A 71917-nucleotide genomic window follows, 5' to 3' on the forward strand; every position below is an offset into this window, starting at 1 on the left:
TGGGTTAGTGGAACGAGTCAAAATATCAAAATGAGTTGTATTGATGTGATGGAGAATGGGATATATCAAGGATCTAACTTTTGTGTAATTTTATTTTTTATTTTTAAAAAATATAGTAATTATTTCTATTTCTTTATGATTCAATTATTAATTAATCATATTTTATTAAAAAAATTAATTGATCACAATATTGCTTAGTATTTTGACCATAACACATTATATATAATTTGTTGAGTGGACTCAATTGATTAAATATTCGATGGACATGGATGCGTGCATATTTGAATACATATTGATGATTAATACACGAGGAGTGACTGAATAGAATACGCAATCAATTGCTCCAAATTAAAGAGTTGAGTAAGTGAAGTAAATGAATATTTGACAAATTGTCATGAGTTAATTGATATTTTTTATCGACATTTTTTGATATCTTTTCACACAAGTTTTCATAGTGCAATTTAATTGGACACATTAGTGTGTATGCTACTGCATTAACCTAAGGTTTAGTCGGTGTGTACCGAATGATACTGAATGCTTCCATTGTCATAAAAAAAATGCACTCAATTAATTACATTTTTTGAGCGACTAAAATAATTAAATTTTAATTTGTCGTGGATTGGCCTTTTTCCAAACTCTAACTCTCTAAGCACCTGCCCGGCGTTTTTTTAAAACTAAAAGTCAAGAAAATTAAAACATGGAACTCATGAAACTCGTCAATTCAGCCTGATTAGAAAGTTGCATCCTTTTAATAAAGATTTTTTTAATTTTCGATTGCCTCAAATATATAGTCAATTTTCTATATTTAGCCACATTTTTTTTTGTTTATGTTTACTAATATATACCCCATTAATTGAGTCGTGGAAAATGTGAATTAAATAAGGATAAAATAATAAGAGTTTTTTTTTTAAAAAAAATTTGTTTTTCTAATAATTTTTTAAATTTATGTGAAAACAAATCATCCTGTATATTTGAGAGGAAGGAAATAACAATGAATAATAAACCCACAAACATTATAAATTAATAAATTTACTGACAAAAATTAAAGTTGTTAATGACCTGGAAAAATTATTCTCGTAATTTTAGCCGCGAAGAAATCGAGGGAAATGGTTGCTATCGACTATCTACGGCAGATTAATGCTAAAAAGTAAAGATTATGCTAAAATGTCGAGAAGTATGTTGTATCTACGTACAATAAAGGTTATACATATACATTACCTTTGAATTAGTACAAAACTATAGCAAATACACTTTTTAATTTTTTTAAAAAAAAATTTAAAAATACATTTGAGATAGTTTTATAACTTCAAAAATAACAATGTGTATATATTTTCTAAATGTCTTTGGCAGAGGAAACATTGGAGGGATTTTTGTTATACTCTATATATATATATATATATATATTGCTGAAAGGCTCCTAGATTTACACGTTTGGTTCCTTGTTTCTACAAAACCAACAAATTTGCCGTCTTCCCAGCTTTATGATTCCTTGGTATTGGTTTATTACTTTATTAAGCTTTGCTTTAATTGGACGAATAATCTTGGATTTTAAAACGATGAAAATTGAATAGATTTGAAAATTCATTTAATTGCATTTAAAACAATTTTTTTTAAATCGAAATCAAGAATTTGAAAACCAATCACTTCAAATATCTCCCATCGGAAATATTGCTTAATTAATTAACATATAAATTAAGGAAAAATTGCTTTTTTGGTCCTGTAAGTTTATCACTTTGCGATTTTAGTTCTTTATATTTTCAGATTTCAGTTTTAGTCCGCTATCTTTATTTTTTTGGCAATTTTAGTCATTTTTATGATGTGGCGCTGACGTAACACCAATTCAGTGCGGATGTGGAGCTGACGTGTACAGTGCTACGTAAGCATTTTCGAATAAAAAGGACCGAAATTGCCAAAAATCAAAACATACAGGACTAAAACTGAAATGTGAAAACATAAATGATCAAAATCGCAAAATGATTTTATAAATCAGCATTGTAACAACGAGCTAGTACTTTATATGCAATAACATAATATAATATAAATATGTATGTGTTGTCCAAGGAATTGAAATGATCTCTAGCTTGTCTCATTAGTTTTCGCTTGTTTATATATATAACGCGAAAATAAGTATCCGATCCCCCAATCTGATCAAGAACACGATCATAAAAAAAAACACCCATTAAATTAAAGACAAATTTTCATGGCTCCTAAAATCAGTACTATGTGTGTTATCCTCATTCTTGTGGCAATAATTGTGACAACCTCGGACGGCCAAATCCAACCTCCATGGATGCCATGTTGTCAAGCGAACGTTGTGGATTGCTGCCCCGAAAGCATCCGTAAAACAAAAACTTACGATTCTCCTGATACTAAGCCTACTCCGACTCCGACGACCGTTCACAAGTTGATCCCACATATGTGGAATCGTCCTTAAATCGTACGTTCTACCTCTCTCGATGGCCTACTCCTTAATTAGGGGACGATATATATAGCATCTGATAAGTATTCTAAAATTTCTATTTCCAATAAACGCATTCAGCACAATCTATGATCCCCAGTACAGTACTAGATCAAATCCTCATGAACAATTTCTCATCTGCTCCTTAATTCGTTCGTGTGTTGTGCTCAAGCCCACGTGTTACTCATGTTTTGTGTCTGGTTAATTTGTATTTGTACGTTCCACTTAATTAATTCTTGTATTATACCACTAGTTTTGTTCATGTGCTTAATACGAATTCTTATCGACACTCAGGTAGTGTTTGGGAGAGTTTCTAAAAAGCACTTCTCAGTTTTTTATTAACAAAATTTTGAAATTTTATTAAGAAAAAGCCGAAAATTGTTTCCTAAAAGCTTTCCTTAAATGAACCATACATCTAATAGAGAGAAAGATATATAAATTAAACACAAATAATTATAATAGAAAGGATCGATCGGATATATAACACGCGTGCACACATGCATATATAAATATATATACAAATTATGTGCTTGAACTGGACATGTATGGCGCACGTACGTGCAGTCTCTTATTTGATACATGCATCAATTCCAGCTCCCCAAAAAATAATTAATAATAATAATAAATGTTAATTATACAAATTCCATCCCTCTAAATTTATTGCCTTGGCTAGTTTCGGTCTTCACTGACTCCAACATGTATTCTCTTTATTACAAATGAAGCATGCAAGGTTAATTTTTAATTAGCAGCACAACTCGATATTCGAGCGGGTTTTACGTGGATCTCGAATGGAATCGACTTTGATGCATGTTTCCTGTACGTCCTCATGAATTTATATATCCACATGCATGCATCATTTAATTTATTCACAGGAATAAGACGATAAAACGTGTACGTAATATAATATAGGGATCATATAAATAAATACACATAGATAATAACATTATTTATCATTTTTCATAAAAATTGAGTCAACCGTTGGATGAATATATATATATATATATATATATATATATATATATATATATATATATATGACAATCGTTTCATCCACAATTCCACATGCATGTACCGATGGAGACTTTAAGACATTGGTTGGTATTACAATTTGTGAAAGTGAATTGAATTGAATCAGAAACTTCTGAAAAGTATTTATACAACAAATCGTAACTACTAATTAACTATCTAGCTAACTTACTATTCAACGAACTTTTAATTACAATTATCAATATGAATTTATATTCTAATATCCCCCTCAAGATGGACTATATATGTTCGTGATGGACATCTTGGACAGCAATCAAGACAACGTTGAATGTGGAAGTGGCTTTGTAAACATGTCCGCAAGTTGAAGATGCGAACGAATGGGCATGAGTTTGATGATCCCAGCAGTGAGTTTGCTTCGTATAAAATGGCAATCAATCTCGATGTGTTTGGTGCGCTCATGAAAAACCGGATTGTTGGCAAGGTGTATAGCTGATTGGTTGTCACAAAAAATGCTGACGGGTGTGGGAGAAGCAACCTGGAAATCCTTGAGAAGCTGAAGAAGCCAGATTATTTCACTTGTGGTACTCGCTAAAACACGATATTCAGCTTCAGTAGACGACTTGGATATTGTCACTTGTTTTTTTGTTTTCCATGAGATGAGTGCATCGCCAAGAAAAACACAAAAACCGGTAACTGATCTTCTTGTGTCTGGACATGTTGCCTAATCAGCATCGGAAAATGCATGCAAATGAGAAGAAGCATTGGCTGGAAAAAATATGCCTTGTCCAGGAGTTGATTTTAGATACCTCAACAACTGATGAACTGCCTTCAAGTGAGTAGTGCGGGGTGTAGCAACATATTGGCTTAATTTATGGACAGCAAACATGATATCAGGCCTGGAAAGGGTTAGATATAAAAGTTTGCCTATGAGCCTACGATATTGAGTGATGTCCTCAAGTAAATCACCCTCAAATGAAGTCAATCGAGCTCGAGAATCCATAGGTGCATTGGCTAGTTTGCTACCCAAGAAACCTGTATCATTTAACAAATTGAGAGTGTAATTGCGCTGAGATAAGGAAATTCCTTTTGCTGACCGTGCAATCTCAAGACCAAGAAAGTATTTAAGATGACCAAGATCCTTAAGCTTGAATCGACTTTGAAGTTCAGACTTGAAATTATGAATAACATCAGACGATGGCCCGGCGATGATGATATCATCAACATACACAAGTAATGCTAAGAATGAAGATCCTGAGCCTCTGATGAATAATGTGTAGTCTACTTGAGATTGTGTAAATTTGGATTCAAGTAAGAATGTGGAGAACTTTGTATACCATTGGCGGGATGCTTGGCGAAGACCATAAATTGATTTATGTAAACGATAGACCAATTTCTGAGATGATGAAGCTTGTTGGTTTGAGACAGAGTATCCAAGAGGAAGATCCATGTAAACTTCTTCAGTGAGGTCACCATTAAGAAAAGCATTATTAACATCTAACTGAGCAAGATCCCAATTATGATTAGCCGCTAATGCAAGTAAAACTTTGACAGTGGCCAACTTAGAAACTGGAGAAAAAGTTTCAAAGAAATCAACACCTTCTTGTTGAGTATATCCCTTGGCAACCAAACGAGCCTTTTGGCGATTGACTGATCCATCCGCTGCATATTTTACTTTATAGACCCATCGACAACCGATAGAATGTTTTCCTAACGGCAATGGTACTACTGACCAGGTGTGATTGGATTCTATAGCATCAAGTTCCTCTTGCATGGCAGCCCTCCAAGCAGGAATTTTTACTGCTTGATGAAAAAATTGAGGTTCATATTGGGAGGAAACATTAAGCACAAAATTTTTATGAGATGAAGATAATGTGTTGTATGAGAGGTGCTGACTGATAGGATATTGAATTCTAGAAACAGGAGTTGTATTGTGATGCAATAAGTGACAATGATAATCTCTAAGATATGTTGGTTGTCTTGTGACTCTGGATGATGTACGAGTAGTCTGTGGCTGTGAAGGAAAGGGATTATCATTAGATGGAATTCTTGAGTTTTCAACTGGGAGTGTATCAGGAGTATGATCATCTAATTCAAGAAGTGCCAAGTCAGAGGAATTTGCTGGTTTAGGAAGCACCATGGTTGGAAATGGGTCAACTGATGTTTCCAGAGATGATATTTTGATAAAAGGAAATGTGGATTCATGAAAAACCACATCTCGAGATACAAATGTTTCTTTACAGGTTAAATCAAAGAGCTTGTAGCCTTTCATCCCTGGAGGATATCCTAAAAAGACACAAAGTCTGGCTCTAGGAAGAAATTTTTCCCGATGTGCTGCAAGGGTTGAAGCAAATGCAAGGCAGCCAAATACTTTAAGATGTGAATAATTAACTGCTTGACCATAAAGTAACTCATATGGAGATTCATGTTGGATGGAAGAAGATGGAATCCGATTTATAAGGTATGCAGCTGTGAGAACACAATCACCCCAAAATTGAGCAGGAATATGAGACTGAAAAAAGAGTGAGCGAGCAACATTTAATAAGTGTTGATGCTTTCTTTCAACAACTGAATTCTGTTGTGGTGTTTGTACGCAAGAAAACTGATGTATGATGCCTTTAGTTTGGAAAAACTCAGTGAAAAGGAGTTCTTTGGCATTATCAGTGCGAAAAGCTTTGATTCTCTTGTTAAATTGAGTTTCAATCAAGTTATAGAATCTGGAAATCATACCCAAAGCTTCAGATTTATGCTGCATAAGGAAAACCCAGGTAAAACGTGTACAATCATCAACCAAAGTCAGAAAATATCTCTGATTATTGTATGTATTGACATTATAAGGACCCCAAATATCACAATGTACAAGGTCAAAAGCATTAGAAGACATATGTTGCTCAGAAGAAAACGATAAGCGTTTCTGTTTAGCCAATGGACAGATATGACATGGGCTGGTATTCTGGGAAGTAGCTGTAGTGATGTGTAAGCAATCCTTCATTTTATTCAAAACATTGGTGGATGGATGTCCAAGACGAGAGTGCCACATTGAAGTATCAACTTGATTGATGAAGAAAACTGGAGGTGATTTGTTAGTATCCAGGATGTAGAGCCCTTCTATGAGGTTACCCTTGCCAATCATCCTCTCGGTTGGCAAGTCCTGAATGATGAAGGATTTGTCAAAGAATTGAATCACTGATGTTGTATTTGCTAGCAAGAAACTCATAGATAACAGATTGAATTTGAACTCAGGTATATACAAAACATCTGATAGCACCAAATTTGGACCCAACTGAACATCTCCACAAAATTTAACCTCAATATGATCATGATTAGGCAGTGTAACTCTGGAATTTGCTACTGCTTTTAGTGATGTAAAAACATCAATATTTGAACAAATATGACGAGAAGCACCTGAATCAACTATCCAACACTTAGAAGAATTCAAAACAGGAGGGACTGATACAGAGAAACAGGTACCTGTTGTGGAACCAGAACTAGCTCCATAGACATTCTTGGAGTCAAAAGTGGCGAGATGTTGCATAAATGATGTCATAAGTTGTTTCATTTGAGACTTTTCAAGATTGTGAAATATATTGGAGGTAGGTGATTCAGTGGAAACTTGATTGACAACATTGTGATTATCATTGATGTTTGGAGGGTGTCGGTGCTTGTAACTAGGGGGATAACCATGTATTTTATAACATGTCTCAATTGTATGACCAGGTGCTTTACAAGCTGTACAATAGGGCCTGCCTCTCTGCGGCTTTTGAGCAGTCCTCGAAGCGTGAGCTGGTTTTTGATAGAAATCCCCTTTGAGAGCAAAAGCCATGCTATTTCCTGAAATATCATGAATAGGATTGCCAATCGTCCTTTGACGCTCCTCTTGGACAATTAAGGCAAAAACACGATTAATAGGAGGCATTGGATCTGTAAGTAATATCTGACTTCGAACATGTGCGAAAGAATCATTAAGACCCATCAAGAAAGCCATGGTGTAATTCATTTGAAAATAATCATCAATTTTCTTTACACCTTGACATATGCATTTGCCACAAGTACACATAGGGCGAAAATGATTGAGTTCTTCCCAGAATGCTTTGAGTTTAGTAAAATATACACTGACCAGATCTTGTCCTTGACAAAGAGATACCAAATCACGTCGAAGTTGAAAGATTCGGGGACCATTACTCTGCTGAAAACGATCTTGAAGATCAATCCAAATTTCCGCTGCCGATTCGGCAAACAAAATGCTCGCTGATATATCTTTAGATACTGAGTTTAGCAGCCAAGAAATCACAATGTTGTTGTTTCTAATCCAAGCATTTAGGAGATTGACTTCGGAAGTAGCAGGTTTGGGAATAGATCCATCGATAAACCCCAGCTTGTTCTTGACAGATAGAGCAATCTTCATCGATCTGCTCCAAGAATTGAAATTTTCACAGGTGAGTGGTTGCGATACAAGAATTAGACCGGGATTATCAGAATGATGAAGATAATATGGACTCATTGGATCATCCATGATCGATCGTGAAGGTAAATTCCAAGCAGAAGAACCAGCACTTGTCATGAATCTGAAGAAAATGATCGATTCAAAGAGAAAAAAAAAATTTGTTGATTCTCAATCAGATCTGAGCGAGAGAGAAGAAGTTGGGTGCGGAAGCCCATCTGATACCATATTACAATTTGTGAAAGTGAATTGAATTGAATCAGAAACTTTTGAAAAGTATTTATACAACAAATCGTAACTACTAATTAACTATCTAACTAACTATTCAACGAACTTTTAATTACAATTATCAATATGAATTTATATTCTAATAGTTGGAGCTCGATAGGGCATGGTTTTCTAATAATGACGAATTAATGTACGACGAACACGATATTGTCCAAGTGGAAGACAACGAAATCCCTGAGGCAATATTAAGAATTACTAGATCATTCTAGGGCTCTTTAGCCCGTTCCTCAATCGAAAATAAAATCACCAAGCAAATCAAAGGTACGTAGGTATAGGAGCCTTAGCTTGAATTACATGACTAGGGTAAGGGTACACAATGAGCTAGCTAGGATCAATAGATCTCTTTTTCTACGCTAATGTTTTTGGGCGGGGATGAAAATAAAATTTTTCAAAAATATGGCTAATTATTAGAAAATTAAAAATGAGAGAACATTGTTTAATATTAATTTAACCGAGAATAATAGTAATGATAATATTTACATGACTTGTTTGCACACACACACACACACATATATATATATATATATATTTAAAATAAAAAAAATAGGTAAAGCATCTGCATGAATGTCCGAATGTACATGAATGATCGTAATTAATTGGTGAGCATGAATGATAATTTTGCTAGGATCCCGCTATTATACCAAGTTACAATTTAGCTATCTTTCATTTATTACACTTGGAACATTATTTTTTTTTTAGCAATGCTATATGTACAACCAATTTTTACACCACAAAAAATTCAATACAAAATTTAAATTTATCAAATCTCACGATACATTAAATGAAAAATCTCATGATACCAAATCAAAATTTCACGAGATAATAGCAAAATATCACGACATAATTGTTGTAAATATCTTTGTACGATATATTGGTTGTACCTCTAGCATTATTCTATTCGTTTTATAAGAGACATATCTATTAGTTTGCAATGAATATATATATATATATATATATATATATTTTTTTGACAAATTAATCGTTTTATATGACTTTTTTTTTATTTAAAATTTTTTATTTATGAAAATAACATTCACTTTATGTCTTTTGGTGGTTTCTATTTGCGAAATATCATTCACTTGTGTAAAATTAAAAAATTTTTTTGCGCTTTTGTGACTACTTGTTTACGAAAACACTATCTTTTTTTGTATTTTTTTAATTTTATCATTTATTTTTCATTTTTTGTTTTTATTAAAATAAATAGAATCAAGAGAAAATTTCACATTGCATGTACTGACAGTCTTAATAGTGCATATCTAAACGAATGAAAATTGATTTATATATGTAGTCCACTGAAAAATTAATTTACACAACATTTATCAATAAATCTTCACATGTATTAAGATAAGATTTAATTTATCGCAAGCATGACTCCGTCTAAGTCCAGGTATTTTAATTTGTCTTGTCTATACATTGGTCAATTTCGGATGTGGACCAAGGCAGCATTTAATGATAAGGGCACAGCGCCTCTTCATTGATTCCATCATCTTCGTAAAGAAAATGGTTTTTTCCTATGTATATTTGCCTATTTGTGCTTCGTTCATTTGTATTTTTAATTTTCATTTTTATTTTGTAATCTTTATTTATTCATAATAATTTTATTCTTTTCTCTTGTGTGAGATAGATGTTACATCATCACAACAATGATTTGTCAAGTGTCTCATCAGCACTTTCGATGAAAATAATTGTGTAAATATTTGATTTTAAAAATTACTCATCATCTTCCTATTTTATTACATTAGAGTTGCTTTAATTAACTTTTTTCTCCAATTAATTAATGAATTTTAAAATGCATTTACGATTATATCCTAATTTAATTTTCAACAAAATCAAAATTAATTTTCAAATTAGTCATTTGATATTGCCTCATTTTTTAGACATTAAATATTTTCTTATTTATAAAAATGACCCTCCTCTATGCCATTAATTTGATGGTTTTTTTATTTATGAAAATGTCATCCACTTTTATAAAATAGATATTGCGATTTTGTGAGTATTTGTTTACGAAAAGAGTCAAACACTAGTTTGAACATGTATTTTAAAAATATTTTTAGTGTTTTATAAGTCAAAAAATCATAAACTATGTGATAACATTTTTGTAATTTTTTTTTATAAAAAAAGTGTTCTCCCAACTATAGTTTTTGAAGAATACTTGAGAGATGTTTTTAAATATTTTTATAATAAAACTATGGAAGGCAAAGATGATTAGATGAACATGCAACGTTATTTTTGAAATGTTAAAATATTTTTATTGAATAGTTGTGCAAATACATTTATTCTTAAAACAACTTTGAAATATTTTATAATTTTTTTTAAAAAAAAAACTTTTACAAAAACTTTTTATAAGTACATGTCAAAACAAAACATAAATCTTACTATTAGACGAGATATGCAGTACCCATCAGAACCAAGGGCAGAGCCATCCTCGAGGATTCATTCGATGCTGCCCCACCCGGACAGTGCCCAAGTGAGAAGCCAACGGACCCAAATATATGCAGATCAATTGATTTGACCTATTGATGTGCCCAAGCCCGTTGGATCACCCTTAGAAATAGCAACTCTAACGGCAACATCAACTCTTCCATCCCCCATGGCGAGATCAATTTTACTCGACAAAAATAGATTATAAGATACCATTAAATATATATATATATATATAATTGTAAATATAAGTAGAATTTAATCATCTAACAAATAAAATTCTGTGAAGCAGTCTAACAGATGTAGCTGAAAGATAGAAGTTCAATATTTTTGTAATTTTACTATTTATTATTAATTATTTTTTAAAATTTGTTACGTTAAGAAATATTCAGTCTAAGCCCACGTATTTTGTCTTGTTCATACGCTGGTCAATTTCGGATGCGGACCATGCGTGCACGGCAGCAACTAATGATAAGGGACACCACAAAGCTAATAAATTAGAGCGTCTAATTAATTAATTCCATCCATCTTCCACATGTTCAATTATATAAATTTTCGACAGAGAAAATAATTTTTCCACATATTTACGATTTGGGTCTTTATATTTTTAATTGGAATTGAACAACATTGGTACACCGAACCAAAATATCGATTTTTCGCGATATCATTTTTTCGTTAAATATACATTTTTTGGTACATCGAATTTTTTTCGATATCTATACGGTATTAGTATGGACTTTGTTCATATCAAAATTTCAAAATTTTGATATCATTATCGATATGAATTTTTTTCATACCAATATTTTGATACAATATACCGAAAATTATCCTAAAATTGAACAGCGTTTTCGAGAGGCCAGTGTTTTGACTCGAATTTCTGAAGGGAATAATAGGGGAAGGTTGGAAAAATAATGGAAGCCGCCGGATCTCGGATGTCTTAAACATAATGTTGATGCATCTGTCAATACAAATTTAGTGTGGGTGGCGTGCTTCGAGATAATCAAGGTCGATTATTGTTGGTATTTGGAAAACAGATAAATCAACCGTTCTCAGTAGTCCATGTGGAGTTATTGGCTATTCTCGAAGGAGTGAACTTGCTATATGAAAATAATTTCAATGATGTGCACGTTGTATCCGATTCTTTATTAGCAGTGCAAGCAATCACTGCTGATCAAGAACATCTTGGTTACGAAGGAATTAGCGTGAATGATATTGAGCGGAAATTGCAACATCCGGTGGTGTCAAAGTTCTTTCATGTTTCTAGATCGGCTAATAGAGTAGCTCATGTCATTTCTTGTTTTGCTTCTTTTTCTCCCTCACCGTTTATTTGGTTGAATGGAGATTTTTCTTTTTGGTTGGTTCGACTTGTAATAGACGATTTTCATGAATAAAATTTACAAGTTTATCGGTCAAAAAAAAATTATATAATTTTTCGTCGGAGAAAATTAATGATTTTTTTTTTCAGCTGATATATTTGCCTATTTATGATTTGGGCCTTTATATTTTTAATTGGAATTGAACAGCTTTCTCGAGGAACACATCACCACAATTACAAAGTTAGTTTTTTAATACCACCCTCTAGGAATACTGAACAATACTGTTGAAGATGCTCTGAAACATGCATATAGACAAAGTATGAGTTAAATGATATTTTTGTTATTTTGATTTTTTTTTTCTATAACAGAATACTACGTACATAAATTGAGTGAGAATATATATTAACTTCCTATCAATCTTCAAAACTTGGGCTTCAATAAATTATATATATAATATATATATATATATATATATATATATTATTTCAAGATGAATTATTCCTTTGTGGTCTTTTACTTTAATTGGGGTGCATGGTGGTTTTCGAATGATGATCTATTTTTATCTCAACAAGTAGAAATAAATGTGTAAAATGTATTTGATTTCCGGAAATTTTCATACCCGCATGGAATCAATCTCTAACAAAAACGTAATTATAGAATTTTCTTCACAAATGCTTGAATTTTACCCAATTCTGAACTCAGACTTTATTATATATATTTATTGATAATTGAACTGCATTAATATCATGTTCATATCCACGTACACATGCTATCTGGCTCTTATATATTTTCCACAAAAACTCGTTTGAGAAGGATTTTTATTGGATAACTCATGAAAAAGCATTATTATTTTATATCAATAACATTTTTTTATTGTAAAGTTGACACTGTCTTACAAATAAAAGTTCCTCGAGACAGTCTCACAAAGAGACCTACTCTATTTATTAATACATGTTCCTGATCAAAGATAGATGCGTATATATATATTGAGCATGCAGCTAGCTAGGGATCAGCATTCATCGAAGCTCTTGCATGGTTTCTCGAAGTGCACGGGCTTTTGAGGCTGGATTATGCAGCTCAATCCTCTGCATGAGATAGGCGCCGCTGATCCCCGCGGGATCAGTGGCCGCGGATGGTATCCGATGGTACGACCGGCCTTTGACCTGTGAAACATCTTCCCATTCTTCTTATTAATTATGTCTTCACCTGAAATAATATTATTCAACATTAATTATTATTGGAATTTGAACATGTATATATACATCCATGACCTGTTTGAGCAAAATTAGAACATGCATGTTAAATTCTCACCCGTAATTTGATCGTCCTTGGAAGGAGCCACTTGAGAAGATAGGAGAAAAAGCACAACAAAGACAATTCCCAAGAGAAAAAACAATTTTCTGGAGGAAAAGCCCATATCTCTCCACAATTACCAATTTTGCCTTTCTTTCTTTCTTTCTTTTTTTCGAGGACTGAATTAATATGTTATCGTATATATAGAGTAACACTCATTACTCCGTCTCCCTTCTTTTCTTTTTTATAGTCGGTTTCTACATTTAATAACATTTGTATAGTCGGTTTCTACATTTAGCAACATTTTTTTATAAAAAAGTATTCTAGTACTTAATGTACTCATGTATACCAAATGTACATCTTAATGAAAAATGAGCTATACATAATTTTCTGAATAAATTAAATAATAATAAAATATGAAGTATATGCATGTAAACTTTGTTTTCCCAATAATTTTCTTAATCTAGCTAGAGTATTTGGGACTGATGAATTAATATCCATTTAAATGCCTAGTTTTTATTTAAACTTAATCAGAAGATTTACTACGCTATAGTAAAATTCAAAACTTTCGTAATCTATAAATTATGTATATATGCTTTTACCTTCATGGATCGGTATTATGTGGAAAAACAAAATTCTTAAAACAATATTCAACTACTAATTATTAAATATTGATATATAAATTTAAGAGCCCGATGTTTATTTTTCATATTTTTTTCAATATCAATTTATCATGACTTGGTGATATGTTTCTGGGCAGGAAGACTTGCTTTTAGCCTACGCATTTTTGCTTGTCCATACATTTGGATTCGCATGCCCGGCCGTCATATTTAAGAGATGGGAACCACAATGTTAATAATTTTCAGGCCCAATTATTTAATTCCATCCATCTCTTATAAATATCTATATATAACCGAATATATCAATTAAGTTAGAAAAATATTTTTATGTATCATATATTGAATTGCGACTTGTTTCTATCATGAATTATAATATTATTTTTATTTTATAAATAAATAGCAGAATCAATTATTGTACGTATGCTTACTTATTTTTCACTTAGCTAGCGCATGTACAATACCACTAATTAAAATAGAGTCAATGGTATTATTATTTGCTTATAATAAATTATTTTAGTTTTAATTCGTCATTCTTTACTTCAAATATAAACAAAAAATTTCGTTTTTAGCAGAAATCGATTCAAACATTATTGGATGTGATATAATATAATTAATGAATATAGTATACGAATGATATAAAAAATTAATTAGGCAATGTTTGCCATTGTACGTCTTTGGGAAGTGCTTTCTACAAATAATATCAAATACTATATATCTAATTATAAGTCATTCTTAAAATTGAATTGAAAGACTGACTATACACACACATCTCAAAATAATTTGAACTTGGCTATACTGAGGTGTACGTGTGCTACAGAAATAAAAAACCGTACGTATTATTATTGGGCTTGGAGATTTAGTATTTATTCATGTTTGTAGATCGACTAATTTGGTAGCTAGCCCATCCCTTAGCCTCTTTTGTTTCTTTCTCCCATTCCTCAACCAATGATGAGTTTTTCTTTTGTAATGGACGATTGTTAATCAATAAAATTACGAGTTTTCATAAAATTATAAAATAAAAATTATATGGACTTGATATATGGTGCACGTAAGTGCTGCCTCTTATTCGATACATGACAACATGCAGACAAGTAAGTAAAACTAGTTATGGAAATCATCTTTAAAGTGATGAGCATTTGTGAATTCGGCAGTTTTAGTCCGCTATCTTTATTTTTTTGGCAATTTTAGTCTTTTTTTCGACGTGGCCCTGACGTGGCATAAATTCAGTGCTGATGTGGAGCTGACGTGTACAGTGCCACGTAAGCATTTTCGAATAAAAAGGACCGAAAGTGCCAAAAATCAGAACATGCAGGACTAAAACTGAAATGTGAAAACATAGATGACCAAAATCGCAAAGTGACAAACATACAGGACTAAATTTGCAATTTTCCCGATATAATATAATGAATATATAGTATATGAATGATATAAAAATTAAGGCAATGTTTGCGATTGTACGTCATTGGAAAGTGCTTTTTACAAATAATCTCAAACACTATATATCTCTAATTATAAGTCATTCTTAAAATTGAATTGAAAAACTGACTATATACACACATCTCAAAATAATTTGAACTTGGCTATACTTAGGTGCAGGTTTGCTACAAAAATCAAAAACCATATTATTATTAGGCTTGGGAGATTCAATATTTACTCATGTTTGTAGATCGACTAATTTGGTAGCCCATCACTTAGCCTATTTTGCTTCTTTCTCTCATTCCTATCTCTACGAATGATATGAGTTTTTCTCTTGCAATGGACGATTGTTAATCAATAAAATTACGAGTTTTCATAAAATAAAATAAAAATTATTTGGACTTGATATATGGTGCACGTAAGTCCTGCCTCTTGTTCGATACATGACAGCATGCAGACAAGTAAGTAAAACTAGTTATGGAAATCATCTTTAAAGAAGTGATGAGCATTTGTGAATTCGGCAGCTTTACTAGGCGGGTGGCAGATCTTGCGGTAATGGCATGGTCGTCTCTTGCTTGGGGGAAATGGAACAGGCTTCCCCGGATAATTGGCCTGTATCCGATTGCTAATTTTGAATTATAAACCATCTTCCCATTCTTCTTATCAAGGTGTTCACCTGAAAAATTAAAATGATTAATTAAACAATGGTGGAGTGGGCGAACTTTTGTCAGGAGTTCGATTCTTCCTGACAACATTTTCTTGGATTAGTCTGTGCTTGCTTAGTGTGGTTTACCTGACTAGCATGGTTTACAGATATTATATTAGTCCGGGATTTACCCTCAACGCATCGAAAGTTAACGGTTGCGGGTTCCCATGTCACAAAAAAAATTAAAGATCAACTGAACAAATTATATATATATATATATATATATATATATACAACGTGCATGTAGAACTTGTTAAGGTCCTGCAGGTACAATCCAGTTATATATTACGGTGAAAATCAGATTCTTAATTTATTGATCCGGATTAAAACCCCGGCCCGAGCTAGCTAGGTCTTAATTAAAACTGGTGTGAGACTAGAATGTTTTAAAATTGTTTGATGAGAGGTACGTATGAGTTATTCGTGTGTTATATATATATATATATAATAATATATAAAATCAGTAAAGACAGCAATTGTCATATTATAATATAGATCGAGTTATAATTCTAAATTTAAAAGAGTGTGTGTGTGTGTGTGTGTATAAATGCATGCAAAATCTCACTTGTTCGATCGTCCTTTGAAGGAGTCACTTGTGAAGATAGGAGAAAAAGCACAACAAACAGAATTCCCCAGAGAAGAAACAAGTTTCTGGAGGAGCCCATTTCCCACTATATATTATTTCCAAGATTTTTTTGTTGTTAATACCAGCGTTGAAGATGTTCTCGAATTTATAGAACAATACTGACCCGTCTCAATTACATAAACTTCAATTCTTTCTTTATATTCCGGTTTTCACGTTTAGTAGCTTTTTTTTATATTATTTTACTAACATATTTTAATTAACTAAAATTTTAAAAAAATGCAATAATTGTTTGAATAAATTAAAATGTAATAAAATACAAAGTATGCCTTATTCTAATAATTTTATTAATCGGTGTGAAAAACAAAAAGTTCTCTATATTTTGTGACGATGCAATGTCTATTATAATGCATATATATATATATACATTTTTTAAAAATTAAATTAAATGGAGAGCATGAAGTTTTATTTTATTTGTATCCATATTAATTTACGACTTGACGATGGTCTACGCATGCATTTTGGCTAGTTCATGCTTTGGATTCCGATGCCGACAACGTCGTATTTTTAAGGATGGCCACCACAAGGCTAATTACAAGAGGGTCCCTTATTAATTCTGTCAATAGGCATGGATAACTACCTATTTTCAATAATATAGATCAATTATTTGGTATTTCGTCATGCGCGACATCACATAAATATATGTGGAATCAAGTTGATTCGACTCAAGGTGACTAATAAAATTTCTAAATTCAAATCCACATTTCTAAAAAGGTAATGTTTGGAAGAGATTATAAAAAACACTTCTCAGTTTTTTTGTTATGTAGATCAATTATTTGGTATTTCGTCATGCGTGACATCACATAAATATACGTGGAATCGATTTGATTCGACTCAATGTGACTAATAAATTTTCTAAATCCAGATCCACCTTTCTAAGATAGAAGCTCAAACACTACCTAAATCTATTGCATTGTTTCGGCCAAAAAAAAAAAAGAAAGAGCTTCACTCGGTTGGCCTTCCTACGCTGACATTCCTGAAGCTTTCAAGCTGAAGAGCCTCACAATATTATTTTATAAATAAACTAAAGAGAACAATCAATTATTATATATAGGCTTACTTCTTTTCACTTAATTAGCTGCGCTTTTACAGTAACACTATCTTCCCTTTCTTTTATTTATTATTTTTTTTTTGTCTATAATCTCCGTAGTTTAAAGATGCATGTATCCAGTAACATGTCTCTACTTGACCATGTACTATACTTGTTCTTCCTAACACATATAGGGAGGAAGGAATTGCTAAATCAATAAGATGTTATAAGATGTTTTTTTTACTCAATACTTGAAATTTTGGGTTGATCAAAATCAAGTCTACCAATTTTTCGAAGTTGATGATAAAGCTACAAAATTAAAAAAAGAATGAAAAATATCATCACCGTGGTTACTTCACATAACTACTTAACTAAATCAAACTTCAATGGTATAGTGAGATTAATGAAGCATGCATGATTAATTTTTAACAGCGCCGCATAATATTGAGATAGATGACATTTTACCGATTAGCTCGGCACATACGTATATTCTCCTTCAGTTACTCGGCAGCGCTGTCGAGCAGAAACGGACCAAAAAAGAAAATAATCCACAACAATTACCCAAGCATCTTACACAAAATCAGTCGAAAGTCATTAAATTATACTTAGAAATAAATACAAGTTCCTCAACGATGTTAATCTTTCATTCTCTTGATTGTATATCCCAAGTCTAAAGCTACAACGCCGCATTGTTACGAATGAAGCTGTCCTGAGAAGCAAATCAGAACATAATCTCTCCAAGTTTCAACGTTTTTTCTTGCTTGCTTTGGAAGCATTTGGCTTCGAAACCATGAGGCTCACAAAAAGGAAGACAATGAGAGCCACGGAAACATGCGAACCATAGTTTGCCAGTAACCTCTGCATGGTGAAAGATTTCATGAGGACAAAAATGGCAATGGACAAACCATAGGGATGTGAAGGAAAAAACTCAGAACTCTCAAATTCAATCTTCAATCCACAGTTCAAAATTAAAGGAACTAGCACAATGCATGAATAAGAGGAAATGAGGAATATACATGCAGCCCTTTGTACAACATATTAATCTCAATTCTCACTAAACAACACCCTAATATCAAAGGATGTTCAACAAAGAAGGGAAGATTCATTACCTTTGCCTGGAAAGCCATAATGAGATCCATCCATCCACAATGAAGTTATAAGACAAAAGAAAGAAGTATTTCAGCAAGGATGGCAGAAGCCAATATAAAGAAGTGTTATAAATATCAAAACAACTTACAAGTTCAATTTTTGACTCTAATGCTGCTTCTGAAAGAATTTTCACTGGGAGAATAGGGGTTGAGTAAGCTTCCTGAAAATAACCAGATATTAGGCTATTAGCATCGGTACAGAAACTTTATATGGTGATTCAGCATTTGAAAAGGGCAAACCTGTAGCTTAGACTTCGTGGGAATTCGATAAGTGATCAAAGCAGGTGCACCATAGTAAACAGTTTTCACACTAGACAGCAACTCAAATGAATGTGACACAAGGGCGCCACTACAAGCAAATGCAAATGGTCCACATATAAGAAAATACAAAGAAACAACGGATGAAAATGCAAAAAATTCCTAGGAAAAAACTCAAAATCTCACGCATCAAGTCTTTCCCAAGATTTCGAAGTGTTTCCAGTCACAATATCAAAGACCTCTTGAGCCCAACTATCATCAGTGAGGGTTACATCATATGCTGTGCTGCAATATATTAAGAAAACATTACTTTTCAACTTCAAAAAGCAAATCAATTCAGCTTATAAAAGGTTCAGTAGTAAACCATTTAGTTCAAGGACAGAACAAAACTTCTAACTAAGAGAGGCCGAGAAAGTATCCTTGCATAATGATTAATGCCTAAGATTAGGGTTGAGGCAAGAAAATATTGTTAAATAAATTGTTGCACATAGTTGCTCTTTTCTGTCAAGGCACGGACTTTGCCCCATACCTCCCACATAGAAAACATTGAGACAATTCTTTGATATTTGACACAAGACGATCATATTTATCAGCATCTGAGTGTACAGACCAGAGCCAGACGACTTGACTTGGTTGCAAAGAATGCTTGGAATAAATTCTTTCAAGATTAACACAATTAAGTACCATAAATTTGAACAAAAGCCAAGTCAATTTCGAGAAATCCAAATGCTAAAAATCTAACATAAGTTGCAAAAATTCAAGTTCCAGGCTCTGTTAAGTGCTGAGTAATTAAATTCACTTGAAAAGTATCGAAGAACAACACATCCACCGACTACAAATGCAAATACATATTACACATGCGAGAGTTTGATAACGCCTACAACAAATGTTCCCCAAGAAAAAAATACATACGATTATCGCAAATAAATGGTTCACGACCATCTCACATGATTTCCCCAAATGCTCGACACTACTTGAACTCTCAAAAACTCAAGCCTCGTTATCTTCTAAATTTTCTATTCAGTTTTCAATATTCAAAATTAAATCTGCGCGCAAGCAGCGATTGATTTCATCCAAATGCAATCAGCGATTACTTTCATCTACATGCAATCAATCAAAAACATTTCCCCCTCTTTCGCAACCACGGATTTGAAGGGTTTACAAACAACAATCCACAAGGGGCGCACCCAGTGAGCAAGCCATCTCCCCTCAAACGAAAAATTCAAACTTTATCCAGTGGGTCTCCTATCTCTAACACAGATCATTAAAAAAATCATAACAGATGATAAAAATATTCAATAAATCCAAGAGAGCATACTCGGATCCACTGTTGTAAATATCGATGGAGACGGAAACACGTTCCATGTTCTGATTAACCTTTTTCTGAGAAATTCTCTTGTGGGCAACAATAAATGGAGCCGCCGCCGCCGATTCCGAGAAGGTAAAACAAATGGAGAGTAGAGTCAACACGAAAACGATCGGCAAAACAAGGGTTTTCGCCATTGATCTGATTCAAGAACTGCTGTCTTCGGCAAGTTGAGAGATAATGTGAGTCGCCGTAGAGGTTCAACGGAGACCAGTATCCTATACATGGGGATTGGGGATGGATCTAGTGGGCCTTGCTGGTGCTTAATGGGTCATAAATGGGCTTTTTAGCCCACATTCGGCCTCTCTCTGTAATTTTATTTTATTTTATTTTTTTGTGGATATCATAAATTTAATAAATGGAAATTGATTCAAATGCAAGAAAATTCTATGCTAACTGCCTGGCGATTATTTAATAATAATCATAATAATAATAATTATTATTATAATTATAATTATAATTATATATAATTATAATTATAATTTTGTGATGTTTAAGTTATTTAAACCATCGCTTTGTCTATGCTAGTATATGGGCAGTGCACATGTGCTGCATTCAATGGCCCATGTTTTTTTGAATTTGAGTTGATCTCATTTTAAATGAAATCATATCAAATTCAAAAATAACATGGATCGTTGAATCCTCATAAGATGCTACCCAAAGAGGGTGGGTAGCATAGACAAAACCCTACTTTACATCAAATATTGATAAGTACGTTATTTTCTGTTAAGAAACGTGAAGCTTAATAAAGTATGAAGACCAATCAAATTTTACAAATTTAAACCGTTTAATACCAATTTTATTTGAGTTAATAATCTAATTCCAGTAAATAGGCTAAATAACACATCTTACTATCTTATGATTTAATTAGAACTTATCTACTTTGAAATGAATTTACATTATCACCGATTTTTCTCATTTTACCCCCCAAAAAATTAACATTTATCGATAGTTTCTTCTTCTTATCCGTAATATAAAACATATTTTTCTATTTTTCAAAAATATCATCTCTTTTTAAATCTTCAATCATATTATTATCTATATTTTTAAATGTTTATTTTTAGACAAAAACCCCTATGAGACGGTCTCACGGATCATTTTTTTAGACGGATCTTTTATATGAGTTATCCATTAAAAAATATTACATTTTATGTCAAAAGTATTACGTATTATTATAATATGGATAAAGTTAATCCGTCTCACGAATAAGACCATCTCACAGGAGTGTTACTCTTATCTTTATCGATAATTTGAAACTTAATTTCCATTTTTCTAAAATATCATTTCTGTTTTTAATCTCACATCATATCTTTTATCCATATTTTAAAATTCAATACTTATCATTATTTATAATTTTAAATTAAATAATTTATCACTCTTAATAAAAAAAAATATGAAACGAACCAACGGAACGAGTCGACCCACAATCCATCGCAACCCATTATTAGGCCTGACGGAACGAGCTGGCACATTTTTTAGGCAGATTTGAAAAACATCAATCCAACCCACCTTTTTTAAGTGGCGGGATGGCCCAACCCGACGGGCTCACGTGTAAATTGACGGGTTTTTACGGGCCAAACCGCAACCCACCGTTAGGCGGGGCGGACCGACCCATATTTTAGGCGGGTTGAAAAATTGCCAACCCCCAACCCACCAATTTTGTATGGCGGAACGAGCCTAGCTCATTTTGACACCTCTAATTGAAACACATAAAAAAAATCTTAATATTTTCTAGTTCTTTAAACAAGTTCATTGATGGAACCGAAAGAATTCTAATTTTAAATATGATTTGTAAAAATCAGAAGATGCACCAAGAAAAAACTATTAGCAGCACCAAAAATACAAAATGGCATATCCTACCTCAACCTCAATGTCGTATAACATATATGGAAAATGGAATGAGGCAAAAATAATACTTTGCACTAAAGATTGAATACCATATACATAAAGCTTACGGTCACAGAATAATGATTCTCTCTCTCTCTCTCTCTCTCTCTCTCTCTCTCTCTCTCTCTCTCTCATGTTCCAGGGGACTTGCCTTGAAGAATCAACGTGGCCCGCGACAGCAAAAAATTTGACGAGTTCACTTGGCGATCAGAGCAGTGGATTGAAGAAAAGAAAGCTGGTTTCTTGTCAGAGTCAGTTTTTCTTCAGCTTCTGCTGCCTTCTGCTGAACCCCACGAACAACGTCCCCCGGAGCTTTCTCTACAAACTGTACCAAAGAATGAAAATCATGAGACCTCGAAAGTTACTAAGCAGACAAAAGAATCCATCTAAGAAAGCCATCTAAGAAAGAACACTCAAGGATGAGAGCTTTGTTTGATCAAAGAAGATCTAAACTCTGATTTAGACATGCATGATCATTTAAGAGGTCAGTAGTTGCCACAGAAGACTTAAAATAAACATTGGGAATAAAGTTATGCGAACGGAAATTCAGGCCGATGTAGTCAGTCCATCTTATGTTCATGGGAACAAGGTAACATGGCTGATCTTGTAGTAAACATGAACGCGATTTAATGATTTGAAAACAAGGGACAACGCAACAATAGAGCATCTAGCTCGAGTATGATAGTTTCAAATCATGGTTCCCATATTTCCTCTGAATGTGCTGTATCAAGAAATTATAAATTGACATACGAAGCAAAGAGTGAAGGCATGCTCAAGTTTCATTTTCAATTGTTTCCTGCTTGTGAGCCCAAACTAAAAGGTAAATCAAATGAGTCTTGATAACAACTCACACTGGGAGAACTTAGGCGAGCCATGAGTCCATCATATTCCGTCTGCATTTTAGCAAGCCGTTTTGAAAGGCGCTGCACTTCAGCAGAAATATCTACCATGGCAGCAAGAGGAAGATAAGCCTCCAAACCTTCGCCGGCAACAAGATGAATTGATTGACTGGCGTCACCTAGAGATCATCTTAAGTCAGTATGTGCAACAGTAATTATACAGTCTAAATCCACAAGGATGAAAATTAAGAACGAGAAACATGGAGGACACGCCGGATAACGAGAATAATTATATAAATTCAAAAAATAGAATTCTCCTGCGGTACCTGGGGGAGATTCAGTAAAACTGATATTGTGAAAATCTAGTCTGGAGAGGAGAGCCAAAACTTCTCTTTCCTCCTGCATCACAAAACAAATAGGTAATATCCACAACTGCGATAGAAATTCAATTATTTGATGCTGAGATATTTATTAATAATTACTAAAAGAAAACGTTGAGGCTGCATCTGGATATAAATCTTGAAAATGAAAGAATACAAGAGTTAATGTCAGCGATGTAGATTCCAGATGATTTTGTTTAATGAAGAGCAAACAACGCAATAATATAAGATTATTCAAAGGTTCAAACACAAATTCCAATGGATTCCCCAGTCCGATTCTCCTCTTAAATTTCGAAAACAAATTCAGGAATTTGCAAGAATTTAAGCATTGCTCTTAGATGTGGCCTTACTAGCATTCTCTTCGATCAGATCTCGAGAATTTTTTCACCAATAGAAGAGAATATTGCTGCCCGTAAAAGTTTACCTAGCTGTCTGTCTTGCTCTAACACCTTTAGCTATTAGTGGCGCTAAGATAACTGAATATCATGACAAAATAACTAAGAAATACTGTCTATATACCAGGTTGAGTTCATGCTAGTATAAGTGCGGTACCCTATTGCTGAATCCAATGGTCCAAAATTGATTTGGATACGTGGGACCATAAAAATATATGGACCCCCACATAACCAAATTGAAATTTGACCATTAGATGTGGTGTAAGAGTACTACCCTTATGCTAGGGTCTCATCAACCCTATACAGTATCTTATAGCATACTTCTATTGCTCGAGTGAAAGTTCGTTCAGCAACAATGTGCAAAGTCTATTATCTGTTTAGCTCTTTTAAAGAGTATATCTAATTTGATCATCAATTCATCTACTTGAATCAAAATCCTCACAAATATTTCATCATTTTCTCACATTGAGAAAAATACTGGTTCACTCATCGATTGAACCTAACCAATGTAACTCTGTTCTCCATGGTTTAAATCAGGTGCCAACATTTTACTGCTGCTAATCAATGTGTATTTCATTAAAAGACAAAAAATCAGAAGACGATAGTTATTAACTGATGGGAAGTCGAAATATCAAGCTAACCGTCAATTATACCACTCTTCTTCATGCAAGTAGCATAGGCAAAGTAAGAGATGGACCAACTTACATATATATACTTTAGGACTTCCGAATTCCCAACAATAGAAGCCGGTATACGCCTTCCTGGCTCAACAGAGTACTCCGCTCTTGCATTTCGAATTGCCCTGGTCTAAGGTCGGGCCAGCAATGGAAAAAAGAACTATCTAAGCACACAATCAGGAAACTCAACTGGTCTATCTCAATGAAGAAAAATAAAAGAAATACCAAAGCCTGTAAGTTCTCAAATTTCTTCACAGATTCATCTAGCCTTGGGAGAGAAGTTGTCGGCCATGCTGTTACAATCAAAGCTTCTTTGCGGTAGGGCAATGACTTTGGAAAACACAATATACAAAATTTCAGATGAGTAAGCATATCATTTTGAAATCTAAAATTATAACAAGGAGTGACATCCTTCTGTCTTAATAATAGGCATAAGAAGACATATACAAGAATATGATCCAATGGAAGTGGAACCATCCATATCTGCCAATATTTTAACAGAAAGATACAGTGCAACAAAATTAACGTGCACTGCATGTAATGACAAAAAGATCATCCCAAGGCTCTAATGTAAAAGTGAGTCCGAAAAGGCTGAAGTTCATGTTTTAGCCGAGGATTGAAAAAAACATGACATATTTCCTTTGCTGTCACTGTGAAAACAGGAAAAGGTTGAGATGTACAAGGTGTTCTGGGAGAGGAATTATTTTCACGATGCAAATATATCAATTACCAAAACCATAGACCAAAATGTTTGCTGCTGGTGGTTACAATTACATTTGTAAATGGTTCTGATGATGCTGATAAGGAAAGGTCAACTAATAAATTCTCATGGAAAGCCAGACAATATTTGGAAGCATTTGCAGTAATTTTTGTATTCTCCCAAACACATTCTCTAATCTCCCAAAACTCTATTTTTTTCGATTATGTATCTCCAAACATTACTTTTAAACATAGCTAACAACACATTTTGGATCTAAATATATGATAAGAAATCATTATCTTAACATATTCTTCCATGACGTGATATTTACCATAAAGACTATTTTTCAAAAAATAAAGCCAATCAAATATCAAACTTTGCAATACAATCTTGCAAGACACTTTTTTTCCCAAAACGTTTTCCAAACACATTGTGAAACACCACTGTACCTGCCAGATCTCCTCAGTTACGAATGGCATGAAAGGGTGTAATAATTTCAGTATGTTTTCGAACACATACAAAAGAACTGCCTGTGATGTAGACGCGAGTGAATCACCTTCCGAGTTATAGAGCCGAGCTTTACTCGCTTCAATGTACCTAAAGAGAAATAAGTCCAACAAAGAAATAATGAGGAGAAATAAAATATTGTGAGACTGGAAATCTTCATGCACCAAAGAGAAATATGGAACATCGTACAACATGAAAAACCGATGGTAATGCAACAATTTACAAATAGGATAACAACACAAGCATGGTAAACAACTATTCTCAGACTAAATCAACAACTGAAAAGGCCCTATTTATATTAGATCATAATATATAACCTAAACCTCCATATTTGCTCAAACTAGAATTACTAATTTAATAAGCAATTTTCATAGGGGTGTAGAGCTTACCCAATGGCAATTCTCAACAAATATAGCATATGAAACAACTATGACTCAATGATTGAAAAAGACAAAAAATAATTATCCATTTTATAATGTTAACTAGAAAAAATTATTAGATTCATGATCGAACAAAGACGACATTCTGTTTTCCCAATTCAAATGGTCATGCTAAAATTTGCAGAAAAGTCACGACAAGAGTTTAAAAAAATGCTTAGTTATTTATAGAAATTACCTCCAAAAGTAGTGAAGAGTTAGAGACAGATAATTTTTTTGCTTTCAGTTAAAGTATGCTAGGGGCTGGCGCGCCAATACTTACCCTCAAAGGGAATTTTTGATGATATACTGAGCACTCAATTACAATAGTGTAAATTAAAAAATCTGTTACCACTTACAAATCTATACATTACTCGCACGACCAATAATTTTTGATGATATACTGAGCACTCAATTACAATAGTGTAAATTAAAAAATCTGTTACAGCTTACAAATCTGAACATTACTCTCAGGACCAATAGTTTTTTGTTCCAGTTCTGTTTATTGTTGGAGGTCCTTATTAATCCCATCTTCTAGTGGCTCTAATCTGGACCACCCGGGGTAGGGAGAGTAAGACATCATCATACTGATTGACAGGATGTGATACTGGCTCATATGAGAGAAGATAAAACTGAAAAACTACACACTACTCACATCTCATCTCTGATCATTAAATATGACAAGTTAAACTAGGAAAATTTTGAGAGTTTGGACAATGACATAGAATCAGCTTATTAAAATATTAAAATTTGTGACCGTTTATAAACAGGAAACAAAACGAAAAATTAACAATAAATTATAAATTAAAATTTAAAAGTCTGGACATCTGTAGCTTGACATAGCAATTAAAATAAACAGGAAAAAAGAACAAAAAAAATACATACCAGTCAGCAAAATCACCCCAAAAGAAATCATATATTTCTCTTGCAACATCACCAAAGAATAACTTATCATAACTTATGGTGACAGCATCTATTAGCATATGGAGTTTTGAAATCTGCATACAAATAGAATTGATGACAATAGGAAGGGAAATAATGGACTGTACTTCAACAGTTTTCGGAGATTGAGTCTTACCACCCAACACTCTGGTAAAGGAAGATTGAGCACTGCCTTTTCAATGTCAAACTGTCAAAACATTGATCTATTTAGTGTGAAGACATGCAGGAAGGTGTTAAATCAACTAATGGTACCAACAGAAGTATAAGCCAGAGGAACAAAGGACTGAGTTTTATGTTCATATACTGGTAAATGACTGATCCATGAATTAATTAATATTATGATTCCTAAATTCAAGAATTATGCATGCAAACTGAGATAGCATGTCCAACCCTTAATTAAAAATAAAATAAAATTTGGTCGTATTTTTTTTTTTGAAGATACAGTTGGTAGTATTATCAACAAGCTTAAGTGGATAAAATAAGTTGTAGGATAAAGTCAACCAGTATGCTTATCAGGGGAACATTCTTTAAGTTTTAAATCTGGCCCCCCAAACCAAATGTGACCGAAAGAAACTCGGGCTGTTCAATGGTGGAACAACCCGTCAGCATATTTCAAAGGTATGACTTCCCATATAGCCGTTCGCTGTTGGCATGGAAGTTAGAGCAACGATAATCAAATGACATTTCGAGAAAAATAAGAGGCGAAGGAACCTTGAAGTCCTGTATAGCTTTCCAAGCAGAGATATCACTTTGACCAGGTAAATTCTGGAGCACAAACTTGCCAGCATTCCACAATTTGTTCGTAAATGCTTTGCTAGAAGTTAACCTCTCGGTAGATAAATTTATATCCTGAAAGAACATAAACCAAAGTTTTGAAAACTACCATTTTGACTGCCAGATGTACTTAATAACAAGCAAATGAGTTCCCAAGAAATGAGGAAGTTTAAGTATAACAAACTATTGTAATTTCCTCCTTTTTGACTGATAAAGAATTTTGCAAGTGAACAATTTCAATTTCAAGATAGACAAACCTGACCAGCAGTTCCTAGAGAAAGAGTGAAGCGCAGAGCATCGGTTCCATATTCACTGATTGTATCGAGGGGATCTATGACATTTCCTAGTGTTTTAGACATCTTTCGTCCCTATATTAATGTGAATATCAAGTTAAAGCAGCATCAGGCTCAAGAAAAGTAGCATATGAATAAAAATTATTAAACGAATAATGCAAGGTCCCACTCTAAGTCAAAAAGGAAGTGTGTATCCACGCATTTAACAGTACTACTCAGATGACAATCAATCATCCTCTTTGAGAAGAAACCAGAACTTCAAATCAGTCAACTTATCAACAACACCATCAGAATAACCAGACGACATCTGGCAATATACCAAGTAAAGAAATTCAAAAAACTAGTCCACTAGGGGAAGCCCGAAATTGTGGAGCTATCAATTTTACGTGATCCCAAAGTCTTGAATTAAATAAATTGGCAGAATATTTTCATTTTCCTAATGGCAAAGAGTCAACGACTACATAATGGCACCACCTCAGAAAACTGGATGATGGAAAAACCTAAGTAACGACACTACGCAAAAACATAGAGTAAGTCCTTAACATTCTAAAACATTGCATGCCAACTTTTTTTTTCCCTTTTTTTCTTTTTTTTCTTTTTGCATTGTACGCCAACTTCTAATTTTGCAATACATACAAAGTGGACTGGATTTAAAATTCTAATTTTGCAATGAGAAATTAAAGAAAGTGGTACAAGATTCCAGAAACATCAAGGAAGAAGAATGAGGGAATATCTTATCGAGGTAATCATATTTGTTTTGGCAACTATGAATCTCATGAAGAGTTTGATTTTTGCTCCAGTCAAGTAATAGATGAAATATATATTAAAAAAAAATGGATCCCTATTTATACTGAAATCATAAGTTTCTTCCTCCAGATTGAACCTGTAATCTCCAGTTTTAGCAGATGAACTCTCGATTCATCGACTCAATATTGGATAAAAGGGGGTCATTAGGTTATTTTCCTAGGTCCGAACAAGTTGATAAGATTCTGGTCCTTTTAAAAAGAAAATTAGAAAATTCAACAAATATTTAAATGAAGCTATAAAATATTAAATTAGTTCCTTGCTACAGTTTATAAAGTCAGCTTTAATTAAAGGAACAAAAGAATTTCTCTCACATAATCTTTTCACTTCTTTGAATAGAATTTCCTTCGACCTACTTTTGGTCCTGAAGTCGACAAGTCCAATGTTTCGGTTACCTAGTTGATACCGATCAATTATAATAAAACAATGTTGGAATGCAATACTTTTTGTAGTTTGTGAAGAGAAAGTTGAGAGAAGAAAAGAAAAATCTTATTCACTTATCGTTCAAAGGAATACATTACAAAGTATTTATAAAGATCTACCCTAAATCTATCTCGACAAATCAGGAAGAAATCAGAAAGTAAACCAATCTAATCCTAGCACTTTAAAATACAATTAAATAGATAACTGACTATTCAACGAGATAAGAGTTTATTATCCAACGGTTTTCTGTTCCATATGGAAGAGCGATACAATCTGGCGTTTAAGCTGCTATGCAGTTTAAAAAACTGTTACAAGTCAGATTTTTTGGTAAAGAAGCAAATGTTTTCAATACTACAAATACAATAGGTACCGGTGCCAATGTCATGGGTTCAATTGCTATGAGTTGCGAGCTAGTGCAATTATTTTCCTTTTTTTAGTACAACTTGGGGTGGGGTGGGGTGGGGAAATTTTTTGTTGTACTTGGATTCTATTGGATTTAGAATCCAAGTTCTCCAGAGAGGTTTATGCCAACTCACCAAGAAGGTGGTGGCAGTTACTGCAATGAGAGGATAATTCATCATAATTGTGATAAATAATTGCTCCTGCTAGGAGAGCAACCAAAACGTGGTTCTCGAGTTCTTATGCGTTTAAAAATAAAAATTTGATTTACACCGCTACAACCAATTGTGGCTTTTGATAAAGGGCAAATTCTCGATCTCACAACTAACAATACCAAACAAATAATGTAGTACTGCTAGCTAGATCATCTAATCTAATAAATAATATTTAAAAACAACAATGACAAAATGATAAGCTCAATCAACATAATGCCATGCAAAAACTAAATGAAACATGAGGCTTCAAGGCAGCTGCATGTTCAGAACCAGCTTTACAATAAATAACACTACTAAAAGATCGTTATGAAAACAAGGGGTTCGATTAAAAGTCATCGGTTGAGGCAGTGATCTTAGCACCAATTTCAAACTTACTTGAGAATCTCGAATTAGACCGTGAAGGTAAACGTGTGAAAATGGAACTGTCCCCGTGAATTCTATCCCCATCATCACCATTCGTGCCACCCAAAAGAACAATATGTCATGCCTGGCAAAACACAGCTAGAATTATATCTAAGCATGGTACAATATGGGTACACACAATTTATTTAAAAGAAAATATTTATATTAGGTAAAATGAGTTGGATGAAAATCAGGAATAAGATGTCAAAATGTCAAGTAATCCGGGGGCACAGGACACCTCACAAAAGACAATAAATTGCCGCACCAAGTAAGCCAGGAACGAGTAATTACATGAAGACGATGAAAATAAGATGAGTCATCGCCTCATTGTCAGGAAGTTAATCACATGAGTTACACGAGGCTCTAGTGCAGTACAAAAGATGGGTGATTTTACTACTTCAAAAAGTAAATTCTATTACTGTAGCACTCAACAAAAGTTAAATATAATAAGTGGCCAAACTTGATAATAGAAAACGGTAACATTGAGCATCACGCCACCACCCTAAAGAAATCTTCCAATTGGTAATACTAGCTATACAGAAAGATAAATGAAGAGGTAAAATCTGTGAATACCCTGTCTCAAGAACTGAAGTAGGATAGAAGTCATTAAAGTCCTTTGCTGATACATCTGGCCAACCAAGAGTGCTGAATGGCCACAGAGCACTAAGAAAAAGGCAAACAGAATTCGGTCAAACATCTGGTCTTCCAGTCATTCAACATTTGAAATCAATTTTTAGGAAAAAGCATCGAGAGTCAAATAACTCAAAAAACAAAAACAAAAAAATGTATACCTTGCTATATTATTTAGTAAAATAAATCTAGCGTAATTGATTAACTAAAAACCATATAGCATTTGAAATCATCTAAATCATCAAACAAGATAAAATGACAAGATGACAAAAAATGTAAAAAGTAATAACTAATAACATGTGATAACGTCGCAATTGGTTCAAGAATTTATTTCACAAAATTATTTCAACCAATTGAACAATTCTATAAATGTAATCTTTCAAAATTAAATAGTACCATTCTGTTACCGATTTAAATCTCCATCTGTCCCCACACTCTTTAATTCTTCACTCTCATTTTTTGTTTCACTTACCTATTGTTGCTTGGGTTGGCCTTCTAATGGAGTTCCAAATTCCAATCTCATAAATTAGACCCAAAAAACTCGTTTGGTTCAAGCTTCAATTATTAGTTAAAACAGCGAAGCAAGTTAGCAACCATAGAAATGGGACAGAACCAACTTCACTGCTACTGTGTTGAGGAATAGAAAGAGCGTCAGTAAACGGTGTTGTCATGGATTTGGTGGGAAAAAAACAAGCTGCAAGCACAAAGGCATGGCTTGAGCCTTTTCCCTAGTGCATATTAGGTACACACCTAACTGAACTGCGGGGCCTTAGATTCGAGTGCCAACAAGCGGAAGGGTCATGCCAGGCTGCACCTCGGCTTTATGCAAGAGGTTAGTTCGCCTTTATTAAGGACAGCTTTGACAAAGTGTGAAACTACCTATTCAACCCCATAGTTTCCTCCACATATTAACAAGTTCCTATTCCTAATCAGAAAATATGCTTTCAAGGAACAGGCAGCATTGGCAACTTCTACACCGAAAAACAAAGACAGGAAAGTACAAAATTAACGGCCAAGTCAATTAAAGAAAAATGGTCTAACGTACCTGGAAAACCAAGTGTCCAGAACATCTGGATCTTGATAAATTTCAACATTTTTTCCATGCTTTTCACGTGCTTTTCTAAGGGCCTCTTCTTCACTCCTAGCTACTATGTATTCCTCTTCAGGATCTTTATCCACAACATACCAAACAGGTATACGATGTCCCCACCATAGTTGTCTGCTTATACACCAGTCCTTGATGTTTGATAGCCAATGATTATATATCTAGCATCATCATGCAGTAAATGTAAATAAAGTACTCCCTTTATACAAATATATACAGTTAAGATTAGCCAACCAAAACCAATAAAATAAGAAAGCCCATAACAGTCTTAAAAGCATTAAGGCCAGTACTTGTGTTTTGGTTATGCTAAAAATTTGCAGAAATATTACTCAACTTTAATGAGGCAACAAACAGACCAGAATGCTTCTTACGATAAAATAGGAACATGCATAAGCACATTAAAACATCAAAAAGAGGTTTAAAAAACCAAATTAGAAGGATTTACTGATTTACAATAACCTATGACGTACTTTCTCAAATCTTTCAGGCAAAATTTTTAATTCTCCCTTTTCTACTGCTCTGAGGGCCTTCTCAGCCAAAGGCTCCATTGTTACAAACCACTGCTTGCTCACAAGAGGCTCTATTATCTGGTAAGGAGAACTTTCTGTGAGAACAGAAGGAAAAATGCATCTCTTATATATTTATCCACTATTTTCACACCTCTCCACCACGCTGCGATCTTGGAACTCGCAGTGTGTAAGCCTCCTTTTTGACTGCTAATCCTGTCTCCTCAAGCTCATGCCAAAGTTTCTTTCGTGCTTCAAACCGATCCAGACCACTGAATATCAGTTGCAATTGATAAATACAAGGCAGAGTAAAAAGTTATTTGATCCACATTTTAAACAGACTCAAATATCACTTACCAGTACAAGCCAGCAACTTCATTGAGAGTCCCATCTTTATTCATAACATTAAGAATCGGAAGACCAAGCTTCCGAGCCAGAAGATAATCATTGTGATCATGGCCAGGGCTTATCTTCAAGACACCAGTTCCAAAGTCTTTATCGACATACTGCACATCAACAAGATGTTATGTCCACGAAAGAGAGATCCATTCAAGTTCTAAGAGCACTTCTAATAATAATAATAATAATAATAACAACTAAAATGGACCAGAAACCTGATGGCAATCTGAAAGTTATTAAGCATCTTATGAAATAAATTGATAACATTGTAGTTACAGCATAGTAACAAAGCTTTCACTTTCACTGTATGGGCTCAAAAGAAAAGTCAATGCTAATAAATGGAATAAAGGCTTTTGGAAAACAGCAAAATGAAGCAGATTACGGCATAGCATTCTAAAATCTAAACAACAGACTAATTTCATCAGTCCAATAATAATAATATCATATTGCAAATGATCTAGACCAGATATGAAGAGCACTTTTGAAGACATTTGAAAAAAATTTGCGTAAGGATTATCTTGTGCTTTTTACAGCTATAACTATAATCTAGTAAGAGTTTTATTGGTATAGCCTTTTGCTAGTAAACATCATTCCAAAATCCAAATTACTAATAATAACATCAACAGCAACAATAATACTAATGGGACACTGACCAAATAATAATAATTGTCTACTCATTTTCAAAAGAATGGCCAGGACTGGATGGGAATGGTAAAATGAAAGAGCTCTGCCGCTGAAATCAGTATGTTTATACCTACAATGGATTCAAACAGGTCTCTACGTGCAAACAACACGCATTAGCAGTGACGCAATACTCAGTTACAAGTTTTTCATTTCAGTGTCGCAAGCAGATTTGAGCAAACAAAACAAGTTTTTCATTTCAGTGTCGCAAGCAGATTTGAGCAAACAAAACCAAGGTACTGACCAAAAAACTGCAACATCATAATATCATATGCGCAGACAAATCTCCGAGCTCTTATAATCCATCAGATATTTTTCCATATATGTGTCCAATCCACCATATTAAAAGATGGTCACAACAGCAAAATGCAGTCAGCGTTGAAAGAGAAATTTTACCTTATCAGCAATAATCGGCACATGCCGACCAAAAGTCATCGGGACGATAGCTTGCTTTCCAATGTACTTCGAGTAACGTTCATCCTAAGAAAACATCAACAAAAAGATCATCAATCACAACTGACAGGATAAAGATAGCCTTTAAAAGGAAGACATTGGAAGCACAAAAGACAGCGATAAACATGTGAAACAGAGGGAAAAATATTTGAAAATCACTTTTGTCTTTTAACCACAACTCTAAAGTAGTTGCTAATATCATTAGCTTTCATAGTTTTCTAAGTTATCTTTTCCAAACATATAATCCGTCGACCGTCTCCAAAAGATAAACTAATTTTCAAAACATGCCATGGAAAATTATACCAGGGCACATTCTAGCAATGCAATTGAGAAATTCAAATCTATCTCCTGCTTTCTATTTCACCCGATTCTCACATTTATCACGTCGGACCCAGATTGCTTTACAAAGACACTTGGAAAATGCTCTTTGACAACATGTGAACATCCAATCATCCATACCTTAGACCAGTCATATATTTTCCTACTATATCTCTGTGATAAAATGCATTCTCCTCAAAGACAAATTCCACAACTACTTACTAAATAGTACCTTGTTGTGAGCCTCCACATTCCATATTACCCAACTCTCCCTTTCTAGTGAGTTTAAAACCTCTTTCCAAGTAACAAAGTCTCTCAGTTTTGCTCATTTAACTTCCAAACAGACACTTAGTGCCACAACACATCATTACAAACATTTCACAACTTAAACATCGCCCACAATATATCAACATGATTGGTCAAAACCTCAGTTTGCATTTCACCTCTAGAACATCGCCACTAATTCCCAAAATGATTAAAGCCCATCTTGGAGTTGAATATCTTTTCATCTCATGTGATCTGGATCCCATTAGAACCCCTATGACCATAATTGTCTCGGGGCATCTCGGAAACATGTTGGCAAAATTTGGAAACAGAGAAAAAAAAGTTCCCTAATAAAACCAAACATACATCATATACTCCATTTCATAATTTGCCAAAAACTCTCTTACTATATCATGTGATGCGATGTCATCAACCAACAAATTCTTAATATCTACAATAAAGGTGTTTTACAGAAAAAAAAACCAAGCCAATATCACATTTTTCAATGCGATTTTGTAAAACACATATTCTCAAAATCATTTCTAAATCATTCACGAAACTAATCTTTTTAGTAACCAGTCGTGTGGTGGATTACAAATGAGTTAACCTCACCCAAAATGTCCATAAGCAAGTCACTAAAGAAATTACAGCTTACTTTGAGGCTTGAGCACCAACGAAAATAACAAAGATGAAAGATCTACTACTAATCATCTTTCGGGGATATAGTTCGCTAATAAGTTACCTCGGGATTCACTGCTACTGCTGTATCCCCGAATAAAGTTTCGGGTCTTGTGGTTGCAATTGTCAGAAAATCACTCCTGTGAGGTAAAGAAAATGTTCCTACATAGGATTAATATCAATTAAATACAAATAAGATAAATACAAATTTTAGCTCTAACAACCGGTGGAATCATGTCAAAACATATATATACATATCTATAATGTATATATATGTTTTGGCATGATTCCACATATATCCTTGGGTGTGCAGGGTATCCTTGGGCGCCTACAAAAACCCAGTGGTGTGTTTTAGAAAAAAAAATGAACAAAACGGACACTTGGGCGCCAGCCAAATTACCCAACACACTAGTGTGCAGGATAACAAAACTGTATGTATATAATTATATTTTGCCTATTCACTTTCTTGTTGTCTTTTTTATCAATCTGAAACGATGAGCATGTACTTCATGACGCGATCTAAAATTCGATTTTTCCAGTTTTTTAATGTTCCCATTCTTTAAATCCTTTATTTTGAACAGTCTCTATCTACAATTGTCTTAAAAGTCTTACACAAGGATCTTTCAAGCAGAAAGAAAAAAGATTCTCCAAAAACTGACCACATATTCACGATCTTTTTCGTAGTTTTTAGAACCGCAACATGCACCAAGGCTCATAGATGTCATAGAGCAGAGGTGCAAAGAGCAATGCTTAAGGTGAGATGCGTGCTTAATTTATGACATAATGCACTTGACAGCTTAATTTGACATATTACCCAGCATGTACTTAAAGCTTAAATAAAAAAGATGTCCAGCAAAGAGTAGTCTTTTGTGTAACTAGTGAATTGATCAGTTAGCTTAAACTCAAATATTAGTGAACCAGTCATCTAAAAAGTAACAGAATCAAACTTTAAGAGAAGATGGGTGATCATACCTTGAACCACCAGCAACACGGTACTTTATATGATATAATGCACCCGGCTCCTCCGAGTACTCCACTTCCTACAGAAATATTGATTTGACAAAAAGGGGTGGCATTAGAAAGACAAACAGTATACATGAACAGAGAATTAGTCCTATGTTGTTAACTAGGTATCAAGTTAGGCACTTGCATACCAAATCAGAAACTGCCGTCTGTAACTTAGGGGACCAATTGACCATGTAAGAACCTGAAACAATTTTTTTGTTATCACATATAATACAGGATATGAAACACCAAAATGATAAAATTTTAAATCGACTCAATGTCCATTCATACTGATACAGTCGTGAACACTTTAATATTGCAGTGAAGAGAAGCAATTAATCCCACTCCAATTCACACCATAGGTTTTTGTGGACAGGAGTTCAAAGCCATTTAGCATAAACTGAGTAAGGATAAACAAAAATACTAATCCAAAGAAATCCTCAATTATAAAATACAGTGAGAAGAAAATCAATAGGTTTCTCCTGTAATCAACAACTAGTTGGCAAATATGAATAGATATTATACAAACAAACATGCTCTGAGTTAATAAGTTAGCTCCTCATTTCCTTTAACAAAACAAACATTGCACAGATGATCAAACAATTTCCAGTATCTTCTTTTTCAAATGTAAAAAAGCTTATAGAAGTTATTGCATAATGTCTTCAAATGTTTGAATGAGCACTGTGAAATCACCTTGATAAATTAGGCCTTTGTTGTGAAGCCTAACAAATGCCTCAACTACTGCTCCTGCAGAAGTTAAGAAAATATGCTTCAGACATGGGGGTGTATGTACCAAGACACAGAACTCAGCAGCATAGCTTTGATTCACTAGAGTAACAACACAATGCGTAGAAGAGTACATTTGAGAAACTTTTTAAGAAGACAATAGCAAACAAACTTGCGAATGACTAACATATAAAATGAGAACCAGCATTTAATTATGATTTGGGGCCAAATTATGTCCTATCTTAGACATCACGAAGGCCACATAAACAGGGAATATGATCATGATGTGTTGTTTATTAGCGTTTATTGATAAGAACTGCCTTACTACTCAGCTGTTCGTCTAAGGTAAAATGTTCTCTGGTCCAATCACATGAAGCTCCGAGTCTCTTAATTTGATTTGTGATTGTTCCACCATACCTAGAAGTAACAGAGAATAGTGCATTTAAACGAATAAGTAATGTTGAAAAAATGTATATTAAGACATAAGACAGAAAGAATCCACTAACTACCAAGTTTGATAATTCTATAAAACATATGAATATGAATGCTGTAGAGAAGCATATCATCCAACAATCATTGAGCAGCAATAGTTGGCAGGAAGCCAGAATGCTCCACCAATTCTAAAATATACTATTGTGATTAATCACACACTTAAGGACAGTCTCCTATTGATATGCTCTTCATTAGAATGTTAGCAAGGTAGCCTGTGATCTTGAATAGCAGTGCCTTACCAAATTCTCCACGATCACCATAGAATGTGTACGCAGTTTTTGCACAGATTATTGCAGCTAAATACTGACAGAAGAGTAGCATTGCATTGACATGATGCACCCCTACTTCATACTCCCATGGCATAAGATACATGTGTAAGAACAGCGAAAGGGCAAAGTGGCCCAACTTTATACCGATTCAGAGACACCTAACTAAATTCATAATCTACCCACTTATTCCCTCAGGTATTTCTAGAAGCCACTAAAAATTAATGACATGAAAAATAATAAAATAACATCAAAGCAATCAGTAAATAACCTATACAACTTTGACAATTCCCTAGGTCTCTTTTAAGAAGCAAAGAAGTGTATCAAGTAATCATCATTACAATCACGACAAAAATAATATAATTTTCATAATTCTTTACAGTTAAAATACATAGATCAAGTTGGCCAGAGCCCACAACTTGACCCGCCCTACTTTTGTTTAGAACATATATATATACGAACCACCAAATCCACTTATAAGCTCCAGCCTGTCAAGGAAAAAATTGGGACATGGTTTTTATAGCACGCCTCCATATCATCCATAGGCAAGACCAAAGTCAAATAAAAATCGGAAACCACAACTAACCTGGGCAATTCGGAAAAGGAACAAGGGCAATGATATTGACATGAACATTAAATGGTCGCAAATGAAACAAAAGTAGAAAATGAAAAAACAAAAGAGACAAAATTTAAACATAACTTTTTTTTCACAAGAAATACAAGACCGTTGCCTGGGAAAATTAAAATCGATAACTTTCATAAACATCAGTAGCCATTTGACTGATAGGACAATTTAAATAATCCAAGGATGGATTGGGGAGTAAGTGGACAAATGAAAGAAAATAGTCTGGAGGAAGGATGAACAAACATACTTTTCTTTCCATTGCCATACTCGTTTCGTAAATTCTTCCCTCCCCAAATCAACTCTTTTTATTCCTTCACCAACAAGCATCCTTTCCACGACCAGCTGCAAAAATATGGCACTAAAAAAGTTATTGGATAGAAGGGACTCCCTTAAGAATCAGAATGTAGACTAAAACATATCGAAGAAATAACAAAATATACAATGATAAATGATGTGATGTAGAGGAAAAGGAAACGAGAATTTTGTTCATAGACATAAAAACATTGTATGATCCATTCAATTAATTGAACACCATAGTCACTCATCTGCCAATTGCACTATATATTAAAAAAGAGTATAAAATATTAGCAAGTAAATTATAATTTTAGCTTCATGCAACAATCCTAGATAAACATGTTTAAACTGGTAAGCATTTCAAGCAAGCAATAGCTAGATCATTTTTTTTCTTTAAAAGAGCATAAAAGTAAATTTAAAAAACAGGTTAATAATACAAGTTCGAAAAATCACAAAAGTCATTTCTTACAGTACAAAAGTTCAATCATGATAGAATGTTTGTCTAAAGAGGTTATTTTATCCAGTCATCAACCTGAGTAGCAATACCAGCGTGATCCGTTCCTGGAAGCCAAAGGGCCGTTCTTCCTTTCATTCGATGATACCTTACCATGATGTCCTATACATGCATCATTAAAACTGGAAAATCAATATGCAATTCTTCAAATTTTAATACTTCCGTATGGCATACCGTCTACGGAACTACTTTGATAAAGTAATGACAAAAATAAGAAGGGGGATGAGGGTAAAGAACGAAGAGAGACACGTGTGGGAGGGATGAGGAATAGAGGAACAACTAATTTGATAAAGTAATTTGATCCATGCACGTTATCATTCCAAAAGGTGAGTTTTTCATGATTCAAGCGTTAAGAAAATATAACTGTTCTTCAAAATAACTTTAGAATTTATTTGGAGAGCAACAGAATCTTTTATTATCAGAATCACTAATGGATCCAGCAACATGAATTAATTTCATCATTTAGAAGCTATATTAAGAATTAGCGTACTAATTATATCGCTATAGCGAATGGTCAACTGTGGAGGGCTATGGGTACTACCACAAACGATCTGCAGTATAATCTGTAGTGCACATACTGATCTTGGGTACACACGTGATACAATTTTTATATCCTTAATTAGTGTATGATGAAGTTTTTATCAGGATTTGGAGTGTCTTTGGATAATCTTCATGCAGGATAAGTCAATGCCCTCAAATCTTCATACGGTTGAAAGGAAACAATGTCATCCTACCTCAAGAGTCACAAACATTGCATGTCCCATGTGCAGTGAACCAGTAACATTTGGCGGTGGCATTGATACCACAAAGGGTTCACCCCCTCTCTCAGTAGGCTTGAAATACCCTTGAGACTCCCACCTATAATCCAATACCAAAGAATCAACTATTTTTAGCAACACAAACTGAATAACTAATTAATATATAAGTACACCATATTTCCCTTAAAGATATTTTACTGTCAGCACGGATATGAGATGGTGAATGTACAGAAAACAAGAAGTGGTTTCCTCTTTTAAACTTGTTCTAAATCTTAAAATGCCAAATGATGAGGCATTTTTTACATACTAAACAAATTTTAATTCCTGACATATAATATACAGAGACGATTCCCATGGAAACATGATGATAATAAACAAAATGCATATTTCCTCCTACGAAGCTCTAATAAGCCAGATTCCCATATTCAATCCTTCCTAACCAGTAAAAAACATGTAGCATTGAGGAATACTTTAAGTACTGTTCTTTTTACAGCATCAATATCATGTTTGCTCACAAACAGTCGAACACTGAATCTTTGAGATGAAACGTGCAACTCGATTTATTTTGCCTATTTCTTGTAAATGTGTATCGAATATAGAGTAAAAACTGAGTTGACAAATTGATATCACGAAAAACTACCATTTGTAAATCCGTTCCTCGGATGCAAAATCAAATGCTTTTGCTACTTCCGGTGAAGTAAATACGCCAGTGCTCTCCATTGCAGCAACTAGCAATCACAGAAAATAAAATATCTCAGCAAAACAAAATAACCCCAAAGCAAACCATTTTCGGTTATATCTAATATAATCATCACATAACAACAGCTCGAATCAAAAAAGCAATCTTGACTCGTTAACAATAACTCTCTTATACTGTTACACACAAAATCGATAAAGGCGAGCCCGTTTGAATTTTCTTATGGTAACGCAGCCGCAGTCTTTTGAATTGGTAAAAACAAAACTTCCTCGGCCATATCTCATTCTTCTACTACAAAAAGATTTGAACTCCAACTCAACTACAGACTGAGAAACTTTGATGGGTTTGTGCTCTAGGGGCATGTTCCAGTACATATGTCATTGTTATCAATACATATGTTTCTTTCTTGAAATAGGAACACACAGTGCTCACCAGCGAAGAAGCGTCTGCTCCTGAAACGAGTGAAGGTACAGCGGGAGGGAATGGTTCGACGACATCGTATAGAAGAGAAGAGTATTGGGTTAAGCCTGTGGCATACGGAGGAAGAAGAAGATAAGAGGGAGGGCCTGGAGAAAGCCATTTTCTCCCCACTGCGACACTTTGTTTCGAAACCAGAGGTTTCGGACCACGTGAGACAATTGTGACTAACGCTTTTAGGACGATGGCTTCTTTGGATGGCGATATGTGATTTCTTGTAGGCAAACCATTTTCATCGATTTCGATTGAATCCGATTCAACAATATATTTGAATTCAACCAAAATAAAATTTAAAAAAAAATTATTTTATGTACGTAGTTGTGAGACGATCAATAATTCTAATGATGTTTAATTTAATTCAGTTTGATTTCGGTTACTGAAATTGGATCAACTCAACACACACAAAAAAAAAAAAAAAAAAAAAAAATTGACATATAAAATTGATTTCAGTAATAAAGTTATGAACGAATTCTAACCCGAATCAAAGATGAAGAAGAGAGGATCTGTTATAAACTTCGTGCATTGATATTGAGATGATGTGTTTCATGAAATAATTGCATTGATATTGAGAGTTTTTATAGATGACCTATTTTAAAAAAATCTATATCTATATATGGCAAATATGAGATGACCTATAAAAAAATTCCATACATGGTAAATATGATGATATATATATGGTAAAATTAAATCTCTTATATTTATTTAAACCTGTTAAACATATTAATCATAAAGATAAATATATTTAAGACATATATTAGTTAGTGTTTGTAACTTATAACTTATGAGCCCGTTTGGATTTTGTAGTGATTTTTTAAAATAAGTGCTTTTAAAAGCTACAATTTTTTGCTTTTAAAAAAGCTCTAATTTTGACTTTAAAAAGTGCTTGGTCAACCAAACACCTGGTTAATTGAAAAGCACTTAAAAAAGTGTTTTTTTGGCCTGACTTTTGAAACCAAACGGGGCCTATAAGTGATTATGAATTTTTTTTCAAAATAATGTAATTTAATATTCTTCAAACCATTCTAAAATATATCTCAAAAGTCATAAATAATCAAATAAAGTTCAGTTCATAATAATAGTAATAAGAACATAAATATAGAATCGGGCTTAAAAACACAACTAAAATTATTGGGCCCAAAAAGTTCACTTAACCTTAAATACTAATAGCAAACCCAAAGCCCAAAAAGTGGGCCGAGTGTGCAACCCCCGCAGCACAGCAGCTGCAATTGTACCCAGCAACATCTGCCTGAGTTTTCTTGGTTGAATTCCAAGTTCCTACAATAGGTTGAAGCATTGCTCTGCTGATGGAGACTGGTTCAGAACCCAAAACCAACGATGAAATATTCGACCTTGAAGCCATATCTGCTCTCAAAGAGTCTGCTGCTATTGAACTTAAGGTCACGCTTATGGCATCATGTTTCCGGAATTATTCTGCTTGTTTTATGTCCTTTGTTAGTTATTGGATTGTTTTTTTCTGGCTAGCTTTGTGGTTTCCAGTTCATGGATAAATATATGTTCCATTCTCCGGGATTTGCACGTTTAAAAATCACTGAATACGGTTTGTACACGCATATTTCTGTTTATGGGATGCTTTTCGTTGGATGGAAATTCAAGTTTGAAAAAAGTTAAATCATTGACCAAGAGAAGTGTTTGCTGTGTGGAAAGAGAGTAAGAAACCAGAAAAAAAAAAAAAAAAAAGATTACTTTTTTCTGTGTTGTGTGTTTAACAGACCCTCGTTAGATTTAGGTGAGTGGGTGCCTAATCATTTTTGGGTGGGTGGAACGTGTATTTTTTTTTGAAAAAATTAAGCTCGAAGGTTGGAAGTTTTCCGGTCCATGGAACATGAGTGCTGTGATCATTCTGTAATTTCCACCTCTTGTAAGATTCTGTATCATTTCTGCTCAATCAGATAGACTAAAACACATGAACTCAAAGAAGGTCGAGCGATTGAGGAGAATGATTTTTGGTTTTCTGTGCCTTCCCAGGACCAAGGTAACGAGTATGTGAAAATGGGGAAGAAGCATTATTCAGATGCTATTGATTGCTACACGAGGGCCATTAATCAGAAGGCCTTGGGCGATTCAGAACACTCCATTCTTTATTCCAATCGAGCTCATGTCAATCTGCTCCTAGGAAATTACCGACGTGCTCTTCAGGATGCTGAGGAAGCTAGTAGAATAAGTCCAAAAAATGTTAAGGTTGTACCTATATGTTCATTAAGTGGAGTATTGGCTATTCGATTAGTTACTAAAATTGTGATGCATTTAGGCACTTTATCGGGCAGCCAAAGCATCATTATTTCTGAATTTGTTGGATGAAGCAAAGGTGTATTGTGAAAAGGGTCTCCAGAAATCACCTGCTAACGAGGAATTAAAGAAACTTTTGAAGCAAATCAATATTAAGAAATCAGAACAAGAATCCCGTGAAGCGGACGTTTCTAAAGTCATGGCAGCAGCTGAGGTTTTAGGTTTACTATGATTTGGATATCTGGATGCTTGGATATCTGCATGCTTGTGATCTCCTCGTTGATTTTTTTACAGAGCCTTGTCTCCTCCTTCGAAGATAGGCAACTGAAAATGGGAAGGCCAATATATCAAGAACTCACTGGAATCAAGAAACCAATGTTAGACAAAAGCAATTTGCTGCACTGGCCAGTTATTCTTCTCTATCCTGAAGTTATGTCCAGTGACATTGTTGAGGATTTTTGTGAGACTGACAGGTTTTCGGTTCATCTCGACATGATATCCTGGCATTTCATTTTCTCCATATGATAAGTTTTTTGACTTGAATGTAGAAATGTTTTAATCTGTGTTTCTTACATGTTAGTGACAGTTATCTTTGAGATTTCATGTGAAAAACTCTTGTGGTCCTTAGCTAGCTAACATGTTCTCAGAAAGTAGTCCACCTTTGCCCTGGGATACAGGAAATGAGTACACTCGTGATTCTCTTGAGTTGTATTATGAGGTGAGCTAGTACTGACTGTGCTGGTCTATTTTTTTAACGTTATTTGTGGTTGACTTGAGAACTAAGAAGAATTATGACTGGTCTCTACTCTCTAGTGTTCAAACAGTTGACTTTCTTGAAAATCTGTCCGCAATTATTGTTTAACTCTATATGCTCATTAATTTTCTGCACTGGTGGGATTTTCTATTTACAAGTATATCTTTGTCTCTGACCAGAAGCATAATGTGTCCAAGATTCGGTTAGAAAATGTTGATGATATATCTGGCTCACGACAAGCTTCCATTGCAATTTTTCAACATATTAATTCCATCTACTCTTTTTTGCAACAGGCTGGTTCTGGAGTTTGCTTATCCAAGAAAGAAATACTATGTTATCTCTTAGAAGGGACGGTTGCCTCTCATCTAGAAAATTTAGGCACCGAGGAAACTTCAGTTGTAAATCATACTTCAGCTGCAAATGGTATGTTACGGTCATTTGACGGACTACCTCGAGAAACTAATATCCATGGTATCATTACAGGAATATTGAATAATGTAATGTTATTCAGATGTGAATATTCAGATCTATATTTAATTACTTTTAACATGATGCACAAATCATGAGTCAACAGGGGATATCTTTACAACTTCTTTATTGATTTCTACAATATATAGTAACAGAATGGAGTCCCTCTATCAATAATGAGAAGCATCTTGAAGTTATATGGAGTTTTAATGAGAACTTAAAAATGTGAAAGTATTTGGACTCAAAAGTAGTTGTGGGATGGGAGGTGTCGCCTTGTTGCTCCTATGCAAGGGAATGCTTGAAAGGATTTTAAAACTTGTACCATTAAGGAAACAAAATATTATTGTCAGATGTTCTTGACCAAATTCTCACGAGGCGAGAAGCTCAATTCTGCTTCAAACCTTCCGAGATTGGTGATTGTGATGTGGTGGTGATATGTCTTGTACTCCTTTCCTTTTGCTTCTATGAATTAGCTGAAATGTGTATGTTCAAGAGCTGAATGAAGTTACAACTAAATATCCAGTAGTGCTTTGATGATGATGATGGATTTTCTGAATGATAACAATATGTTTTTTAGGAAATGATCCAAAATGGGTCCGAGTGGATGAAAGAAAAACACTTCATGAAATTCTGAAAGGTCCCAATTTTATTATCCCTGGAATTCCTGGTAAGTCCATCACGGCACATTTTTTATTAAAAAATTTGTGTGAATTGAACTGATGTGTTTACATTATTCCTTGTGTTGGCTGCAGTATTTTTTGTTGTTTCTAAAAGGTCCAGCTTCTACAAGGATTTTAAATCTGGAAAATGGTCTCTGCCACAGTTGTAATAATCATGAAGTCAATCTTTAAACGTTAAAGGTATGCGACATCACACTTTCATTGATCTGACAAATGATTATGTCCGTGCATGACTCTACAAAGTTGATCATGAAAGAGATAGTATTCTTTTGTGTGCATTTGCCATTTGAAATGTTTTGTGTAAACATAAACTCTGTCTGTGTCAGACATACTCAGTTGTGTGCGTTGATGCGTATTATATCTCCTCCCACTGTCATGAAAATGTAGAGAATAGTTAATGTGATGTCTTACTATACATGCATATACCAAACATATGCTGCTCTTTTTTTTTTTAGCATCGTCATATTAATTATAAAGTTAAAAAAGTGAATTTCGATTTATGAATGATTGTCTGATTCCTCCGTTTCTAAGCCTTTAGGACCACTGGTACGTATAATGGGTGGGAACTTTACGAGGGAAAGTTTTTCTTTCGATTTCCGTTTCTTGATAAATAAAGCATACAAGAAAGTAGAATATCTATGGTTTAATCAGTTGGCTACAAAGTGAGACATGATATCATTGAATAGTTTTGCAATTATGGTCTACTATTTTTCCCAATGTCAGGTACATATGTTCATTATATCTTTTCTGCTACAAGTAGCTGCTACTCGTTAAAAAACGTAGCAAAAATGTGACGAATAATTTATTTTACCCTTTTTCTTTCTCAGTCATGTGTCACAAATCAAACTGTTTTTGCTGCGAGAAGATGGGCACGATCACGGGCTGAGTGTGATGAGTAGCAAGACTTCACGTTCAACAGATTCATGACCGTTGTTTGCCCTCCCTTTGGCAACACCTTTCGAAAGCTCTGGAGTTTTCTTCCTCTCTTCGCTTCCTTCTTCACGGGTAACTCCTGAAATACGACATACAATAAATTATATGGCTGTGTGCATTACATTTCATTGGCATAAACGTTGGGGGTTGAGGGGGTAAGAAATTTGTTGAGCTGACAGACTTGATGTATTTTGGATGATAACTTATATTTGAAATATCGTTACATTGTTTTAAAGATTTTTTTGTTTGAATAGTGGTTATTGTCTGCTGACTCCGCTTTTACGTGGGATACGAGCTCGTTTTCCATTTAGATTTCAGAAAATCAATTATGTCAAAGAAAATAAAATAGCACACAAAATTCGAAGCTTAAAGAAGTACTACTTGTTAGAGTTGTTTGATTGTTCTGGAAAATATACTGTCAAATCAACTTGAAATTAGTAGGTAGCTAGAAACACCAGAAAGTGTGTTGCTGATTCTGATTCAATGAATTTATAGACCTTGTACAGTTTTATTGTTGATCCCTCTTCTTTTTTAGTTTTTTCAGTTAAAACTTTCCTAGTTTCCATCCAATCAAAACTGCAGCTGTAGTAATAATAGTTTCACACTCTATGATAACCATCCAACACTAGCTAGAAACCTATAAAACTAGTAGACAGATTTTGAGAAGGCGAGTATAAGTAGTCGCCCAACGGGTATTTGAAATTTTAGCATGCTACACATGATGTTTTACAATACAATTTAAATCTTACTAATCATTAACACTTCAGCTCCTGTCAAAACTACACCAATCAAAACTTGATGTTACACCACAAAAAAGGTTCTAAATATTTTGGTCTTGCAAATTCAGTTTTTCAGAATAACTAGATTACCTTTACTGATGTTTTGTCGTCACTCAAACCTGCATTCCTCAAGGCATCATTCTTTCCTGCAGGCAAGCAAGATACTATTAGTTAATTCATGGTTCTGATGTGTTTATTAAGCTTGATTATTTCAAATATTTGTTCCATGGATAACACGTATTTTTTTCATGTATACAAATGTGTGGTACATGTTTTATTTTTCTATACAGCATGCACCTAAATATGTAGAAAATGGGATTAGAACATGATATTTTGAATGTGGAATAGTAAATTAAAGTTTTGATTTATTAGCTTGGCCTTTGTGGTCGCGTACGAGTATTGTCAATCTGGTCGTCATCCATACCATCCGTGAAATATATTCGAAAGCTCGGTGAGCCAGGAAAGGCGTCGTCATCCTGATGGCCAATCATTCTCTCCTTATCATGTTCTCCATCCTCATCTTCACCGCCATGTTTGTCCGTCGGAATGTTTGCAATCTTGCCCTCAATCTTGGTCTTACCACCCTCAGTTTCTGGCTTTTTGGGTTCATTTGTGACCTTAATTTTCGGGCTAAAGTCAGCGAGCATCTCATCTTTTGTGTTGCATTTGTTATCATCGCATTTTGCAGCTTCACTTTCCTTTGAAGCTTTTCCGGTAGGCTTTGTGGGATCTTTTCCCTTCGAACTTTCAAATTTCGCAACCGAATTTGCGCTATTTCTGGTGGGTAATGACTCGTTTTTTGAGGGATCGGTGCCATCTTTGGTTGGTAATGGCACATTTTTCGAAGTGTCATATTCGGATGATGAAAAATGGGAAGCATTTTCTTCCTCATCTATATCATGCAAAAGCAGCTCTTTTGAATCCTTTAGGGGTTGTGCATGCCTACGCTTTTTAATCTCCTCCAGCCGACGGAGGAAGACCGGCCGGAGCTTGGCCGGTAATGTGGTGGCGCCACTGGCGTCAATTTTCGAAACGCCACAGCCCATTATTATTAGCTATCGAAGCTTGAATTTGCAGAGTTAGGCTGGGAAAAATGAAGGGAGGAAAAGAAGTAATCAATGATAGGAAAATGGCAAAGAATATTCAAAATGAATTTTTGATGGTGGAGATGAGATTCAATCCTTAGATTTAGGGGGTCTCTTTTCTTTGTGGCTATTGTTGTAAAGTTTGATCTGATGTTGAAATTTGTTTTCAATAATCTCTAAATTTGGTCTTTGGTGAACAAGATCCCATGGTTCTAATTTGCTGCGTGTGAAATGAGAGCATACGAGTTAAATTATACTTGAAAAATGTAATTTCGTTCCATTGGAAACCTGGAAATTTAAAATGAAACGAACTTTTGTGAACATGTGGATTTCATCTTACGACCCTAAATACACGAGGTGGTTGGATCCTTTCCCGCGTATTTTATTTAAAGAAATTATTAATACAAGTTTGACCCAACATTAGGTGGGGGAATTTGATGATAAATACTGGCCATTGAAATAGTCGAAATATGTGTTCTTGCACAGGAAGCAGAGTAATGAATGGTGGCATTTCATGCAACATTTGAGATGACATGACAATATACAGATGATAGAAAACAATGATCAAATCTTTAAGAAACAAATAAAATTACACAAAAGTTATAAACAAAGCTTGTTTTTCAGGAAAGCCGTCAAAATGGTCATAACCTTCATGAAAAATTGGAGGGTTGTTGGCAGTTTTGGGAGCCCGTTTGGAGGCAGGTCTAGAAGGACTAACTCAAATCAGCCACATGTTGTGGCAGGCTGGGCGGACCAGCCTTCTAATTTTTTAAGTGAATTGTTAAATCAAGATACTTTATTTTAAACTATTTTTAAAAAAAAATTTTAAAACTAGTATTTGATGTATTTTAGTGTCTTGCGTTATTATTTTTACACTTATATCTCTATTTATGTTATTAATTTATTTTGATATGTGATTTTTTTATATAAAATATAATCGTTGAAATCAAAAATTTTAGGATCACCCATGAAAACCATACAATCTCTAACCGCTGAAATTATATCAGATTCTCTATAAATCTCTGATCCTAAAACATAATAATAATAGCATTCACCAGTAACGCCAGAGTCCGTGCCACCAGAGCAAACTCCAAAGATCATAGGATTTCCTATCGCTTTTGTTCAAAAATATCATGGGTAAGAAATAACCACAAGAATGAACCCATATGTGTGTGTATACACATGTGAGTGGAAAAATGAAACATTCATTATACATCTAACCTTGTATTATGCATTGCCAAAATAGAATCCCTGATAGCAACACCCCAATCATCCAAAACAGGATAGTTTTTATGGTCATTCATCTTTGGAGAAATCTTCCAATTATTTGTCATACAAACACAAACAAGCAAACAGCTCATAATGTATTTATAAGATAAAAAGACCTTGCTAATAAATCCAAATCCTTCATGAAAGAGCTAAGGATTTTATTTCATTATAGTACGTTTGAATTGATTTTAGATCGAATTTTTTGATTGTAATCGAGATATTCTGTTTCGTGACAGCCTCCACATACACCAATCCATTTAACATTCACATAAACTAGGAACAAAAATAATGTGAAACAGTAACAACATCGAGAGGATGGTAAATTAACCTCACAAAGTAATACCTTATCATCACGGTTAACACAAACAGCCCGAAAAAGACGATACTCATCACTTCTACCATTCTGTGCCCAGAAAGTTATGCAGTGGTAATGTGGATCGACAAAAGAGTAGAGCTTCTCAACTTTTACGAGCATGAAGTTTTTTTGCTGTAATTTCAAATTTTGCAGAACAAAATTAGAATGTGCACTACAAAATCTCGCCTGCAAAATGCTAAATAATATGTCTAACCTCTTTTTCATTGTAGAGGTTTATGGCCAATTTCGCATATTCTGCGACCCAGTCAAAGCAGTTGACATTCGTTTATGTCAACGTTCCACACTTGTCATACAAACAAGGGTCTAAATAATCTTCACACATCTGTCAACAAATTTAAACAAAAGTTAGTTTTTGACTTTCAACAATACAGATGGTTCCGCCAAATAATGGATCTATACGTTATATCAATTCATGAGTCAACAATTGTAGTCCTGGTTCGAAATTCGCAAAGTACAAAACAAGATCTAAAGAAAGAAACACATGGAGTAGAAAGGAAGAAATCTTTGTACCTTATGAACATCTGAAAACGATTCGTCTCCCAATATACGAAAAACTGCAAAATTAGCATAAAAAATGCAATTGAACAATTTCTTTTGTCGTTATATTCACAAATATTAAAAAACTTTTGGCAGAACAAATCTAAACTTCATTTGGTCACTTACGTATCTCAAAATCATTGTTGCTATAAATACTGATTACAGATTAATGATGGGACACGGCGCTAGCTAGCGAGGAATACTACTTTTACGGTACATTTGGAGCCGACGAGATTTGATGGGATTTGGAATTGAAAATACTAAAATGTTTGAGAAAAGGGGACAAAATGAGATTGATATTTGATGAGATATCATGGGATTTCATTTACCCAACTAAAATCCTTATAGAAGCAAACCAGCCTTGAACTAAGAAGAAGGCAGCAAACAAGCCTTGAACTAAGAAGGCAGCAAGCGGTGACCAAGGTCTCCAGGTCATCAAGTAAGCAAGCAAATAATCATTCATATTACAAGATTCCCTTTAATAGTTATGCATATATACATGTGTGTGTTATTATTAAACAAGCGTGCGCCTCGCCTTGCACGTCAGGTCCCCCTATGCGCCTTTAACAGCTATGCTTGATCCTAATAATTCAAAAATTTTGACCAGTAACCAGTCCTAGCAGACATAAGAAAAGGATAAACCATTGACAATGAGGTTGAAACTAGTATATAACATTTAAATATAATGAACTGTAATAATCCACTATTAATTCTTACTAGTAGGCGAGACATACAGTACACCATCAGAACAAAGAGCCGAGGCATCCTGAAGATCATTTCTCCTGTTTTCAAAATTAGCAAAAATAGCTAGTAAGAAAATGCTGCACAATCATGAACCTAATCTCAAAAATATTATAAGCATATTTCAATTAGAAGAGGATATAAAGTAACAAAGAGCAATATAAGGGGGAAAAGAAACATTTCTTAAACATTTAGCCTTTTATAAATAACCACACACACACAAAAAAAAAAAAAAAAAAAGCCAAGGAGCAACTTTGATCCGTCTGACAACAGAATCATCAAAATAATATCTGGAAGCAAAAAAAGCAAAACAGCATAGGAGACATTAAAGAGCTCAGGTGGCTTTGGGCTTAAAGGTCAAAGCGCAAAGCAAAACACATTTTACAAAAAATAAAACACAATAAATAAAATATTCTAAAAGGATAAAAATTATCATCAATTTATTTATTTTTTAAAAAAATATGAAAAAACATAGATATATATATTTACCAAAGTTTAAACCTAAACAACAACATACATAATAAAAAAAAAATCAAATACAATTATATATATAACAAAAAAATTCAAAATAAGCTTAAATACTACTAAAATAATATTTTTAACAAAGTTCAAAATCCAAATAAACATATACATATATAACAAATAGTAAATTTTTAATTATAAGAAATAATTTTTTTTGTTTGAAAAGTATATAACAAATAATCAAATATTTTTAAAAAAAATACAAAATAAGTGAACAAATGGGACCGGTTTTTCATCGGTTCAAAGGAAGGTTCAACTAGGTTGACCACAAGCGATTTTTAAACTTGGTCCAAACCAGGCCCTTCACCGGTTTCCGACCGGTCCAGTCAGGTTTTGAAAACGCTGAATACAAGGGTACTGACAACGTGGGCAGAAGCGACAATATTAGGGTTTCCCCTGATCTATTTTGTAACAAAAATTGCTATCAAATTTTTTTGACAAATAATTTGTTTTCCTCCAAAGCTCGCTTAAAGCACAAAAAAGCACACAGAAGCATGCTCTCTGGAGGGTATAGAAGACTGGATGTACTCTTCGTTATGCTTTGCGCCAAATGGCACATTTTTTGCGCTTTTGACAACTATGAGCAAACCTTAACGATAACCAGATAAAATTAATTAGGTAGCTATAATTAAGAAATTAACAGTTAGATGTCCCCAAAACCAAGACAATCTTAAACGTAGAACATACAAATACTTAATCAATGGCAAACGAAAACGATAACAAGATAAACATAATTTCTAGATATTTTGGGTATGTTTGTACCAAGTCTTTGAGGGCCGATCTTCATCTCTTTGACCGATATTTTTGATATAATCATCCACGTCGTCGACCAGGTTTGAAATTACACCATTACACTAAAAAAATACACAAAAATCAAATTTCAAACTTCTTTGCCAGCAAGTAATAACTAAAGGAACAACATTTGATTACACAACTGTATTTAAAATCTACTTTAATTTAAAAAATTTACACCATATGGTTTTGACATGCGGCATACTTCATTCCACGTTTCATTCACTCTCGGGGGTAGCAGAACAATGCACCAACCAGTAACTCAAAGAGATAATTCAAGCATTTAATTAAAAGCACATTGACACAAGTATCAAATCCCATTTGGGGAGCTACATTTGGAACTTGCTAACCAGAATTCACCATGATCCATATATTTTCTTTGTCTTGAATATTTATTTTTTTTTATCAGATTCTTTGTCTTAAATATAACTTCTCCCCATTTCAAATTTTATGGCTATGGACTTGGAAACTTTAACAAAATCTGGAACAAAATACACGCATGTATCATGTAGTTAAAATAACCTAATCCTTAATAATTTGAGAGGAAACATGAACTAACTACTAAACCTAAACATCTTCATGACAGATTGAGAATTTTAATTTATATGTAAGTTGGTTTAAATTGTACCTACGGGCTAAGATGGAATTCATAAGACAGTTAAAAAAGATATATTATTTGACGCGATTGAGTGTGCACTCCATACGACAAGAACACTGAAATAAACCAACAATAAAGACTGCACAAATTCAAATAAAATACGCATAACAAAATTAGTAAATCGTGGCAAGGATAGTACCTTGATCTCACAGAACACTACCTCCTTTTCCTGCGTTTTGTTATCAACAATGCATCGAAAAAGATGGCACTCATCACTTTCACAATCATGTGCACAGACAATCATGTAATCTCTTGCATATGTAGAGTTGAGTTTGGCAACCTTCACAAGATCGAAATTCTTTTGCTGTGAACAACACAAAAATTGCAAACAAATTTTTTTATGAGCATTAAATGATAAGGGCTGTCAATAGATCAAATCATTTATCTAACAATTTGCCTGTTGTACAAGTCCAAAGCTAGTTTTGCGCCACCACGGTTGACATCATATCCGGCGACATCAACGTTCACATGTGTGTTGGCTGCACCAGAAAGAACTAAGTGTGCAAGGTTGAGAGTCATAATAGTCATCACACATCTGTCAGAAGACCAGACCAGACCACACCACGCCGAGCCGGCCGGCCGCGCGCGCGTGTGTTTGTTGCATCGACTAGCGTCTTGCCCCTTTACAAAACATCAGGTGCCCTAAGAGCCCAATCCCATAAACCAAACATGGGTTATTAAAGGTGAACAACAAATTTGAGTTGTTCCAATGTGGGACAACCATTTCCCCATTTCCCTCCAATTTATTTCACCAAATTTTTGAATTTTTCAATAATTTGGACAAGGCTTTACAAGGCTTCAAAGCCTATTTGGGTCAATCATTTCAAACCCTTTCAAGCCCAATCACAATTCATTCAATATTTCCAACAATCCGCCACATGAATGAATTTCACGTATAGTAGCATTCTCACTAGAAAATCATTTTGAGTTATTGTTACATCAGGATAGGTAGCTTGTGTCTTTGAACCTACCGTAGTAAAATACTATCGGATTTACTAGTTGCATAGTAACGCGATGTTTTGAACTAGTCAACCGTTTGTGTAAACCAAGACAATAGTACTTACATAACAATACTCTTACATATTTTGTTCTCACGTTGTGTCCATTTCGGCCCTGGACCATATCTTAGATTCATAAGTGTTGCAATCAAAGCGGCCAATACTTTGCACTTATATAGGTGATCTCCTATCAAGAGTATCCTGCTTTACTCCACCTCATAGGTATAGGAATCATTAAAAGAAAAACTTAACCTCATCACATTTTGCAGGTTATTTCAACTTGGATGTTCCAGGAATGAGTAAGTAATTTTTCCAAGTACTCAAACTAATATTTATAACTTAGTTGTCCCATTGAACCAAGGTTTTGGGATCTCCAATTCTCAAGGTTGGGTTACCGCTATAAACATTTTATTTTGTGGATTTTAAACTCATTCCTTCAAGTAGTTTGTATATTTGATCTCTATTTATACTTTTTGTAAGCGGATCCGCAAGGTTTTCCTTTGACTTCACATAGTCAACCGAAATAACCCCGTTCGAGATCAATTGTCTTATGGTATTATGTCTCCGACGAATATGTCGAGATTTACCATTGTACATACTACTTTGTGCTCTTCCTATTGCTGACTGACTGTCACAATGAATCGTAATGGAAGACACCGGTTTATTCCAACATGGAATATCTTCGAGAAAGTTTCGAAGCCACTCGGCTTCTTCTCCAGCTTTATCTAGAGCAATAAACTCGGACTCCATAGTTGACCGAGCTATACAAGTTTGTTTAAAGGATCTCCATAACACCGCTCCTCCACCGATAGTGAACATATATCCACTCGTAGACTTGGAGTCTTTTGTGTCAAAAATCTAATTTGCATCACAATATCCTTCTAGGACCGCAGGATATTTTGTATACACTATTCCATAACTCAAAGTGTATTTCAAATATCCAAGCACTCTCATTAGTGCTTTCCAATGATCCTTACTTGGATTACTTGTGAAACGACCCTAACTCTATAATTAATAAATAAATAAATAAATATGCGGAAATTTTTTTTTTTTTATTACTTACTAAATAAAATATGTACATATATGCCCATACATATATGCACAGAATAAAAAGATTTAAAATAAATAAATAAATAATTAAATACTTAAATAAAAATTGCATTCTTTAAAATAAAATAAATATCTGAGTCAAATATTTAATTAAAAATACTGCATAAATAAAATGATTAAAATTTGCATGCACTGACAATATTCCATAAAATATTCAAAATTCACAACCACTGAAAAATAATATAAAATGTAACATGCTGACATAAATAAAACATGCATGTGACTCAGACATCTATCACGGTCACGGGGTCACTGCATGTCCGCTCATACATCCTCGCCTTCGGTGGGTACAACCTCATCCTCAACGTACTCACCTGCACCATACCAGTGTAGTGAGCCTAGAGGCCCAACATGCTAACATAGCAAGGGTTTAAAATAATTTAAAACAATTAACTACTAATACATACATATACATGAATGAGCATGCTTGAAAATTTCATAACATAACATAACTTTACTTAACTTAAATAACATAATACATAAACATTGTTGAGCAATTATTTTCTAACATCGCATGGTTGTATCCGTAGTGTAACCTTAAATCATACATTAAATACTGATCAGCGTGGAAACCAACGTACGTGGCCTTGACGAATCACCTCTTAAATTGGCAGTAAACTGCCCTTCAATAGGTCACATATGGGGACGAATCCCCCTTAAATTGTCACACTACTTCAACTTCCAACATAAAATATTTTATTATTGCTCAACCTTAAACATTCAATTATGCATAAAATTATTTCATGAATGCATGTACTTAATTAAAATGTGTGTCCTTCATATATATTTAATTTAAATTTCTTACTAACATATAAATATTAAAATAACTTCAATGCATAAAAATAATTAAATATATAATCAGGACACATGCAATTTTCTCATGGATGGTCCTGGACTGCTGGCCCTAACACTCAAGCCCAATTACTTAAATCTGGCCCATTAACATACTTAAGCCCAATAAAATTGTTCTAAGCCCAATTAAAATAATTTAAAGCCCATAAAACATTCTAGGCCCAATAACAACTTAAACTGGCCCAATGGGCCCAAAAATCCAAAGACTGACCCAATAACTTTTATGGACTCAAAAGCCCATAAAATTAATGGACTAACTTAATTAAAATTTTAAAAGCCCAAATAAAATTATTTGGGAGTCCAAATAATTTTATTTCAAATTAATTGACCCAAAAACCCATTAATTCATAAAATATTTTAAAAATAAAAAGACTCGAGCCCGGCCCATCAACCCAGACCCGGACCAACTTAACCCGACCCACTACCCTAACCCGACCCGGACACCCAGACCCGACCCAGGCCCAGAACCCAGCCCAACCCGATCCCCCCTCTCTCAAATCCCTTCGGCTGCGTGCAGCAGCCCTTCAAGGGCTCCTGCCGCACCAGTCCGGCCACCACTGGCCGGACCGCCGCCGGAAGGACCTTCCCAAGGTCCTGCCGGTCCTAACCTACCCATGGGTCGGCTGGTTTATGGCCCTGCATGTTCCAGCCGACCCCTCTTCCCCCAAACCCTAAACTGCACGGCCAAGGAACCCAACCTGAACATGGTGACAACCTGGGCTCGTTTGGCTCGAACCACTCGAGCCACCCAAGCCCAGACCACGTACACACCCCCTTTAACACTAACCAGAAGTCGAACAAGGCATGGAGAGGGAAAAACGTGAGTATGCTTCAACCATTTCATGAACAAATGCATTCATTCAACCAACTCAAATCCTTTTCTGAAAAAAAAACTATGAACAAAACGATGGCTACATACACACACATATATACACTGGTACAGTACATAAATAAAGAAAGAATCATGCCTTTCACCGATGAATTCAAAGAACTAAATGCGTAGAACGTTTCCCGGGACGACGAACGATGAACACCCCTTCAAAACCGAGCTATGGAGTTCTCGAGGGTTGCTAGATGGAGAATATGAAGATGGAGGAGATGGAGTGACGGCTGAATAGGGTGAGTGATCGGGTGGTTTGGGTAGATTAGGTTTTGGGGTTTTAAATTTTTAATTAAAATAGGTTTTTAGGATAATTAAATATTAATAATGGTTTTAATACTAAAATATATAACTTAAAAGCTCCAACTAATACTTAAAAAAAATCTGATACTAAAATAAAAATCCCGAAATATTAAATTAAGGGAATTTTAAAAATACTAAAAAGTCAATATTTTGGCTAATTTTGAATAAAATGGACTCCTAAAATTATATAAAATTAAATACTTAAAATTTTGAGATAATAAAACTCAAAATAATATTTTAGGGCTCTAAAAAGGCTCATAAAATAATTTGGGTGGAAAGTTGTCATCTCGTCCGTCCACGGTCCCGTCTACGCGATAAAATAATTAAAATACTAAAAATCATAAAAATCACTAATTATGGGTTAAATGCTTAAAAATAAATTAAATCATGCACAAATTATTCACATAATTATTTAACCCATAAATCTAAAATTTAAATAATTAATTATCCTAATTATGCATGCGGATTTACGTATTTAAAATACCGGGTGCTACAATTCTCCCCCCCTTAAATTGAATTTCGTCCTCGAAATTTAAAGTACTTACCCGAACAACTCCGGGTAGCGAGTTCTCATGTCTGCCTCGGTCTCCCAAGTAGCTTCCTCCTCTGAGTGATTCAGCCACTGGACTCTGACCATCGGTATGACCCGCGTCCTAAGCCTCCGCTCCTCCCTAGCCAAGATCCGCACTGGCCTCTCCTCATACACTAGATCTGGTGGCAACTGTAAGGGCTCGAAATCCAACACATGCGACGGGTTGGAGACATATCTTCGAAGCATGGATACATGGAAAACGTTGTGCACTGCCGCTAGCCCCGGTGGTAGAGCTAAACGGTAGGCCAACGTGCCTACTCTCTCCAAGATCTCGAAGGGCCCTATATACCTCGGATTAAGCTTGCCTCTCCGGCCAAAACGCACTACTCCCTTCATAGGTTACACCTTCAGAAATACGTGATCACCTACAGCGAACTCCAAATCTCGTCGTCTGGCATCTGCATAACTCTTCTGCCGACTCTGAGCTGTCCTCATCCGATCTCGAATCTGAGTCACTATGTCAGCTGTCTGCTGCACAATCTCAGGACCCAGCAAAATCCGCTCACCAACCTCATCCCAATGCACAGGAGATCTACATCTCCTCCCATACAATGCTGCATAAGTAGCCATACCTATAGACGACTGAAAACTGTTGTTATAGGTAAACTCCACTAATGGCAGTCTAGTCTCCCAAGAGCCCCGAAAATCAATGACACAAGCTCTCAGAAGATCCTCGAGAACCTGGATCACCCTCTCAGACTGACCATCTGTCTGGGGATGAAATGTTGTACTGAACAAAAGCCTAGTCCCCAAAGCTGTGTGCAAACTCTTCCAAAACGCAGATGTGAATCTCGGATCTCTGTCTGACACAATAGACACTGGTATGCCATGCAGTCTAACAATCTCTCTGATGTAAAGCTCTGCATACTGTGTCAAAGAATAAGTAGTCCTCACCGGCAAGAAATGAGCTGACTTGGTGAGTCTATCCATAATCACCCAAATCGCTGTGCAACCTCTGGCACTCCTCGGTAAGCCAACCACAAAGTCCATCGTAATATTCTCCCATTTCCATTCCGGAATAGGAAGAGGTCTAAGAAGTCCTGCTGGACGCTGATGCTCTGCCTTGACTTGCTGACAAGTCAAGCACTCTGACACCACTCTCCCGATGTCACTCTTCATCCCGGGCCACCAATACAATAGCTGCAAATCTTTGTACATCTTCGTACTTTTGGGGTGAATGGAGTACGGAGATGTGTGAGCCTCAGCTAAAATCTCAGCTCTCAACTGATCGACGTTCGGTACCCACATCCTACCACGGTACTGAACGATACCATCCTCCACTGTATACAAGAGGTTACCTCTAGCCTCATCTCTCTGTCTCCATCCCTGCAACTCCTCATCAGTAGACTGTCCCTCCCTAATCCGATCTCGCAGAACTGGCTGCACCGTCAACACTGACAAGCTCGGTGCATGGCCACTCGGATAACACTCCAAGCCAAATCTCTGAATCTCGCTCTGTAGTGGTAACTGTACGGTCAAACATGATACCACTGACGACTTCCGACTCAAAGCATCGGCCACTACATTAGCTTTACCCGGATGGTAGCTAATGTCACAGTCATAGTCCTTCACCAACTCCAACCATCTGCGCTGTCTCATGTTCAACTCCTTCTGTGTGAAGAAGTACTTGAGACTCTTGTGGTCTGTGAAAACCTTGCACTTCTCTCCGTACAGATAGTGCCTCCAGATTTTTAAAGCGAAAACCACTGCTGCCAACTCCAAGTCATGCGTCGGATAATTCTGCTCATGAATCTTCAGCTGTCTCGACGCATACGCAATAACCTTACCACACTGCATAAGCACTGTGCCTAAACCTAGTTTAGACGCGTCGGTATACACCACTAACTCCTCGTGTGGTACTGTCATCGCTAACACTGGTGCAGTAGTGAGTGCTTCCTTCAGCTGATCGAAGCTTCTCTGACAGTCTGAACTCCAGATAAACTTCGCATTCTTCTTGGTCAAGGAAGTCAAGGGTACTGCAATAGAGGAAAAACCCTTGATGAACTTCCTATAATATCCTGCCAAACCCAAGAAACTGCGAATCTCCGAAGCATTCTTCGGAATACCCCAATTCTGCACTGCCTCAACCTTAGACTGATCAACTGCAATCCCATCTCTCGAAATAATGTGGCCAAGAAATGCCACCTGCTCAAGCCAAAACTCGCACTTGCTGAACTTGGCATACAACCGATGCTCCCTCAAAGTCTGCAAGGCTGTCTGAAGATGCTGTCTATGCTCCTCGATGCTCCTAGAATAGATCAAAATATCATCAATAAAGACTATGATGAACTGATCTAGATACGGCTGAAAGACTCAGTTCATGAGATCCATGAAAACCGCTGGAGCATTGGTCATCCCAAATGACATCACTAAGAACTCGTAATGCCCATATCGTGTCCTGAAAGCAGTCTTGGACACATCTGCATCTCTGACACGCAACTGATGATAACCAGATCGCAGATCGATCTTGGAGAACACTGAAGCTCCCTGCAACTTGTCAAATAAATCCTCTATTCTCGGCAGTGGATACTTGTTCTTCACTGTGACCCTGTTGAGCTCTCGGTAATCGATGCACAGTCTCATACTGCCATCCTTCTTCTTCACAAATAACACCGGAGCCCCCCACGGAGAAAAGCTAGGACGAACAAAGCCTTTCTCTAACAACTCCTGAATCTGCTCCTTCAACTCTTTCATCTCGGTAGGAGCAAGCCTGTACGGTGCCTTAGAGATAGGCACGGTGTCTGGCACTAAGTCGATGCTGAACTCCACATCTCTCACTGGTGGAATTCCTGCAACATCCTCCGGAAAGACATCCGGAAAGTCACGAACCACCTCTATCTCTGATAATGATCTGCTAGATGGCTCTGAAGTCGTGACGATACTCGCTAGAAACCCCTGGCAACCCCGTCTCAACAACTTCCTCGCCTGAATATGAGATATCACCCGAGGCATATCACTGCTCTGAGATGCATGAAAAGTGAACGGGTCGCCTACTGTAGGTCTCACTGACACTGATCTCCGACGAAAATCAATCGAAGCTCCATTGACTGTCAACCAGTCCATGCCCAAAATCAAATCGAAACCACTCAATAGCAAAACCACCACATCTACTCGAATGGAGTGTCCCTGCAGCTCTAACTCCAGTCCTCGAATAACCTTCGAGGTAGAAATAATCTGCCCTGACGGCATAGTAACATCATACCCGCTGTCACTACTCTCAGGTGTGATGTCTACCCGCCTGATAAACTCCAGGGAGATAAACGAATGCGTAGCCCCTGAATCTAGCAACGCAAACGTGGAGTTGCCTCCAACTAGAATTCTCCCTGCACGCAGAAAATTCCCAACAGTTTCATACCACTACTAAATTTTCCCCAACGAGTCACTACAAATTCTTAATTCTAATCACAAGTAAAACATGCTTCCTATTCTAACATGCAGTTAAATAACCCAAATAACAATAAATCCAAATTAAAGACTAAATTTTAACCAAAGGAAAATTATTAAAAGTTAGGGGTAAGATATACCGGTGATCAAGGAGGTGTCTGGATCTACCTCCTCGGCCTGCATCACAAACACCCTACCAGCGGTGTTCTTCTTCCTCGGGCAGTTAGCTATCTGATGCCCTGGCTCCCTACAGTGGTAGCAAACTCCTGCTCCCAATAAACAAGGTCCCGAATGCATCTTCTGGCACTTCGGGCAAGTAGGATAAGCTATGGCATTAGGGGCCCCGCCCCTATGCTGCTGCGGCCTCTGCTGCTGTGGCCTCTGCTGTGGATTCGGGCACTTAGCCGGCCATGTATACTGCTTCTTCACAGGAGGCTGCGAAGATGGTCGCTGATACCCAGCCTGAAACTGCCTCTTCCCCTGCTGCTCCCTCTGGATCTCTCTCCGACCCTCCTCGAAACGCAAGGCTCTACTGACTGCAGACTCATAAGTAAGGACATCTGCCATGCAAACATCATGCTTGATATCCGCCCTCAAACCCTCCACAAACTGCCTCAACTTCTCTGGTGGACTATCTGAAATCAGAGGCACAAAGTGACAGCCCCTCTCGAACTGTCTCACATACTCAGTGAAGTACTTGGCGTAGAAGATACGCCTAAACTCTGCCCAGGTCAGTATAGGAAGGTGAACTCCCCTGGCTGCACCCTCCCACCAGAGCGCTGCATCACCCCGCAGCATGTACGTCGCATAGTTCACCCTGTCGGTGTCTGTGATCCCCATATAAGCAAATATGGACTCCAGAGAGCGAATCCATCCCTTCGCCACCAAAGGATCGGTGGTCCCCACAAACTCCTTGGGTCCCTTCTTCTGGAACCTCTCAGCAACGTCCTCCTCATGAGACAACCTGGGACGAGTAGCCTGCTGCTCTAACAGAGCAGTAATCCCTGCCATCATATTTGCATTGGCCTGCTCCAATGCTGCAATAGGGTTCTGCGGAGGTGGAGGTGGAGGTGGAGGTGGAGGTGGAGGTCCCCCACGTCTGTTAACTGGTCTCGGAGGCATTCTGCACCACCACATATTTATTTACGTAAATCGCCATGCATAACTAAGTTGTTTCAAATTAATGCTAACTTAAATTCTAAAAATTAAATCATGCTATAAACACTTAAAACTTACAGACCGGTAGCGTGGATTTCTGAGCTCGCATAGCAGTAATGACCCCTCCAAGGACCGTGCTCTGATACCAACTGAAACGACCCTAACTCTATAATTAATAAATAAATAAATATGCGGAAATTTTTTTTTTTTATTACTTACTAAATAAAATATGTACATATATGCCCATACATATATGCACAGAATAAAAAGATTTAAAATAAATAAATAAATAATTAAATACTTAAATAAAAATTGCATTCTTTAAAATAAAATAAATATCTGAGTCAAACATTTAATTAAAAATACTGCATAAATAAAATGATTAAAATTTGCATGCACTGACAATATTCCATAAAATATTCAAAATTCACAACCACTGAAAAATAATATAAAATGTAACATGCTGACATAAATAAAACATGCATGTGACTCAGACATCTATCACGGTCACGGGGTCACTGCATGTCCGCTCATACATCCTCGCCTTCGGTGGGTACAACCTCATCCTCAACGTACTCACCTGCACCATACCAGTGTAGTGAGCCTAGAGGCCCAACATGCTAACATAACAAGGGTTTAAAATAATTTAAAACAATTAACTACTAATACATACATATACATGAATGAGCATGCTTGAAAATTTCATAACATAACATAACTTTACTTAACTTAAATAACATAATACATAAACATTGTTGAGCAATTATTTTCTAACATCGCATGGTTGTATCCGTAGTGTAACCTTAAATCATACATTAAATACTGATCAGCGTGGAAACCAACGTACGTGGCGGTGACGAATCACCTCTTAAATTCGCAGTAAACTGCCCTTCAATAGGTCACATATGGGGACGAATCCCCCTTAAATTGTCACACTACTTCAACTTCCAACATAAAATATTTTATTATTGCTCAACCTTAAACATTCAATTATGCATAAAATTATTTCATGAATGCATGTACTTAATTAAAATGTGTGTCCTTCATATATATTTAATTTAAATTTCTTACTAACATATAAATATTAAAATAACTTCAATGCATAAAAATAATTAAATATATAATCAGGACACATGCAATTTTCTCATGGATGGTCCTGGACTGCTAGCCCTAACACTCAAGCCCAATTACTTAAATCTGGCACATTAACATACTTAAGCCCAATAAAATTGTTCTAAGCCCAATTAAAATAATTTAAAGCCCATAAAACATTCTAGGCCCAATAACAACTTAAACTGGCCCAATGGCCCAAAAACCCAAAGACTGGCCCAATAACTTTTATGGACTCAAAAGCCCATAAAATTAATGGACTAACTTAATTAAAATTTTAAAAGCCCAAATAAAATTATTTGGGAGTCCAAATAATTTTATTTCAAATTAATTGACCCAAAAACCCATTAATTCATAAAATATTTTAAAAATAAAAAGACTCGAGCCCGGCCCATCAACCCGGACCCGGACCAACTTAACCCGACCCACTACCCTAACTGACCCGACCCGAACACCCAGACCCGACCCAGGCCCAGAACCCAGCCCAACCCGATCCCCCCTCTCTCAAATCCCTTCGGCTGCGTGCAGCAGCCCTTCAAGGGCTCCTGCCGCACCAGTCCGGCCACCACTGGCCGGACCGCCGCCGGCAGGACCTTCCCAAGGTCCTTCCGGTCCTAACCTGCCCATGGGTCGGCTGGTTTATGGCCCTGCATGTTCCAGCCGACCCCTCTTCCCCCAAACCCTAAACTGCACGGCCAAGGAACCCGACCTGAACATGGTGACAACCTGGGCTCGTTTGGCTCGAACCACTCAAGCCACCCGAGCCCAGACCACGTACACACCCCCTTGAACACTAACCAGCAGTCGAACAAGGCATGGAGAGGGAAAAACATGAGTATGCTTCAACCATTTCATGAACAAATCCATTCATTCAACCAACTCAAATCCTTTTCTGAAAAAAAAACTATGAACAAAATGATGGCTACATACACACACATATATACACTGGTACAGTACATAAATAAAGAAAGAATCATGCCTTTCACCGATGAATTCAAAGAACTAAATGCGTAGAACGTTTCCCGGGACGACGAACGATGAACACCCCTTCAAAACCGAGCTATGGAGTTCTCGAGGGTTGCTAGATGGAGAAGATGAAGATGGAGGAGATGGAGTGACGGCTGAATAGGGTGAGTGATCGGGTGGTTTGGGTAGATTAGGTTTTGGGGTTTTAAATTTTTAATTAAAATAGGTTTTTAGGATAATTAAATATTAATAATGGTTTTAATACTAAAATATATAACTTAAAAGCTCCAACTAATACTTAAAAAAAATCTGATACTAAAATAAAAATCCCGAAATATTAAATTAAGGGAATTTTAAAAATACTAAAAAGTCAATATTTTGGCTAATTTTGAATAAAATGGACTCCTAAAATTATATAAAATTAAATACTTAAAATTTTGAGATAATAAAACTCAAAATAATATTTTAGGGCTCTAAAAAGGCTCATAAAATAATTTGGGTGGAAAGTTGTCATCTCGTCCGTCCACGGTCCCGTCTACGCGATAAAATAATTAAAATACTAAAAATCATAAAAATCACTAATTATGGGTTAAATGCTTAAAAATAAATTAAATCATGCACAAATTATTCACATAATTATTTAACCCATAAATCTAAAATTTAAATAATTAATTATCCTAATTATGCATGCGGATTTACGTATTTAAAATACCGGGTGTTTCAACTTGTGAATCGACTTAGCTTATTTACGGTATATGCAAGATCAGGACGGGTACAATTAGTTAAATACATTAAACTTCCTATCACCCTTGCATATTCCACTTGTGAAACAGGTTCTCCTCTATTTTTGGCTAAATGTGTACCCAATTCCATAGGTGTTCTAGCCATAGGATGATTTGTGGCATTAAATCGTTCAAAAACTTTTTCTACATAATGAGTTTGGGATAACATAATTCCAGCAGGAAGTCTAGAGACTTTATTCCCTAGAATTATATCACACAATCCCAAATCCTTCATATCAAAATGTTGTCTCAACATTTTCTTGGTTTTCACAATCAATTCATGGTTGCTACCCATGATTAACATGTCATCTACATAAAGACAAACAATTACGTATGCATTTGTAGTACCTTTAATGTAGACACATTTATCACATTCATTTATTGTGAAACCATTTGACAACATTGCAGTGTCAAACTTTTGATGCCACTGTTTAGGTGCTTGTTTAAGTTCATACAATGACTTGACAAGTTTACACACCTTTTGTTCTTTTCCGGGTACAACAAACCCTTCTGGTTGTTTTATATATATTTCTTCATCCAATTCTCCGTTCAAAAACGCAGTTTTAACATCCATTTGATGAATCTCAAGATCATGCAATGCTGCAATAGCTATGAGAACACGAATGGATGTTATTCTAGAAACCGGAGAGTAGGTATCGAAGAAATCATATCCCTCTTTTTGTCTAAAACCTTGAACCACGAGTCGAGCTTTATATTTATCTATAGATCCATCTTTTTTGTACTTCCTTTTAAGAATCCACTTGGATCCTAAAGGTTTACATCCCGAAGGGAGATCAACCAACTCCCATGTATGATTATGCATTATGGAATCTATTTCATTTTGTATGGCTTCCTTCCAAAAAGGAGCCTCAAGATTTGATAAAGCCTCTTGAAGAGTTTTTGGTTCATTATCTAACATGTATGTTAGAAAATCAGGACCAAACGATTTTTCAACTCTTGCACGCTTTCTGCGTCGTGGTTCCACGTTGTTTTGTGGAGTTTCAATTGTGTTTTCATGAGTTCGCTTGTTCGAACTTATTTCTTTCTTGTCTTTACATGGAAAGATATTTTCAAAGAATACAACATTCCTTGACTCCATAATTGTGCCTTCATGTATATCAGGATTCGTTGACTTATGTACTAAAAATCGATATGCACTACTATTGTATGCATAACCAATAAATATACAATCAACCGTTTTAGGTCCAATTTTTATTTGTTTTGGCTTAGGTACTTCTACTTTCGCCAAACATCCCCACACTTTGAGGTATTGGTAAGAAGATTTACGACCTTTCCATTGTTCATATGGTGTTTCATCTTTTCCTTTGATTGGAATTCGGTTTAGAATGTGAGTTGCTGAGAGAATCGCTTCACCCCACATATTTTGAGGTAAGCCAGAATTTATTAACAACGCGTTCATCATTTCCTTTAATGTTCGATTTTTGCGTTTTGCAACGCCATTAGATTGAGGTGAGTAAAGGACTGTCGTTTGATGAATGATGCCCGAAGTTGAGCAAAATTCTTCAAAAGGAGCCACATACTCTCCACTTCGATCATTTCGAATCATTTTAATTTTCGGTTGATTTTCAATCTCAGTTTTATATTTCTTGAAGCGTCGATCGCTTCATCTTTTCTTTTCAATAAATATACATAACAAAATCTGGTGCAATCATCAATAAATGTTATAAAGTACTTATTTTCACCTCGTGTTTGTACCATTTTTAAATCACATACATCAGTATGTATTAATTCAAGTGGCGTAGTACTTCTCGTGACATTATGAAATGGAGCTTTAACCATTTTCGCTTCAACACATATCTCACACTTGTTTTGTGGATTTATTTTAAACGTATGTATTACATTTAAATTTGCAAGTCGTTGCAACGTATTGAAGTTAACATGTCCTAATCGTTCATGCCATAATTCATAGCTTTCAAGCAAGTAAGCAGAACCAACAATTTTATTCTTCGCCTCAGGGCGGATAACATTCAGTACATTTAATTTAAAGAGACCACTATCTTGGTACCCTTTACCAACAAATACACCGGATTTTGTTAATACAAATTTATCAGATTCAAAAACCATTCTAAATCCAGCTTTGCTCAAAAGAGAACCCGAAACTAAGTTCTTCCGAATGTCTGGCACATGCAGCACATTCTTGAGCGTCACCTCTTTGCCCGAGGTCATCTTCAAAACCACATTTCCTACTCCAGCAACTTCAGACGTTGCGGAGTTTCCCATAAACAACTTTCTATCACCAACGGTGGCATAGGTGGAATACATGTCTTTCTCTGCACACACGTGACTCGTAGAGCCGGATCGATCCACCATCATCTTGGATCATCCACCATATTGGTCTCACATATAACAGCACTAAGATCAATATCAGAAAGTTCTAAAGGTACATACCTTTCTTGAACCATGTTCACTTGCCTTGGTTTCTGATTTTTGTTGTTTTTCTTTGGTAGTCGGCAGTTCCTTGCCATATGATTCGGTTTGCCACAGTTGTAGCAACTTCCCTGAAATTTCTTCGCTTTCCCTTTTTTTCTTTCCATCATGGGGCGCTTCCTCTTTTGACTCATACTAGATTTCGCCAGGTTTACTTTGGCCTCGGTTTCCATCAGATTTTTATTTTTATTTGACTTGGCCTCGGTGTTCCTATTGTCCTCCTCGATGCGAAGCCTCACAATAAGATCTTCAAGTTTCAACTCCTTACATTTGTGCTTAAGGTAGTTTTTGAAGTCTTTCCACAGTGGAGGCAACTTCTCAATGATAGACGCGACTTGGAATGGTTCATTGATTTCCATTCCTTCAGCCAATAAGTCATGCAAGATGATTTGTATCTCTTGCACTTGACTCATTACAGTTTTTGAGTCTACCATCTTGAAGTCCAAAAATTTGCCAACTACAAACTTCTTTATGCCGGCATCTTCAGTTTTGTACTTCTTTTCCAAAGAATCCCATAATTCCTTGGCCGTCTTCACAGAGGAATAGACACTATAGAGAGTGTCGTCAAGGCCATTCAAGATGTAGTTTCTGCACAGAAAATCGTTGTGGTTCCATGCATCAACCGCGGTCCTCCTTTGGGTGTCAGAGTCGCCATCAACGACGACAGGGGGATCCTTCTTCAGGAATCTAGACAGATTCAATGTGGTAAGGTAGAAGAGCATTTTCTGCTGCCAATGTTTGAAGTCGGCACCAGAAAACTTTGGCGGCTTTTCTCCATGAGCGGGGGCGGAAGCAAGCGGAGTGAATGAAACGGTAGACATCTTCAGAATCCGAGAAATACAAAGGAATTTCGTCTTGCGATTGTTAGTAAGTTGTATTCTGAATTCTGAAAACTTCAATGTCGGAAGCAATCAACAGCAACGAAAATGATCAACACAGTCGAGGCGAGAGAAACTCTCTATCCGCAAGACGAAATTGCCCGTTCCAAGTGCTAAACGTTAGCGACAATCGTCTCTAAGATACAACGACTTTCGATCGTGATATAGCAGCACTGCAAATATCACGAACTTCAACGAACGAAAATATGCTTTAACTTTTCTTTTGAGAAAGTGAGGGAGAGATTTTGAGAAATCTGAAATCTGAAATCTACGTTATCAGATGTTTCTGTGTATGTTTTCTGTGTTATAACCATCATATATATAGTCTTATACACGAAACAACACGTTTGCAACCCATGACAGAAAAATGCCAGAAACAGTCGTGACTGTTCATTCTGCAGAAGGTGTGCTCGGGCGGTAATTTTCTACCGCGCGAGCGCCCAATCCACTGTCTCGCCAAAATGGTACCGCGCCCGCGCGGCAATTTTTTACCGCTCGGGCGCAAGCCGTTTTGAACTCACTGTCTCGCATGTGAGGTGCTGCGCCCACGCGGTAATATTTTACCGCTCGGGCCTACTTCATAAAATAATAAAATATTATTTTAAATAAATTTTATTCAAAAAGAATAATCGGATCAGAAGACCACACCACACCACGCCAAGCCGAGCCGGCCGGGCGCGTGTGTTGCATCGGCTAGCGTCTTGCCCCTTTACAAAACATCAGGTGCCCTAAGGGCCCAATCCCATAAACCAAACATGGGTTATTTAAGGTGAACAATAAATTTGAGTTGTTCCAATGTGGGACAACCATTTTCCCATTTTTCTCCAATTTATTTCACCAAATTTTTGAATTTTTCAATAATTTGGACAAGGCTTTACAAGGCTTCAAAGCCTATTTGGGTCAATCATTTCAAACCCTTTCAAGCCCAATCACAATTCATTCAATATTTCCAACACATACGCGAACCCATCACAATTTAAGAATATAACTTTTGAGATCCAAATGATCGAGTCAAAATTACGTGCCTTACGAAGAAGGTATACGTTTTCCCTCAGATAAGAAATCCCAATATAAAGCTTTGCCTGTCAATGGAATTCGATTGCAATTCCCAATTAAAAGAGTACAAATTGATGTGGAAATTGTTTTGCATCAAAGGTTTATAAGTACTGAGAAAATATTATTAATACGTGATCTTTCATGCTATATTACATTTTTTATTTCGGACTTTTATATTATGAGTAAACAGTGTTCATTATCCGTCGCGACATACACCAAAATAAAAATCGCTCGACGCTCTCTCGCTGTCCATTGCAATAGGCGCTGTAGCCGCTCTTGACCCTCGCCTCTCTCGATCTCGGTTTCAGTTTCAGTTTCAGTTTCAGTTTCTATTTCTATTTCTATTTCTCCCGATTTGTCCCTGTAATGGTATGATTTAGTTTCGCCTTGCTGTTTTTATTAATATATTTTCTCAATATCAATTTGTACTCGTTTAATTGATGATTGCAATCGAATTTCATTGACAGGCAAAGCTTTATATTGGGATTTCTTATCTGAGGGAAAACTTATACCATCTTCGTAAGGCACGTAATTTTGACTCGATCATTTGGATCTCATGGGAAAGAAAAGTTATATTCTTAAATTGTGAAGTATGTGTTCGCGTATGTCATCTGATAATCGAAAGAAATCTGTATATTTTGTGTTAAGAATTTCATGAATATTGTCCAACAAATTGTTTATTTGTCATTAATTAATTTTATAACGATGATCTGTATTATTAAATGTATCTGACATCATTTTCTCCTACACTTAATTTGTTGACAGATGTGTGATGACTATTGTGACTCTCAACCACATTTAGTAAAACACATGTGAACGTCCACGCCGTATATGATGTCAACAGTGGTGCAAAACTAGCTTTGGACTTGTACAACAGGCAAAATGTTAGATAAATGATTTGATCTATATATTGACAGCCCTTATCATTTAATGCTCATAAAAAAATTTGTTTGCAATTTTTGTGTTGTTCACAGCAAAAGAATTTCGATCTCGTGAAGGTTGCCAAACTCAACTCTACATATGCGTGGGATTACATGATTGTCTGTGCACAGGATTGTGAAAGTAATGAGTGCCATCTTTTTCGATGTATTGTTGATGTGCTGAAAAAAAGGTTGTGTTGTGCGAGATCAAGGTACTATCCTTGCCATGATTTATTGATATTGTTATGCGTGTTTTGTATGAATTTGTGCAGTCATTATTGTTGGTTTATTTCAGTGTTTTTGTTGTATGGAGTGCACACTCAATCGTATCAAATAATATATCTTTGTTAACTGTCTTATGAATTCCATCTTCCACGTAGCCCGTAGTTACAATTCAAACCAACTTACATAAATTAAAATTCTCAATCTGTCATGAAGATGTTTAGGTTTAGTAGTTAGTCCATGTTACCTCTCAAATTATGGAGGATTAGGTTATTTTAACTATATGATACCTGCGTGTATTTTGTTCCGGATTTTATTAATGTTTCAAAGTCCATAGCCATAAAATTTGAAACGGGGAGAGGTTTTCTTTAAGACAGAATCTGATAAAATAAATAAATATTTAAGACAAAGAAAATATATGGATTATGGTGAATTTTTGTTAGTAAGTTCCAAGTGTAGCTCCCCAAATGGGATTTGATACTTGTATCAATGTGCTTTTAATTAAAAGCTTGAAGTATCTCCTTGGGTTACCGGTTGGTGCATTATTCTGCTACCCCCGAAAGTGAATGAAAACCTGGAATGAAGTATGCCGCATGTCAAAACCATAAGCTCTAAAATTTAAAAGCTAAAGTAGATTTTAAATACAGTTGTCTATTCAAATGTTGTTCCTTTAATTATTACTTGCTGGAAAAGAAGTCTGAAGTTTTATTTTTGTGTGATTTTTTTAGTGTAATGGTGTAATTTCAATCCTGATCGACGATGTGGATGACTATATAAAAAAAATCGGTCAAAGAGATGAAGATCGGCCCTCTGAGACTTGGTACAAACATATCCAGAATACCTTAAAATTATGTTTATCATGTTATTATTTTCGTTTGCCACTGATCAAGTATTTCTATGTTCTACGTTTAAGATTGTCTTAGTTTTTGGGACATTGAACTGTTAATTCCTTAATTATGGCTAACTAATTAATTTTATCCGGTAAGCGTAGAGGTATTGCTCATAGTTGTCAAAAGCGCGCCAATTGTGCCTTTTAGCACAAAGCACAACGAAGAGTACAGCCTGTGCTTCTATACCCTCCAAAGCGCATG

The 71917-nt window shown here is 35.4% G+C and overlaps 6 protein-coding genes and 1 long non-coding RNA gene across 14 annotated transcripts in view; 2 read left to right on the forward strand and 5 right to left on the reverse strand.

Annotated features, from left to right (window-relative positions):
• Positions 1–12741: 12741 nt before the first annotated feature.
• On the reverse strand, positions 12742–13542 carry LOC140885158 (uncharacterized). Its single transcript, XR_012150823.1, has 2 exons — positions 13220–13542; positions 12742–13114 (listed from the first exon to the last, which is right to left on the reverse strand). It is a non-coding gene; the product is annotated as an uncharacterized lncRNA (long non-coding RNA).
• Positions 13543–18142: 4600 nt separating this feature from the next.
• On the reverse strand, positions 18143–20607 carry LOC140883539 (uncharacterized). 2 transcript variants are annotated; one of them, XM_073290052.1, is made up of 6 exons: positions 20338–20607; positions 19206–19304; positions 19002–19110; positions 18851–18922; positions 18723–18728; positions 18143–18471 (listed from the first exon to the last, which is right to left on the reverse strand). In XM_073290052.1, exons 1-6 carry the CDS (start codon positions 20520–20522, stop codon positions 18358–18360), a joined length of 585 nt encoding a protein of 194 aa, XP_073146153.1. In that variant the 5' UTR covers positions 20523–20607; the 3' UTR covers positions 18143–18357. The 2 variants fall into 2 exon arrangements, with proteins under 2 accessions (XP_073146153.1, XP_073146152.1); XM_073290051.1 differs by having other exon boundaries at positions 18723–18922; positions 20338–20606.
• A 1584-nt stretch (positions 20608–22191) lies between these two features.
• LOC140880220 (valine--tRNA ligase, chloroplastic/mitochondrial 2) lies at positions 22192–42618 on the reverse strand. 3 transcript variants are annotated; one of them, XM_073284478.1, is made up of 27 exons: positions 42479–42618; positions 40793–40880; positions 40129–40252; positions 39413–39496; positions 38834–38928; positions 37529–37620; positions 37171–37224; positions 36627–36679; positions 36445–36512; positions 35537–35612; positions 34156–34239; positions 33037–33185; positions 32834–32951; positions 32644–32760; positions 32114–32334; positions 31012–31101; positions 30412–30523; positions 28160–28270; positions 27840–27977; positions 27265–27315; positions 27072–27184; positions 25713–25860; positions 24789–24893; positions 24592–24693; positions 23438–23510; positions 23124–23290; positions 22192–22597 (listed from the first exon to the last, which is right to left on the reverse strand). In XM_073284478.1, the coding sequence occupies exons 2-27, from the start codon at positions 40870–40872 to the stop codon at positions 22469–22471; spliced, it is 2754 nt and encodes a 917-aa protein (XP_073140579.1). In that variant the 5' UTR covers positions 40873–40880; positions 42479–42618; the 3' UTR covers positions 22192–22468. The 3 variants fall into 3 exon arrangements, with proteins under 3 accessions (XP_073140579.1, XP_073140580.1, XP_073140578.1); XM_073284479.1 differs by lacking the exon at positions 42479–42618 and adding an exon at positions 41803–41910; XM_073284477.1 differs by lacking the exon at positions 42479–42618 and adding an exon at positions 41282–41767.
• LOC140880221 (uncharacterized) lies at positions 42586–46633 on the forward strand. 4 transcript variants are annotated; one of them, XR_012149612.1, is made up of 10 exons: positions 42586–42723; positions 43313–43525; positions 43596–43787; positions 43868–44068; positions 44211–44291; positions 44621–44750; positions 45373–45462; positions 45548–45655; positions 46014–46198; positions 46303–46633. XR_012149612.1 is itself a non-coding variant. In XM_073284480.1 (9 exons), the coding sequence occupies exons 1-8, from the start codon at positions 42631–42633 to the stop codon at positions 45622–45624; spliced, it is 1077 nt and encodes a 358-aa protein (XP_073140581.1). In that variant the 5' UTR covers positions 42586–42630; the 3' UTR covers positions 45625–45655; positions 46303–46633. The 4 variants fall into 4 exon arrangements, 3 of the variants coding, with proteins under 3 accessions (XP_073140581.1, XP_073140582.1, XP_073140583.1); XM_073284480.1 differs by lacking the exon at positions 46014–46198; XM_073284481.1 differs by lacking the exons at positions 42586–42723; positions 46014–46198 and adding an exon at positions 42748–42884.
• Positions 46317–48556, reverse strand: LOC140880222 (uncharacterized). 2 transcript variants are annotated; one of them, XM_073284483.1, is made up of 3 exons: positions 47582–48556; positions 47278–47333; positions 46317–46487 (listed from the first exon to the last, which is right to left on the reverse strand). In XM_073284483.1, the coding sequence occupies exons 1-3, from the start codon at positions 48231–48233 to the stop codon at positions 46317–46319; spliced, it is 879 nt and encodes a 292-aa protein (XP_073140584.1). In that variant the 5' UTR covers positions 48234–48556. The 2 variants fall into 2 exon arrangements, with proteins under 2 accessions (XP_073140584.1, XP_073140586.1); XM_073284485.1 differs by having other exon boundaries at positions 47612–48554.
• Positions 48557–67632: 19076 nt separating this feature from the next.
• Positions 67633–68571, reverse strand: LOC140878436 (uncharacterized). The gene has a single exon (XM_073282038.1). The coding sequence runs from the start codon at positions 68569–68571 to the stop codon at positions 67633–67635; it is 939 nt and encodes a 312-aa protein (XP_073138139.1).
• A 2221-nt stretch (positions 68572–70792) lies between these two features.
• The window catches only part of LOC140883848 (uncharacterized), a 4100-nt gene continuing 2975 nt past the window's right edge, over positions 70793–71917 (forward strand). The window contains exons 1-2 of the mRNA XM_073290447.1: positions 70793–70816; positions 71555–71646. The gene's annotated coding sequence lies outside the window, so the exon portion shown is untranslated. The remainder of the gene's footprint in view (positions 70817–71554; positions 71647–71917) is intronic.

Source organism: Henckelia pumila, chromosome 2, assembly GCF_033568475.1.
Source record: "Henckelia pumila isolate YLH828 chromosome 2, ASM3356847v2, whole genome shotgun sequence".
Lineage (NCBI taxonomy): Eukaryota > Viridiplantae > Streptophyta > Magnoliopsida > Lamiales > Gesneriaceae > Henckelia > Henckelia pumila.

What these genes read in the sequence shown, in the direction of transcription:
- LOC140883539 (XM_073290051.1), bottom strand. Translation starts at nt 20,522, where the DNA reads ATGGCGAAAACCCTTGTTTTGCCGATCGTTTTCGTGTTGACTCTACTC. An exon ending in TCTTGGGAAAGACTTGATGC is followed by an intron (nt 19,111 to 19,205) that starts GTGAGATTTTGA and finishes ATTTGCTTGTAG; the next exon opens with TGGCGCCCTTGTGTCACATT. An exon ending in TTATGGCTTTCCAGGCAAAG is followed by an intron (nt 18,472 to 18,722) that starts GTAATGAATCTT and finishes TTCACCATGCAG; the next exon opens with AGGTTACTGGCAAACTATGG.
- LOC140880220 (XM_073284477.1), bottom strand. Translation starts at nt 41,429, where the DNA reads ATGGCTTTCTCCAGGCCCTCCCTCTTATCTTCTTCTTCCTCCGTATGC. An exon ending in CTGGACACTTGGTTTTCCAG is followed by an intron (nt 31,102 to 32,113) that starts GTACGTTAGACC and finishes CCTTTTTCTTAG; the next exon opens with TGCTCTGTGGCCATTCAGCA. An exon ending in ACTTCAGTTCTTGAGACAGG is followed by an intron (nt 30,524 to 31,011) that starts GTATTCACAGAT and finishes GTGTTTTGCCAG; the next exon opens with GCATGACATATTGTTCTTTT.
- LOC140880221 (XM_073284480.1), top strand. Translation starts at nt 42,631, where the DNA reads ATGGAGACTGGTTCAGAACCCAAAACCAACGATGAAATATTCGACCTT. An exon ending in TTTCGGTTCATCTCGACATG is followed by an intron (nt 44,069 to 44,210) that starts ATATCCTGGCAT and finishes TAGCTAGCTAAC; the next exon opens with ATGTTCTCAGAAAGTAGTCC. An exon ending in TCATACTTCAGCTGCAAATG is followed by an intron (nt 44,751 to 45,372) that starts GTATGTTACGGT and finishes TATGTTTTTTAG; the next exon opens with GAAATGATCCAAAATGGGTC.
- LOC140880222 (XM_073284483.1), bottom strand. Translation starts at nt 48,233, where the DNA reads ATGGGCTGTGGCGTTTCGAAAATTGACGCCAGTGGCGCCACCACATTA. An exon ending in CGACCAGATTGACAATACTC is followed by an intron (nt 47,334 to 47,581) that starts GTACGCGACCAC and finishes GCTTGCCTGCAG; the next exon opens with GAAAGAATGATGCCTTGAGG. An exon ending in ACGACAAAACATCAGTAAAG is followed by an intron (nt 46,488 to 47,277) that starts GTAATCTAGTTA and finishes GTCGTATTTCAG; the next exon opens with GAGTTACCCGTGAAGAAGGA.
- LOC140878436 (XM_073282038.1), bottom strand. Translation starts at nt 68,571, where the DNA reads ATGTCTACCGTTTCATTCACTCCGCTTGCTTCCGCCCCCGCTCATGGA.